The sequence below is a fragment of the Magnolia sinica genome, chromosome 19 (assembly GCF_029962835.1).
Source record: "Magnolia sinica isolate HGM2019 chromosome 19, MsV1, whole genome shotgun sequence".
NCBI classification, from domain to species: Eukaryota; Viridiplantae; Streptophyta; class Magnoliopsida; order Magnoliales; family Magnoliaceae; genus Magnolia; species Magnolia sinica.
The window spans coordinates 44482222-44552074 of NC_080591.1; the positions used below are offsets into that span (position 1 = coordinate 44482222).

The 69853-nt window shown below is 40.3% G+C and overlaps 4 protein-coding genes across 6 annotated transcripts; 1 reads left to right on the top strand and 3 right to left on the bottom strand.

The window, feature by feature from the left end:
- Positions 1-14915: 14915 nt before the first annotated feature.
- LOC131235418 (uncharacterized) lies at positions 14916-17152 on the bottom strand. Of its 2 annotated transcripts, XM_058232599.1 has the most exons (9): positions 16990-17147; positions 16718-16893; positions 16543-16620; positions 16295-16406; positions 15668-15752; positions 15522-15573; positions 15368-15429; positions 15159-15274; positions 14916-15033 (listed from the first exon to the last, which is right to left on the bottom strand). In XM_058232599.1, the coding sequence occupies exons 1-8, from the start codon at positions 17045-17047 to the stop codon at positions 15217-15219; spliced, it is 681 nt and encodes a 226-aa protein (XP_058088582.1). In that variant the 5' UTR covers positions 17048-17147; the 3' UTR covers positions 14916-15033; positions 15159-15216. The 2 variants fall into 2 exon arrangements, with proteins under 2 accessions (XP_058088582.1, XP_058088583.1); XM_058232600.1 differs by lacking the exons at positions 14916-15033; positions 15159-15274 and having other exon boundaries at positions 15367-15441; positions 16990-17152.
- A 1428-nt stretch (positions 17153-18580) lies between these two features.
- LOC131235420 (uncharacterized) lies at positions 18581-23280 on the bottom strand. 2 transcript variants are annotated; one of them, XM_058232604.1, is made up of 3 exons: positions 23174-23280; positions 18853-19097; positions 18581-18776 (listed from the first exon to the last, which is right to left on the bottom strand). In XM_058232604.1, the coding sequence occupies exons 2-3, from the start codon at positions 19036-19038 to the stop codon at positions 18624-18626; spliced, it is 339 nt and encodes a 112-aa protein (XP_058088587.1). In that variant the 5' UTR covers positions 19039-19097; positions 23174-23280; the 3' UTR covers positions 18581-18623. The 2 variants fall into 2 exon arrangements, with proteins under 2 accessions (XP_058088587.1, XP_058088586.1); XM_058232603.1 differs by lacking the exon at positions 23174-23280 and adding an exon at positions 19199-19323 and having other exon boundaries at positions 18584-18776.
- On the bottom strand, positions 19842-20718 carry LOC131235419 (uncharacterized). The gene is made up of 2 exons (XM_058232601.1): positions 20451-20718; positions 19842-20356 (listed from the first exon to the last, which is right to left on the bottom strand). Exons 1-2 carry the CDS (start codon positions 20541-20543, stop codon positions 19874-19876), a joined length of 576 nt encoding a protein of 191 aa, XP_058088584.1. The 5' UTR covers positions 20544-20718; the 3' UTR covers positions 19842-19873.
- A 5720-nt stretch (positions 23281-29000) lies between the features above and the next one.
- On the top strand, positions 29001-30331 carry LOC131235086 (small ribosomal subunit protein cS22-like). Its single transcript, XM_058232194.1, has 2 exons — positions 29001-29874; positions 30035-30331. The coding sequence occupies exons 1-2, from the start codon at positions 29758-29760 to the stop codon at positions 30239-30241; spliced, it is 324 nt and encodes a 107-aa protein (XP_058088177.1). The 5' UTR covers positions 29001-29757; the 3' UTR covers positions 30242-30331.
- The last annotated feature ends 39522 nt before the right edge of the window (positions 30332-69853 follow it).

Genomic DNA, 69853 nt, shown 5'->3' on the forward strand with positions numbered 1-69853 from the left:
TAACACCCTGACTTCCTCTTCAAAAATAATACCAAAGAATTCCAATTGGCTCGTGACTATATTGAACTCGTTTAGATGTTCAGTCACACTCCCACCATCTGACATCTTCATGTTGAATAGCCATTTCATGAGATGAACATTGTTGGACACTGAGGGTTTTTCATACATCACAGTTAGGGCTTCCATTAATTCTTTTATATTTTTTACATTGGATATATTGAAGGCGACCCTCTTAGACAAAGAGAGTCGGATCGTTCCTAAAGCTTTCAAATCCAATAAAAACCATTCATCATCTGTCATCTTTTCTGATTTCTTCTCTTTTCCTCCTAGAGGAATATAGAGGTCCTTCTGATACAGATAATCCTCCATCTGCATCTTCCAGAAGGTAAAGTTTGAACCATCAAACTTTTCAATTCTTTCCCTTCTTCCGTCATTGCTCTCACTTGAACTAAACCAATAGCTTTGATACTAGTTGTTGCGCAATATGCCAACAACGCAGTGAACTGAGATCCAATCTCCGGTCTCACCTACAAATGATAAATAGAAAGAAATATAATTTAGAAGTAGAATCAAAACATACCAAACAAACTACAAGACAAGATATACGTGGAAAAACTCCAAACTGAAATTGTGTTAATGACCACTTTAGTTGAAGTGGGAATAAGCCAAGATGTCGTAGAGGGGGGTGAATAAGATTTTTAAGTTTTTATGATGAATTTTAAACCTATCAACTCAATCCTAAGTAAACATGCAAGAATCAGGATTTCTTCAAAATGACTCTAATGGCTTCCAAGCCAAATAGAGGATCCAACCATAAAACTATTCAAAAGATAAACAAGATGCACAATACAGTTCATGATGGATGTGACTGTGTGTGAGATGTGATTTTACTTAGTTCCAAATAATCATGTATGCTATGAGAAAATTCAGATAAATCATACATACAGTAGAAGTAAATGGCAATCTCAAACACCGTTGTTTTTATAGTGGTTCGACTACATGTCTACTCCACTTCCGACGGATGCGCTCAACCCTTGAGTGTATTGGATCTCACTAACGAAGGTTTCACATCAGGTTCACCTCAAACCGGAGGTTTCAAATCAGGTTCACCTCAAACTAGTACAGCCTAATCTCGGCTGACTTTAATATGTCTAAACAATACAAGTTTATACCCCACATAAGAGCAAGGGTCAACACACAGCGCCCAACTTTTAGGCCACACAGGCCAAGGATCCACACAAGGAACCTACCAGTTTATGCTCCCATGAGCAAGGGTCAACACACAACACTCAGGTTAAGGACCTACACTAGGACCTAAGTTGATGCTCTCCACAGAGCAGGGGTCGACACAAAGTACCTACCATGTACATTCCCGTCGAAGGCCGGGCTTGAAAGGGGTGAGAAGCACCTTAGACCCAATCCTACAAAAAGAATGATCACAAGGGTTCTCTTAGACTCTAATGACTTACAGATAAGTAGATGAGCCCCATTAAGCACGTTGATGAAGATCTCCTCCTTTGATGATGAAGAATCTTCAGCTCCCTTGAACCGCAACTCAGATGATATACCAATGTAAGGAAACGGGTTAGGTCAAGGTTATGATGGAATCCTACTCTATTAAATGTTTTCCTATAAAGGAGATGGAGCGATTTCAATCATCTATGCATTCAAGGCATCCTAGCTTAATGATTTGCCATTAAGATGGTAGCTGCAGGATCCTTGAATGTGGAAGTTCATTCCCCATTCCATTCTATTGAATTTCAATGATGAGGGTGGATTGTGAATGAACTCCCATGAGAGAAAAGGCTTAGGATATATGATCTAGGTTTAAACACTCAAAAGCACACTCTTTTTTCTCTACAAATAACCAAGGGCAAGCTCTCATTAAATAGGCAAAAGGTTCCAACGGATATAAAATGGTCATATTTTTTATAGAGTTCGATATCCTCGAGCAGGTTCGATATCATCGAGCGTATACTCTCGATAACATCGACTGACCGCTCGATGATACGAACTCAAATTGTCAAACGCTTTTAAAACTTTTTGTCATCTGGTCGAGGAGATCGAACATGCTTCGATGTCATCAGATTTCGAACTCCAATTTCATTAACACGAGGTTCGATTCCTCGACATTTAAAAATAAGAGAGTAGGTGCCTTTAGAACTTATCAGGTATGAGATATGATCGAGCATCACTCGATATCATCAGAATTTGAATACCAATGATATCGATGACAGTGTCGATTCATCGATAATTCCAAGAAATTTTCCTATATTCTTACTAGACAGTTTATGTCTTATTTCGATGACATCGACCATGCCTCGATATAATCAATATTTAAATATCGATTTTATCAAGTGATCCTCGATCCATTAAAGTTTCAACCAAAAAACTTGCTGGATAGATTTATATCCCAATCCGATATCATCGAAGGTCCATCGATATCATCGAGATTTGAATTTTGAAGATATCGAGGAGCCCTTCGATATATCGAGAATTACATGATTTTCCTTAGTAGTATTTTGGACGCAACTGACCAGATGTCGATTTTATCAAGTCGACTTGATGGACTCGAGATTGAAAATTCGATGATATCGAACAACCCATCGATTCATCGATAGTTCAGTTCAAAGTTCTTTGTGGTTGCTGGACATCTGAAGTCCTCAATTCGATAATATCAAGTGAGCTTCGAGGACATCGATAACAGGGTTCAATTTCATCGAGCCATGTATCGATAAATCGACAAAGGTAGAAAACTTAAAGATTTTCCAGATTTGCAAATTAGTTTTCTCACCTAAAACCCTAGGATGTTCTATTTAATTTTAAGGGTTTTATATACTTGGTGTTTTGGGACATGGGATATGAGGCTAAGGTTTACCTTTGGTGAGTTCAGGCACACATCCTGTTGAGGCAGACGCTTGAACAATCTTCCTATGGGGCTTCTTTGTCTCGCTGACTCAATGCTCACGGGCACTTTCAATCTCCTCCTTTGTCAATTACGTGATAAAACACTCTAGAACGACTTCTAGACAACACCCTAAATTGTGTGTACTGAAATTTACACAATTTTACAAAGTTATCTAGTTCAGACTTTTACAAAGCTATTTAGTTCATGCACACGACTGTATCATCAGTAGTAGTTGCTCCCCCTGTCGTCTTGCAGCTGTTCCTGAAAAGGCCAAGCTATATGTCCTAGAGGGGGGGTGAATAGGACAATGCCAAATAAAAACTTATAACAGCGGAATAATAAAGAAAATGATAGCCAAATTAAATAACAATGCAGGAAAGAAAAACAACCTCAAAATTCAGATCTTGAGAGGTTGATACAAACGTTATTCTAAGGACAACCTTACACCAAAAACAGAGTTTATGGTAGGACAACCTTATTTCTAGAAAGGTCTTTGTATCAAGTCTCAAATCGAAGAGGAATACAGAATTAAATATAAACTGAAATGAAATAACTTGTAATTAAAAATGTATTGTTCTAGGGACAGCCATACACCATAAAAATGGCAGGGCAACCTTGCTGGAACAACTTTCAAATGAAATTGAAAAACAAGCTTATAAAGGAATAGCAGAAAGTAAATTCTAAGCTATTACAACATTCTCACAAAGCTTGAAATAATTACAACATTCACCACCATACATACATCCGACAAAAATTAATTAAAAGATTAAAAGAATAAATCAATCAACCACAACTCAAAGGTTTATAGTGGTTCGCCTGTGTGTTCACCAACTGTTATACAACAGCCACACAAAAAGCTACTCCACTCCTAATATCCTCACACAGGGGATATTAGCGTTCACTAAAGATAGGTTTTCCCAGGTTCACCCAAAACCCTTACAATTGTGTCTTTGTATGTGGGCTTACACAATTAAAAAAACCCCACTTCTGAGTTTTCCTGGCTTTCCTCAGATAACCAATATAACAAGATTTTTCTGGCAAATCTTGAAACAAACCAAAATAATAGAAAGGAATTTACAATATGTAAAATACCTGAATATGTTCTTCGTTGTAGCAGCCCGGTAGAACCAAATCAAAGTAGATGATTGAATGTCCAAGTTCAATGTCCAGTACTCGATTACAATGGTTCTAATTCTAATAGATTTTAAATTAAACCAAATAGGGCTTGCCTTAATTGATTTTGATTCCAAAGAAAGGGAATAACAATTCCTCTTTTCAAATTAGATTGGAATAGTAGAAACAAAATCAATTAAAATAAAGCTAAGGAAAGAAGATATTAAATAAGCACACTTAGCTTGGATGGAGCACAGAATTATCTCTCAGAAGTTCGACGAGGATTGGCTTGAATACTATAATTAAATCGATGATTTCTTCTGAGATTCGTGCACTATTTATAGGTGAAAAGATCTTGTCTTCGACTGGTCTAGAGTGCTCTTCGACTAGTCGAAGCTCTAACAGATATTTGAAAAATTTGGCGGGATATGCTCAGACCGTTCTATGACTGGTCGTAGCTATCCTACGACGGGTCGTAGGTCACCTACGACTGGTCGTGGGTTTGCTTCGACTGGTCGTAGGACCTGCAAAGGTTCGCTGGACTTCGAGTCGTAGATTGTACGACTGGTCGAAGATCAGTCGACACTGTTCCTACGACTGGTCGAACAGATTTCTGGACTAGTCGAAGGCTAACAGATTTTATCCGGAGTATGTAACAAACTTACGACTGGTCGAGGATTTTCTTAGACTGGTCGAAGCAAGTCTAGGACTAGTCGAAGAAGACCTAAGACTAGTCGAAGAATAGACCAATCACATGTAAAATAACATTCGGCTTATGTATCCGAAATGACCTACTTTTAAGGTCAACCTATGGTCAAACAAACCTCAATCATGAAGTATGGACATTGAAGCATTAGGAACAAGTGACCTTGAAGTATCAGTCTTGAAGTCTTGATGTAGTTGAACTCTTCATATAACTCAATCTTGAAAGTGGCTTGAGTTTCAGCTTGAGTCTTGATTTCAGCTTGACTTTCAACTTGAGTCTTGAGTTCAGCTTGAGTTTCAGCTTGAGTCTTGATTTCAGCTTGAGTCTTGCCTTGTACTTTCTTTTCAGCTTGAGTCTTGTGAGCAGTTCTTTCATTCAAGATCTTAAGTCTTGTACTTGAGAGCTTTGCTTGTTGTGAGCTTAGCTTGTTAATGAATGTTGATCCTTGAGAGAGCTTCACTTATGCAAGTTATGTATAACAGAGTATAATAGTGATTTTGGCACTACAAATTTGACAACACACAGGGATAGAAACTATAACACTTACAGTTCCCCCTATCACCTATACCACCATTAGCAAACAGACATAATTTCCTCCGGGGTGGAATTTGGTCTCCCCCCTTTTGTCACTCATTGGCAAAGGGCAACATATAAATAGAGGTTGACTAAAGTTGAAGCATATGGGAGAATCAATGACCCAGATAGTATTGTAAAATAAAATGCATAGTCCATAAGAGATAGATGTAAGACAGATAATGACATCTCTTATAGAAAACACTTACACAGACCAGGTTAAGGGAGAGCTATGAATTGAACAGATAATAGCATTATAGACATACATCACAAAACCAATCGGGAAATATGCAGGAGGAGGCATTCTCAGTTGACGTATGAATGCAAACCAGATAAACATGGCATTAACAGAGATAGCCAAATCAGATAAACATGGATAAGCATCATTCGAAGCAGGCAATATAAACATGGCAGTAAGCATATATGAATTATAACCAACCATTAAAAACATCCAAAATAAAGAACTACCCAAGCTTGGCAGTCTTGCAAATTCATCCCAAAATAACAAACACAAATATCTAGCCCATCCATGGGCACATCAAAATAGGGTATTTTCCTCTTCCAGTGCATGAATAACCCTAAAATGTTTCAATTACAAAATACTAGATCAGTAGTTTATCTCACACACACACACACACACACACACACACACACACACACACACACACATACTTAGGCCATCCAAAAAGATGTTTATGCCCTAGGCACTCCATGGATAATCTAGGTATGTGATGAGGAAAGATAAGCATGACAGGTTGTGAAAACTTGGGTGTGCTTAGTGCTAAGGTAGGGAATCCAGAATTTTTTCTGTAGTACGATGCAGAGCCATCATCATGTGCTTAATCTCTGAAAGACGGGCTTCACAATTGTTAAGTCATTTCATCATGTGAGATTGTCCATCTAGAAGATGTTGCGCAATATCTTGTTCTCTAAAAGCCTTAATGATATTGACGGAGTCAGGGCTATGCACAGGATTTTCCTTCCCTGAGATTTGATTGGTAGGACACCCACGAAACACGTTGTCAATGATATTCAAATTGCAAATGTCTTCGTAGTTGAACCAGGCACAAGGGTGCTGTGAATCATTAGCAAGAGGCAACCCAATCTGTCGAGAAAGCTTGGACATAAGACACGGGAACGGAAAGGTAGTGATGTACTCCTCTGTAGTCACACGAATTAACTGTTGTCGAAGAAGAGTGGGCAGACGCACTTGAATCCCTTGATGAACATCATATAGGATATTGAGAATGTATGGAGAAAGCTTATTGCTAGAAACTTCATAAGGATAGACATTTGTGCTAAAGATGCTATGAAGTATTTTATAGACGGGATCAAGGTGCTTAACATGAAGTATGTTCTTTGCATTTCTGGGTATTGTAGCACCGTTACATAATGCTCGAGTAACTTCTCCCCATACACCAAGACCGTTCATGTTCCGTTCAGTTACAGGTATCCCAGCGAGTTCTACACCTACCAGATGACCTATTAGTCCGGGAGTGATGTGCTCAGTCCTATTCACGACAGCGACTGAAATGAGTGGGGGATTATTCTCAACGTTGTAGATTAAGTTCAGAAACTAATGTACAAGATCATATTGAAATTCTTCTCCAAAATTCAGGATATTGCCCCACCCAATCATTTTCAGGAGATTGATGATCCCAAAGGGTTCAACGCACTTACGATGAATAGCTCGTTCTGCCACGATTTCTAAGTCTGAAGATGAGAAAGTTGCATTTTTTTTACCTTTCTTGTGCTTAGTTGAGTCACTTCGTAGGAGAACTAGACCCTTGTCTTTAGACATTGCTGCTTTGAATGGAAGAAGACTCAGATTCTAGATATAGATAACTAACCAAGAGAAGGAAAAATTCTCTGGAAGACGAAACGCCAAAATGAGATAGAGAAGGAAGGCAAGTGAAACCCTTTTCTGGCTCGCCCAACTTTTATTGAGCAGTAAGCTTCGATATCATCGAACATGGTTTTGATGATATCGATATACCCTAATCGATGGTATCAATGATGAGTTCGAGGGCAAACCAATCGTCACGACGTTTCATATTCTTGAGGGGTCGTCGATGGGATCGATTCTGTGCCAATGATATCGACGATTCGTTCAATTCAATGATTCATGTATCAAGAGGAAAGATGGGACAAGTTATGTATCATCTAAAATTATAAACATCAGAATGTTTATACAAAAAAAATGAGGTGAGAAACCTCATATATCTCATGACAATCATCAAAATTGCATCATTCCAACAGCCATCCAGATCTAGATGCTTGACTTGGATATGCTTTTTAGGCTCAGTTGTTGCTAAGCATATGGATCAACCTTTCCAATGTCATTGATGACATAATAGTGATCACTAATGCGAAGGCCTTCCATACTTGATTTTCCTGATAGATCCAGAATCTCGCACTTTTGTTTGTCAAAGGTAACCACATGTTTGTTGTCACATATTTGAGAGATGCTTAAAAGATTATGAGTCAATCCTTTTATACAAAAAGCATTCTCATTTTTGAGCAGTTTTGTTCCTTTTATGGTTCCACATCCTATTACCTTAGCAGTGCTTCCATCTTCATAAGTGACTATCCCATCATTAAGATTTGAATAATTTGTGAGGAGAGATTTGTCACCTGTGACATGTCTGGAGCACCCACTATCCAGGTACCACTTGGCATCATTGTCAGTTATATGATTTGAGTGAGCAACAAGGCAATTATTCTTCCCTTTCACTACCCATTTTGTGACAGAATTTCTTACTTGGGTAGTCTGTGTTCCATTAATCAGGTTAGGTTCATTAGTTTTCTAATTTAATTCAGCCACCTGATTCAATAATTCCTTCATTCTAAGTGGTGATGAATGTGTATTATTTATAGCCATATTCCTAGGCAGACTCCTGACATTTTGTGTTGTTCTTCTGGTTGGTCTGTATCTACCAATACGATTTTGACCAGAATTGATTTGAGTCCTCCTAAGAGATATGCATTCAAATTTATAATGGCCAGAATCTCCACATAAATGACAGACAGGAGTTGTTTTTGTTTTACTTCCTGATGCAGCTGATTTTTCCAAAACTGGTGCTGCATTTCCAGATTTTATTTTGGACTTGTCATATCCTAAACCACTCTCGTCTTTTCCAGGTCTTCCCATCCCTAAGAGTTTTTCTAATTTTTCACTACTTTGGGAGAATTTGTAATAGTTCAACTGACTTCCTAGATTGTTTTACATCAAACCTAAGTGTGTGATTTTCATTCTTTAGATGCTCAATTTCTTCTTCTAATAGATCAATTTGTTTAGTAAGTTTTGACGATTCAGATTTTATAGACCGATTGATCCTTTCCAACTTATCATTTTTAGAGTGGTATTACTATAGATCATTTATCAAGTGTGTATTCGTTTCCAATGTTTTGTTTAAATCTTTTTGCAGCAATTTATTTTTGTTTTCATTTATCCCAAGTCTTTTAAGGATATTGATGTTATGGATATAGAGTTGATTATAGGCATCTTGTAGTTTATCCTTTTCTTCTTCTTCTTTCTCTGTTTCTTCATTATCTGATGGAAATGATTTAGTGACTTGAGGTTCTTCGATGTTCTCAGCTTTAATAGGAATGTTGGAGGTTGTAGAGACCATAAGAATTTTCAAGGATTTTCAGTCTCCATCACTCTCTAAGTCACTACATTCCAAATTTGAGTCTTCAGTATCATCTCATGTGGCTGTCATTGCATTTCCTTTGGTTTTCCTATTTGGGCATTCAGTGGACATATGTCCAAACTTTTGACAAGTGTAGCATTGTAGTTCCTTGGTCTTTTTATCAGATTTACCTGCAAAATGTTTGTTGTCCAACTGTCTTCCTTTGAATGGTCGGCCATGATTTTTATGAAAGAATTTTCTGAACTGTTGAGCCAACAGAGCCACTTCATCATCTTCATTTTCTCTTTCACTTTCATCTTCCTCAATTATAGTATTCTTTAAAGTTTTAAGGACAGTAATTTTGGGTTTAGGAGTTTGCTTGAAGTGTAGTTTAAATGTTTGTAGGGAACCTACAAGTTCTTCTACTTTCATTTCATCCATATTTCTACATTCTTCAATAGTTGTGACTTTTGAATTAAATCGTTCTGGTAATGATCTTAGAATTTTCCTATAGATTTTTGGAACTGAAACTTTTTCTCCTAATCCACCCATGGAGTTACAGATGATGTTTAGTTTTGTGAAAAACTCCATGAAGGTCTCATGCTCTTCCATTCTGAGACTTTCAAATTGTCATGTTAAGAGATGTAATTTGGATCTTTTCACTATGCTAGTTCCCTCATGGGTTATTTTCAACAAGTCCCATGCTTCTTTGGTTGTTCCACACATACTGATTTGATTGAAGACTTCTTAAGACACAGCACAATAGATAGCATTCATTGCTTTAGCTTTAGAAGTTTGTTTTTCCTTATCGAATGCTGTCCACATTTCTTTGGCTTTTAGTTTAGTGATAGTTGTGCCATTTTCAAGTACTATTTGATTAGTTGGTGACACATATCCTGTTTCAACAATATGCCACACATCATGATCCAAAGATCTCAGAAAGTAGTGCATTTTAGCCTTCCAGTATGTATAATTTGATCCATTAAATATTGGAGGTCTAGTAACTGATGAGCCCTCTCCTTTGGCCATATTACCAACTTCAGTCAAGATCACTCTCTAAGTGGTGAAGCCCTTAACAGAGACCCGCTCTGATACCAATTGAAATTGCGGTAATGACCACTTTAGTTGAGGTGGAATATGCCAAGATGTCCTAGAGGGGGGTGAATAGGACTTTTTAAGTTTTTATGATGAATTTTAAACCTATCAACCCAATCCTAAGTAAATATGCAAGAATCAGGATTTCTTCAAAATGACTCTAATGGTTTCTAAGCCAAACAGAGGATCCAATCACAAAACTATTCAAAAGATAAACAAGAAGCACAACATAGTTCATGATGGATGTGACAGTGTGTGAGATGTGATTCTACTCAGTTCCAAATAATCATGTATGCAAGGGATATGAGAACATTCAGAGAAATCACAAATGCAGTAGAAATAAATGGCAATCTCAAACACAGTTGTTTTTATAGTGGTTTAACTACATGTCTACTCCACTTCCGGCGGATGCACTCAACCCTTGAGTGTACCAGATCTCACTAACAAAGGTTTCACATCAGGTTCACCTCAAACTAGAGGTTTCAAATTCGGTTCACCTCAAACTAGCACAACCTAGTCTAGGCTGACTCTAACGTGTCGACATGACACAAGTTTATGCCCCACACAGGAGCAAGGGTCAACACACAGCACCCAACTTTTAGGCCACACAGGCCAAGGATCCACACAAGGAACCTACCAGTTTATGCTCTCATGAGCAAGGGTCAACACACAGCACTCAGTATTTAGACCACACAAGTTAAGGACCTACACAAGGACCTAAGTTTATGCTCTCCACAGAGCAAGGATCAACACAAAGCACCCACCATGTACACTCCCATCGAAGGCCTCCTATGAGGGCTTGAAAGGGGTGAAGTGCACCTTAGACCCAATCCTACAAAACGAATTATCACAAGGGTTTTCTTAGACTCTAATGACTTATAGATAAGTAGATGAGCCCCATTAAGCATGTTGACGAAGATCATTGATAACGAAGAATCTTCAGCTCCCTTGAACCGCAATTTAGATGATGTACCAATATAAGGCAACGGGTTGGGTCAAGGTTATGATGGAATCCTACTCTATTAAATATTTTCCTATAAAGGAGACAGAGCAATTCCAATTATCTATGCATTCAAGGAATCCCATCTTAATGATTTGCCATTAAGATGGTAGCTGCAGGATTCTTGAATGCAGAAGTTCATTCCCTAATCCACCCTATTGAATGTCAATGATGATGGTGGACTGGAGGATGAACTCTCATGAGAGAAAAGGCTTAGGATATATAATCTAGGTTTAAACACTCAAAAGCACTCTCTTTTTTCTCTACAAATAACCAAGGGCAAGCTCTCATTAAATATACAAAAGGTTCCAACGGATATAAAACGGTCATATTTTTTATAGAGTTCGATATCATCGAGCAGGTTCGATATCATCGAGCATATACTCTCGATAGCATCAACTGACTGCTTGATGATACAGACTCAAACTGTCAAACACTTTTGAAACTTTTTACCAATTGGTCGAGGAGATTAAACATGCTTTGATGTCATCGGATTTCGAACTCTGATTTCATTGACACGAGGTTCAATTCTGTGACATTTGAAAATGAGAGAGCAGATGCCTTTGGAACTTATCAGGTATAAGATATGATCGAGCATGACTCAATATCATCGAAATTTGAATATCGATGATATCAATGAAAGTGTTGATTCATCGATAGTTCAGAATTTTCCTATATGCTTGCTAAACAGTTTATGTCCTATTTCGATGACATCGATCATGCCTCGATATGATCGATATTTGAATATCGATTTTATCGAGTGATCCTCGATCCATTAAAGTTTCAACCAGAAAACTTGCTGGATAGATTTAGGTCCCAATCCGATATCATCAAAGGTTTATCGATATCATTGAGATTTGAATTTTGAAGATATTGAGGAGCCCTTCGATATATCGAGAATTACATGATTTGCCTTAGTAGTATTTTGGACACAACTGACCAAATGTCAATTTTATTGAGTCAACTCGATGGACTCAAGATTCAAAATTTGATGATATCAAAAAGCCCATCGATTCGTTGATAATTCAGTCTAGAGTTCTTTGTGGTTGCTGGACATCTGAAGTCCTTAATTCAATAATATTGAGTGAGCTTCGAGGACATCGATAATAGGGTTGATTTCTTCAAGCTATGTATCGATAAATCGATAAAGGTAGAAAAATTAAAGATTTTTAGATTTTACAAATTAGTTTTCTCACCAAAAACCCTAGAATGTTCTATTCAATTTTAAGGGTTTTATATCCCTGGTGTTTTGGGACATGGGATGTGAGGCTAAGGTTTACCTTTGGCGAGTTCGGGCACACATCCTATTGAGGCAGACACTTGAACAATCTTCCTATGAGGCTCTTTTGACTCGCTGACTCAACGCTTACGCTAATTGACAAACAAGGGCACTTTCACAAACAAGGGTAAAAAACTACAGGTGCAAACTTCTACTATGAAGAAAATAAGATTATAAGCAGTATACTAACCTTTTCCCTTTAGACGTATAGAGAAAACCCTTTACCCACACCTTAGAATACCTTTTACATACCCTAGAATAAACCCTAGGACCCCTATTTATAGTTTAGGTAACTTCCCTTTCGCACATCTGCGAAACTGACTCAAATTTCCGCAGTCCGTATCAAATCCGCAAAACGAATCTGCGTAACCTCGAGTGGTCGAGCGGACCCTCAACTGGTCGAGCAGGGGCCTCGACCAGTCGAGCACCATAGACTCAAAAACTGTTGCTCGCTGGACCTTGAGTCGAGCCAGCCCTCGACTGGTCGAGTGGCCCACTTGACCAGTCAAGCAGCCCTGTCCAAATGTTGCTCCACATCTCAACCTGAGGTACCTGTTTTGACAATGTTTCTCCTCTATTGTCGTCCCTCCACTTTCAGGGTCCAATGGTGTGGGCAATAGAGATTCTGGCCCAAGTAATCCTGCTAAAGAATCCAGCTAGAAGATTTATGATGACCGTTTCCATGAAGATCTTCCGGAGATCGAGATCCCTCGGGATGTTGTGCTTCTTGAGTCACAAAAAATTCCAAAGTTCCCAGATTTCGGTGACAACACTGTTGAACAGCACGAGCCTATTGATCCAACCTAGAATCAGAAAGAGTTCCTTTCTCCCATTATGAAAGGAGTCTTAGTGTCTAGAGGAAAGTCTCTACCATCTCGGCTGCACCCAACACTGCCTACTGCTGGATCTGCAGGGGAACCTGAAAATTTTGATCTAACTATTTCCGTCGGTCAATTGATTGGATTTTATTGTTACATCTATAGATTCTATACTTCCATATCTTGCAAACTGTACCCATGCCATATCTTGTGTATGGTGTTTTATTGAGTCCAGCCATGGTTTATCATGTTTCCTTTACATGACCTTAGTTTCTCATGATGTAGCTCATGAATTACCTGAAATGTTATAACAACCGACTCCACCTATTGACAAGAAAAAAGCCAAGTCAAGGAAGAGAAAACCATTCTTTGATGAGTCATTGGTATTCACAAATGAGTAAGTTATTCTGATTTTCTTTAAAAATTACATGGAAAAAGTTTGATTATGCAATGCATTGTTTGAGCACATGATTTTGCAAAATTGGGTTGACATAAAAGAGTTGATTACTTGGATCACATGCTCATGCAATTTGAGATAGGTTTTATCTTCCAAGTTAAATCTCACTACAACCAATGAGACTTTTAGCGGCACTCACAAGCGCCGCTATAAGTCCATAAAAGTGCCGGTGATTCTATTATTGGCGCTAGTCAAGCCCCGATAAATGGGTATATCGCTAAAAGTATTGGCGGCGCTAGTAACTTCTATCGGCGCCTTTCTGAGCGCCGATAACTGTCTGTTTTTTCGACGTGAAAAAGCGCCGGTAAAAATCAATTAGAGCGCCGGTAAAAGTGGTTTGTGGACACTTTTTCTCGCGAAAAAGCGCCATAAGATTTCTACACAAGCGCCAGTAGAAGCATTTGTATGGATTTATGAGGCCCTAGCATGCCAGTAATTTTTTTTTATTATATATAATTCAATCAAAACCTGTATTTTTTAAATATTTGAAACATAAAAATGATGCAATACAAATAAAACTGAATATTAAACAAAATTTATATTACCACACAATAAAAAAAAATATATTACAATAAATGGTCTTGAATGTAATTAAATAAATAAAAATAAATCCTCTATATGGTCTTACTCCTAGCACGAGATGGCGTCAAAAGGCTGAAGTGATTTGAACTCTGGATTGCCCCACTTGTATGCAACGAGAAGAGTGGATCACCCACCATTAGCCCTTTGAAAATTGCTCCTATGATAGCCAGAACCAGGCTAGTCCTTAGCTGCTCCTTGGAAGTTGGTTTTTCGGCGCTTTACGTGGCTTCCCATCAATGGCATAACCATGGTTACAATGTTACTCTACTTATAGTATGGGGTCTATAAAAGAAAAGTGCTAAAGCATTGACAAGAGTTTATATCACATAGGTTCGGTCAAAAGTGCTAAAGCGGACATCTTTGAAATAACATAATTCAATCTCACCAGCATGAACACATTATCACCCTTAACCAGTGATAGCATTGATACTAACCTGTTTTTGGGTGTACATAGAAAGGTGCCTTTAGCAAATGATTCATGTGTTTGGACACCTAAAATGAGACAATGTTTTCGTGAGAAGAATGAAACAAATGCATGGATCACGGATATCAGAATCCTTGAATGCTACACATGGAAAAACATTCCACAAACCTCCATATCCAGTCTCGGATATGTATACGAGAAAACAATCTCTTCAACACACCGACGAAGCCCCTGTGCCTGAAACACGGAATGATTGTCAAAGAAAATGGGCTTAGAAAAGCAAACACAGATCTAAAAATGCCTACCAGATGCAAAGATGCACCATACCTTTTACTTCCTAGACTGCAACGCGTGTTTTAATTGCTCCCATCGGACAACATTAAGGTCTTCTTTTGAGATGGACCGTCGGTTTTCCTGCCACCTTGCCTGTAGCTCTGTAGCAATAGCTGCAAATATTGCACTATTACAATGTAAATAATGCTCTTTCCAAAAACGAGATTTCCTAGCAGACAGAAACATGTATCATGTTTATTCAAATAAAATCATTAGAAATGATTTTTGAGTTGCATACTTTCATCAGGAATCATGTCAAGGATCTTTTGATATTTCTCTTCGGATGCAAATAATTTCTACCCACCAAGCAGTTTCTCTTCAAAAAAGACCTTCAAGACATCTGTATATAATCTCCTGCACCACATGCAAGTATCTTCGTAATGAAAAGAGCTTAAATGACATCTTCTAAAGTTCCTTAAATATGTAAAGCAGATCATCGAGACTTACGCCAGTAAAGGATGCAGAGCTGGACCCATCAAAGACACTTTCTTATTACTATTTTCATTTCCCTATAACAGAGACTACGTCAGGGAGTTCCATGACATTGGGTCCTAAGAAAGATCTGGTACGTTGAAATTATTGACAGTTTAGTTATTGCTACCTTGTATACCCTGAAGTAGTCTGCAATAGCTGCCCTCTGTTCATTAGTCAACCTGAAGAACGGTGGCAGAATAAACACCATCTCAATATGCGTACAAAGGTCATGGGCAGATGAAATTCATGTTTCAGACTATATGCACAATTTACCTCCTCGCTCTCCCATCACAAACCCAACAATGAACACCGCGTCTACCACTATATACCCAGAGTATGTGATTAAAACCAAAATCATCTGCATTAGGATACTCATAAAAGAAGTCAGTCATATCACCCTATAAATACATTTCCAAGGAAAATCCATGACATAAAGACCCGAACATCGACTATATAATATGGAGAGAAAAAAGATCCTGATGGAGGCTTTTTGAGGTACTTAGTTAATAGATATAACAGATAGTACAAAAGAGGAATCATAAGATCGTCAACCAGAGGCTTTGCAAAGTATACTGGGGTTTCAGCTCTAACAAGTGGGGTCCATAGTCAAGTGATCCAGAACATTGGTTAATGTCATTCCAACATGGATTGACCATGCCCCATAAATCTCTTGGACTGGTTTTTTTTTTCCAATTGAATGTAGAATGTTGTTGTATTTCTATTCTAATCTACTTGTCTGCTACGAATCTAAATGTTACAATTTTTAACAAGGGGCTTTTTGGGGCATGATCCAACCTCATTGTGATGGAAGGCCTCGATTCAAGGATCCTATCATTCCTCAGTATAAAATACTACCACTGGAACACCATGTAACCAAAAAGAAAAACTGTTGTTTCCCACCTCTGAGAGCAATATCCATCACTTTAATGGCGATGGTCATCAATGGCCAGCATTCTAAGCAGACTTCTGCTCCTGAGCAGCAGTACCGAACATCATCATAATCGGACATATCCTATCAAAGAATCAAGCATTAGAGCTAAATAAAGAAAAAGCCCCACTAAACAACCACCTTGTTTGGTGGTGGTTGGTGGGGCTGGAAACATTCAGTGTCCAGTTCAGTTTATGTCTGCCAAAAGCTTTATACTTACAATATCAAAAACGAGCTCCCTCTCTACTGGCATGAAAACATTATTACCACCTTGTGCATATGCATGCCGTTTAGCAGGCTGGAAAAAAAAAAGAGACATAAGAAGAGCTTAAGGATAGGAAATACATCAGCAACCATTAACTACTTGACCACCAAAGAGAATGTGCAAATCATACATCTACACTGTATACAGGTCCAATATCAATCTTAAATGGGCACTTTTCTTTGATAGAACTTTCCAGTTCAGCCGCGTTGTTGAACGATTGGAAGCGCAGATAAATGTCATTATCCAGTGTGAAGGAAAATTCTCTCCGGCCAAAGTAGGACGGGTCACATGCTGGATGCTTTCCATCTATAGACAGGCAGAAGAGACGGACAGTAAATAAGAAACATCTGAAACATAGCAAATAACAAAGATATGATTCAAGTTTGTCAGGGTGTCAAATACCATTTCCATACATCATCCATTTAAAGATCTCAGCATGTGGAAAGAGCTTTCCTATCATGAGAGAAACTAGCACTTCAGACAGTTGTATCAGAGAGATTGAAACAAAGAAATCAGAAGCACATGACAAATGTTTCTACAGGGTTTTGGAAAATGCCTAAGCCAAAAGTTTGTAAATACCATTCGCTTTTCACATTTCAGAAGTGGGCCCATGTTTCAGTGATCCAAACCATTGATATTATGAACCCCCCCTCAATGTGGATGGGCAATGAACCAAACAATCTCCTAGATAGAAGAATCATAACCCATTGATGGGCCCCACTTGATGAATGGCCTGGATCTTGTTTGTGTATCTGCCTCAGAGATCCTCTTCAATCCTCTTTAGGTGATTCTCCCTTGCATTCATCATCCAGAGGAAGACTAGTATCAAAAGCAACAATTTCTTTCCCCTCAAGAACCAACCTGCTTAAAATAACCCAGAGATATGTAACTCCATATGTCTTTGTCAAAATCAATTGTCAATTGTCAGGCAACCCATGTATCTTGATCCCTTGGGCCAAAAATAAAGTGATTTTTCCATTCACATATTGCAACCAAGGCTCAAAATAGCGGAATTATTGATTTGAAGTGGGAGTAGCACATATTTAGAAGGATAGTGCAACTAAGAGTCTCAGTATTACAGTTAACATCAGTTCACATATTGCAACCAAGGCTTAAAATAGCAGAATGTATTGTAAGAATGCATTGTGACACACCCATGGGGTTATTGTTTGCATTATTCATAGTGGCTATCAATTTCATCAGAGTTTGTTTCAAGGAAGAAATTTCAGCATCTCTTGCAGATGAGATTTCAACCATAGTTTCTTTAAGGGATGAGAGTGCAGCTATATTTTCTTTAAGAGAGACTATATCAACATGTAGTTCCTCATATCTTTCATCTCTCTTCTGATCAATGGAAGTCATCCTTTGTTGGCTGGATGTTGCACCCCACAAATCAGATGGAGATGGTCCTAACCCATGAGTGCGGACACGACCATACTTGTCTTCTCCCATAACTTGAGATAATAGATCATCCCTTGCCGTGCTACTCTGTGAGGTCCTGGGTTGCTGAGATATTTCTTCATTGAGTTTTGTCTGCAATAATAATTATCACATGGTAACAGTTAATGTGTAAATACTCTAGCTATTGCTACACATTTATATGGAGCTCTTCTTGCATGTAAATACATTAACATACCATTACTACTGATGAGGCCTCATCCACAGGCTTTCCATCTTTACATGTATGAGCCAAGATAAACATATCTGCCCGGCTCAGATCCGACCCATTGGCCCTTTTCCTCTATTATTATGCAAATAAGTTATATAACACAAATATACTAACATGGTTAGTCAGGTTATTAATAAAATTTACCTCTTCCTCACGTATTCGCACAAAACTCTTTGAGCCTGCCGCGTGGTTAATCAGTTGTTTCTTCCGATTCTCTTTATTTTTTTTAGAACGGGCCTATATGTGACACACAGACAGTAAATTATAAAATATCAACAAAAGATTTTATATAATTCTATAATTGAATGAGGCATACCTTCCCCTCTTCAGAGTTCCAAAACTGAACAAGAGTCTTCCATTGATCTTCTTAGACCCGCCCATCAAGATCTACGAGCCGCTCCTCATCAGTCTCATGAGAAGAGTAGTAGAGTTTCTTCAGCTTGCCCTTCCATTCCCTCCATTTTTTACCAAGTGACTTCAGCACCCAAGCCTTAGCATTACCATCAAACTCAAACTTGGACTGCATCACATGTTAAAAGCGGACAATCACATAATGAACAAAAATTAAAATAAAAAAAAAGCATCGTAACCATTACCGTGACAAGCCCCCACATATCATCTTTCTTCGCATTTGGCACCGCCCTCCAATCATTAAATGTAAGGGGGGCATATACCCCATTGCGTGCTATTGTCCCTATGAAATTTGTCAGCTTACTAGCATTGTCACAATCGGGCTGCCCTAGATCGTTGATGGAAATAGAAATCCGTTGACCTTCACGCATTTTCCAAACATCAAAGGATCTTGTGGGGCCTCGAGTCTTTGTTTTCTTGGACGTTGAATCTGTTGAATAAAATCACAATGGTACATATAAAACTAATTAACAAAAGCAAATTACACGGTAAAACACATTGGCCACGAGAGAAGAACACATTTTGTTATACCACTAGTAGCCTGAGGCAGCTGAGGTTGGGCAGGACCAACATTAGTTTGGGGCAGCTAAGGCTGGCTGGTGCTATCAGTCATAGGGCCTACAGATTGCCTAACCCTGCGTCTAGTACTCATGTTTGAACTTGTATATGTCTAGCAATATGACAATATGATAGTCAAATATTTCTCATTTAAATGGAGATTCATAAAATGAACAACTTGATTTGTGGACAGTTGCATATTGAAATATACAAGCCGTACAAATTGTGAATCCCATTATCAATGGAACATATTCCAAAACAGAAGCACATGTCTGGACAATGAAAATAAATGAACATGTGAAAATAATAATAATTCAACCATATGAAAAAAGATGTGAATTTCTCTTTCATACTTTAAGACAATCTAGTGTATAAGAAATCAATTATTGTACATAATGTCATTTCCATCACGATCAGAAAACTCAGTATCATCTGTTTGGTCATCTACCATTGTCTGGGTGGGAGGTAAAGGTGTGATAATTGTTGTACCATCGATATCTATCCTTTTCCAACTATCAATGTCATCACTTGAATCCTCCAAACTTTGATCATTGCATGGCGAGCTCCCCAAGTATGCATCAGCATCATCTGTAAACTCCTCCCCTTCATGTCAAACAAGTCCCTAGGTTTCGCCCTCATCACAACATGTCAATCCTTCTCGACAGGGTCTTGTACATAGAACACCTGCTCAGCTTGAGATGCAAACACAAACGGTTCATCAGACAACTGTCGACCAAAATGGCATAACTGTTTCAAATTCACGAGCGTGAACCCCAACCCATCCTTCCTGACACCCCTGCCCTGAGATAGAACATCAACCCAATCACACCTAAATAATACAACTTTCCGATCACCACAATATTCCAATTCAATTATGTTTGTCAAGACACCATAGTAAGTTACATCTCCTGCAACAGGATTTCTGTCGTTGACAGTCGCAAAGCTTGATGTCTTTGCGGTCACCACAACTCCACTATGTTGAGTTTTTCTTTTCTTTTCTCGGTCTTTAGTGTGAAACCTGAAGCCGTTTATGATAAAACCCTTGTATCTTCTTGTTGCACAAGGACCCCGAGCTAGCCATCTAAGGTCTTCTGAGACCTGCTCATTCTCTACCTGGCGCAGCTGTTCAACCTATTTTAAAAATGTTAAAACAGAAGCACATGTCTGGACAATGAAAATAAATGAACATGCACACGTCGATCGACTTATTGCATCAACTACTTACATGATCGTTAAACCATTTATGAAATGTTTCATTGTGAATGCGTTCTATATCCCTTGGTCGTGCGCGAGGATTCTTTTGCTTAACAACATTCATGTGTTCTCTGCATATGAATTGGTTTCAGTAAAACACGTGATAGTAACTTATTTTTCATCATGTATAAAATAAGTGTTATAGTTTTCTTACTCAAGAAATGGGATGAGTGCACCACTGTTAAATAGAACATATCGATGTGCCTGTGTAAATGCAACTTTATCTAGCACATAATCCTCCGGCTTCCCTAATGCACGACCTATTCGTGGGAAAATAGCGGATTGTTCTATAACGGTGTGTACCATAGTCATCATTTCGTATTGGTTGGTTGAACCTTGTCTCCACATTATGCAAGTACCTCGAGCAGAAAGTTAAGCATTCTTCCGCCAAGTACCCTTCTGCAATTGAACCCTCGGGCCAACTTTTATTACGTACATATGACTTCAATGTGTGCAGGTACCTATGGTCACCAATATTAAACAGTTTAGAAATATATGATTGATTAGCGTGACTGGAATAGCATGAAAAATAAATTTAATTTATAAATATTTGTACCCACCTCTCAATGGGGTACATCCATCGGTATTGTACCGGTCCTGCTAGTTTGGCCTCACCCGCTAAATGAATCGGCAAATGCACCATAATATCAAAAAAAGCCAGTGGAAAGATCTTTTCTAGATGACAAAGTGTTATCGCAATTTGAGATTGCAGCCCATCAAAATCTTTTACTTGGCCAACTTTGGAACACAATTCTCTAAAGAAATTGCATAATTCAAGCAAGACTGAGCTCATGCACTTAGGGAATGTTGTTCGTATCGCTACAGGAAATAATTGTTGCATCAAAACTTGACAGTCATGACTCTTGAGCCCTGAAATTTTGCGCTCTTTAAGATGCACACATCGTGAAATATTGGCTGAATAACCATCTGGAACTTTCACTCGCTTCAAAACTTTGCAGAAATCATCTTTCTCACTGGATGACATGGTTTGGATCAAATGCATCATGTAACAATTCGTGCATATCATCGTTTGGATCCAGATTAGGCATAGAAGAAGACGTGGCTTTCCCATGAAAATGCCAATGAGTATAACTCGTATTAAATCCGTCACACACGATATGATCGTATGCTTCTTGTCGAGATACCCAGAAGTTGTTATTGCAGTTCTTACATGGACATAGGATCCTCCCTCTATCACTTGTATTTGTAAATGCAAAGTCTAGGAATTTCTTAGCTCCACTTACGTATGCATTGCTTACCCTAAACCATTCAATGCAATTGGAGGACATATCAAACAATGAATCTTAACCATTGGGCCACAACAACTGGAAGAAAAAGTTACTGAGATACCTTGACAAATGAATCCAACTCTTATCCATCACTATGTTCCTCGGCTACTTCGACAAGTTAGTTGAAATACAACGTGAGCCCGACAAAGCTTCCTACGAGAGATAAACTAGAATGGGTATAAGAGAAATTTAAGGAAGAGTACTAAAGAGACAAATTATAATGAAACAAGCACCATTATTGCTCACCCCACAAGCAACGACGATTTAGGCATCTAATAGAATCTCTAATGGTATCTTTAACTGACTAACTAAATCAGACACCCATCCAAGACTGAATAAATTATACTACTTTCATGTTCCCATTTAAATGCCCACACTGAAATTCCGGCAGCATCTCCCCATGTCTCTCCGAATATGTTGATCTTGCATTTGATTCCCACGTCAAGTATCCACATAATGTGAGGATATTTGATATTAGAAATAAATATAAGAAACGTAACCAGAGAGAAAAGGATAGATACAACGCAGAACTAGCATGTGCATTTAAATCAGGTAACCAAAAGCATTCCAATCTATCCAGCCTTGAATTGTCCAAACGTGGGACAATTTGAGAATTTTTATGCCTCCAAAAGCACACTATATCTATGCTTGGCCACATAAAAATTCTCAAATGGGCAACTGATTATCCTATACTTAAACAATTACATAATCAATCACAATTGGCATTCATCATCTAGCTAATGGTGCTCCATCCACAGTAGGAACCGTAATTTGATCGGTCCAGATTGGCGTGTGTGTATGCTATGGAGAGAATTGCAACAATTCGTAAAGTGGTTATAAACGCACACTATACCATGCCGAAATACAAAAAAGGGAACCGATCACATGCAGCCCCCAACCAATGTTACCGTACTACCTTTTCCACTAATATGCCGATTTTGTTGGAAATCAGTACCATGTAAATGGTCGGACCCACCACGAAGATCGCGTGATACATAAATAAAGGTAAGATACTCATCATTCTGGTTGCATTGTTGGAATCAATGAACGATCCATCTGGGACGTCGAATTTAATTGCAAGTCAGCGTAAAGGTCAAAAATTGTGGGCATGTTGGGGCTCCATATATAATAAGTTGTTTATTGTCATTCACAATCACAAGTATCATTCATCATCCAACTAACTATTAACAACATTTACAAAAATAAAAGACATCCAACCAACTCTATATAATAACTTGCAACTTAACCTGCTGGGAACCGTCATACACCGTAATATCTTACGGCAGAGCGGGTTCTGAGGAGTTACAAGTTGGGCCTCTACTCTCTAGGAAAACACATAAATGAAGCGACAAAAATATAAATTAAGCAAGATCAATTATTTATGGAAGAGATTGATGAATAATACCTGGCAAACAAATGGAGAGAAACCCGCTGACTTACTTTGTAGAGCTATATAGGAAGAGATTGCTTGTATTGGTTCTAAGAATCAAAGATATGCAATTTGGAAGATCATGTTGAATTTCATCAAAAAAGAGGAAAAAAATCTACAGCTGAAATTCTAGAAGATACTAACATAGAACTTGGAAATTTGTTTAGAAATTTAACATATGGACAACAACTTTCAATTTTGCTCTCCATTAAGCACCAAAAATGACAGAACAACAAATAGAGAATTGTAGCACCAAAATGAATTGGGACAGCACCTTATCGCTTTGGACATCGATTTGAAGCTTGCAACAAGTACAGTAAATAAGATAATGATTCTCTCTCAACTCTCCTTGCTTACAGATGGGACACCGAACCCTGTTGTCCTTGCCAACCTGGCACCCAATTTAGACAGTCTATACATGTAATCTATAAGAAACATAGTTATTGATACACAAGTTAGAAGATTCATGCAACTACAATAAAAACTAAAATTCAAGAAAAGCGCAAATGTCATGTATAGCTGTTTTTGTTGTAGTGTTAGTTGCATGTGGCAGCATATGAGGCTCGGAATGTGGATGCATCATGAACCAAAAACTTAGTTGAAAATACTTGGACATTGCATGCAGCATGCAAGCACTTCAAATCAAACAGTCCAAATTGTTTGCATAGATAAATTACAGTCAGATTGTTGGGCTGTTTCGAGAAGTGGGCTGCAATTCTTTTAGGTACATTCATAACTGACTCAAGAATTGGTGGCAGACAGAAAGCTCTTTTTGTGTAGCAGTGCTTTGCGTTTTCAAATTTCAACTGCTAGTTGAGATTTGAAACAAGTGAAATTGTTTATTATTTGGGGACAGAATGTGAAAAAATGATAACTGCCATTTGGGTCCCATTGTGCTGCCTCAAGCATCAATGTTTCACTGTTTCAGCTTTCAACTATTTGTTGAAATTTGAAACAAGTGAACTTTTTTGTTATTTGGGGATGGAAAAGGAAAAAAAAATTGATAACTTTCATTTGGGTCTTGCAACTGCTCGTTGAGATTTGAAACAAGTGAAATTGTTTATTATTTGGGGACGGAAGGTGAAAAAATGATAACCGCCATTTGGGTCCTGTTGTGCTACCTCAAGCATCAATGTTTTGTTGTTCAGATTTCAACTGTTTGTTGAAATTTGAAACAAGTGAACTTTTTTTTGTTATTTGGGGATGGAAAGTGAAAAAATGATAATTGCCATTTGGGTCTCGCTACCTTGCCCCAAAAATGATAACTGCCATTTGGGTCCTGCTGCCCTGCCCTAAAAAATGATAACTGCCATTTGGGTCCCACTGCCCTGCCCCAAACATCAGTGTTTCGCTGTTTCAACTTTCAACTGCTTGATGAAATTTGAAATGAGGGGAACTATTTTTATTTGTGGATGAAAGGCAAAAATAAAAAACAGAAAATTGATAATTTCTATTTGGGTTTCACTGCACTGCACCAAATGCTTGACCAAATTTCATAGGGCTCCAAAGGTGCTGGAGGCAGGTGGGGCCCACTTCCATCATCATTCAACGATGATATTCAACCATAAAGGAATGCCACTATTGGGTTTTGTTCTGACCTTCCATGAAAGAAGGGAAACCAAAGAATTCCACCACTGCTGATAAATCAATTACCTCTCCTGCAGGGCCGACTGAAAATTACAGATTTTGGATGGTCAATGCAATCCAAATCAAAGAGGCTCACCATGTGTGGAACTTTGGATTATCTAGCACCAGAAATGGTAACAAACAAAGCACATGACTACACAGTTGACAACTGGACCTTGGGCATCCTCTACTATGAGTTCCTTTATGGCGTCCCACCTTTCGAAGCCGAGAACCAGGAAGATACATTCAAAAGGTTAGAAAGCTTCATCTGCCTATCTACATTTCCCAAAGTTTACACAGAGCTTATAATACTGCTATCTATGTGTAGGATTGTGGAGATCGACTTGAGTTTTCCTCCCACTGCTCATGTGTCTGCAGACGCAAAGGACCTGATCTGTCGGGTATGATGATCAGAAGCATCTATGTATTGAAAATCATTACGCATAAGCGTCTATGTATGTGTTAACATTCTAGTTGTAAATGTGCAGCTTCTGGTGAAGGATTCTTTAAATTACAGCCCAACAAAATTCTTAACACAGATAAATTACAGATCATATAGTTTACATAATAGAAAATATGAGTAAAGCACCTTCAGTATTGTCAGCTGCTCAACATGATCTATCATATAGTTTGAACTGTTGAAGTTTCTAGGATGACTGTGGCTCTATCACAGTGCACTCTACCTGATGAATGGCCCTGAACTGTGACACATGGAAGTTAAATCATAGCCCTTTCAAATTTACGCAAAAATCCATCAGCGGTGAATTCTTACAAATGTTCTGGCCCTAATATAAGTTGGATAACGACCCTTTTGAATTAATGCAACAAAAAAAAAAAGCACAGGCCCACCAATCTGATCCATGTGGGAGGTACAAGTCCGTGGAAAATTCCTTCCAACACCTTGTGACAACCATATTAATTGTCATGACGAAATGAAAACAGTGGTTGAAGAACAAGCTAAATATCAAATATGAATGTCTCACACAATGCATGAATGCTACATGTACAGCAGCAAATACAAATAGCTAGCTGATTGACTCCAAGAAAAAGGGCCTGGACTTAAATCAATAAATTCCCATCTGATACAAAATATGTACAATAAATAGTCCTCCAAAATGTAGATTTTCTCACTATTATGTGATTACTTATCTGGAGATTGGATTAGTGGTCATTCGTTATGCTGTTAGAAAATGGAAAATACCTGTTGGTCCTATTTCAACAAACAAGTGTCCACGAACCAGTGGTTAGGATCTTGCTCTACATTTTCTGGATTCCCGCATATCAAGCTCTCATACTTTGCGACCATCTAGATCATTTAAACAAACAACTGTTTTTCTATTGTGGAGATGATGGCGTGTCCTTATCTACTACGTTTTTAGCACATACAAATGGGTCCTGCTGTAGATAGCCATCTATGGAAAAACCATGCTATCCTACTCACTGGATAAATGGTGACAATTATTAGAACCCGGGCAATATTCAACTTTCAAAGGAGAATAAACAAACAGCTAAGATCTCAAGGTTGTATTTGGGTGGCCCACCTGCAAACGGCTCAGATTCACAGAAAAATACAGCCACATGTACTATGATGAGTAACAAGAAACTAAAATACAATCATTAACGACAATATGGGAAGGGGAAATGATCCAATTCTGCAAGTCAGTACAACATCAGAGTAAGGTTCGTTGAAATTAGACAAGCCATCTCCATCTTAAATGATCTGGATGGTGGGATAGGTGGGCATCTTCAATCATCCATGACCAAAAACCATCTCCACAGGGAGGATGGTAACCACTGTCAGATCAAACGCCTGAAAATAGAAAGACATGAAAACAGAGAGACATTCCATATTCCATAATGGGCCAGCACCATCCAACCCCACATCAACAGTGCATTAGCACCATCCAACGAGGATACATTTGAAGAAGCGCCATGAAAATCACAACAGAACATGACAATAGAAAAACAGTTGTTTGTTGAAATGGACTATCTGCTGGTGATTCGTCTCAAATCCTAAAATAGTTTCAACAAAAATGATGGACAAGATACAGACAGGAACAATATATGAAGGTTTTAGCTAATACCTTTGAACTTGTGAATCAGATCAACACCATCAACAACCCTGATTCGAGAATCTGCAGATGTAACAAGCACTTCTAAATTAGGGATTCGACCATGCAAATCCCTAAAAATGGATTCAACAATGCAAATCCCTAAAAATGGATTGGACAACGCAAATCCCTAATTAGGGATTTGTATTCAACAAAGCATATTCCTAATCAAGTATTCTAAAGTAGATCATACCTGAGAATCTGAGATTCACCAGCAGCAGAAGACCGAACTGCAGCAGAGTGCAGAAAACAGATCCAAAACCCTAGGAAACCAAAGATTAGCAGATCTAGATACTACGGAGAGATCCCAAAGCAGCCGTGAGAGAGAAAGAGGAGAGAGAGAAGGAGAGAGTCGTGGAGTTGTAGAGAGAGAGAGAGAGACGGGTAGGAAATAGGAGAGTCGTGGAGTTGCAGAGAGAGAGAGAGAGAGAGAGAGAGAGAGAGAGAGAGAGACGGGTAGAAAATGTGACGGTTTTTTTTTTTAATATGGTACGATATCCGTCATTGGGCCTTCGTTAGCGCCGATAAACGTGCAGCGCAAATGCCGTTTATACCGCTTTTTGTTGTAGTGTCTATTCAAGGCATTTGCACATTTGAAATTGAGTAGTGCCAAAACGCTGGAACAAAAATCCACATGGCAATGTAACATATTCCACTGATGAAAAATTCTGGAGCTCAACTTTGGGAACAAGCATGGTAGTAGAGATCTCCTGATAGAACCCTCTTGATTAAGCTGCAGTCTTTCAGATTAGAATGCCAGTGTCCGTGACAGCTTACAGATAAACTAATATCATCACAATGTATACATGGTCGTGAAAAGCAGATCGTGAAGTAAAGGTCTAAATGATGACATCAAGGATTGAAATCTTGGCTTTCCCTATTTTTGCATCCAGTCTTAAAGACTAGTACCCTATCTGGTGGGAATCATTATGAGTTTGTATAGGACACTGCAGTGTATATCAAACAAAATGGTTTTTTCTGTATTGCCCGTCCAAGATGACGGCAAATGTCTTCCACTATATGTAACTGTGGGTAATACTTAAATACATGCATTATTTTTTCTTCTTTCATTTTCCTATGTGAAGTTCTGATATTGTGCTTATACTCTCATGGAGTTGGTTTCTACTTCTTATTAAAAGTGTTCCTAGAGTATATGAAAAACTATATTATAGCATGACTGTCATTTTACAACCAACCCAACTTAGATCCATGTGAGCTTCAAATACCATGGTGGTGGAGTAAGCATGGTGGTTAGCCCATCACCGAGTGTCCTCTAGTATATAGAAGAATTCATTTCTTCTTATATTGAAGATTGCATGAACTACTGCATAATTGACGGTTGTATATTTTATTTTAGGAAGGAGTAGAAAGGTATTCAACTTCTTCAGCTGTAACCACATGAAAGGCACATAGTTACTGAAAAATATCTCCGGACAATGGTAAAGGGATATGGTAGATCAACACAAATATCAAAACAAAATAAGAAGATTATAAAATTTGGCTAAATTAGCTTTATTTCCCAGTTGTTTATACTCGTCATTTATCTTTCAACATAACTATTTTATAGGTAGCCATTCTCTGGGTGAATAGTTGCCAAATGATAGCTCATGATCCATGTGAAGATCTTTTTATTTTATTTTTCCTTTTTCCCTTTTTTTTGGGCTCTTATAGCATTTGGGGTGTCCTTGAAGCACCTAGTGATACTTGGATTTTATAGGTTCATGAGAAAACAGCTTAAGGATACTAGTAAATTGGTGCACAAACGCAAGAAACTCCCTGTGTCAGCACTAGATGTTTGGAGATTCCACAAGATCCGTTAAATGGAGCATGTCTTTCTTGAGCCTTCATTTTCTGGTGAGTTTGATGTTTGTGCAGTACACATCTTTCTACATGTTAGTCCTAATGCTTGCACTAGTTTTATGAGAATATAAAATGTATCTTTTGCAGGAATGTCCACCTTGAGAAGAAACATTTTCACCCTTGTACATCATTAATGTTTAACAAACAACTATAATTTGGACAGTGCAATGGAACTTTAGTGTGAAATTCTCAAGAATAATCTACTCAGGGCTGTTAACAGGATGGTTTCAATCTGGGCCTTTCCAGGCCTGAATCCACCTTGAAATATGTGAACCCAGGCTGAAGCCTATTGTGCCTATTTTCCCAAGCCCAAGCCTGAGCCTTATTGAACTTAACTAGTCCGAGCCTGAATTCATGCCTGATTAAAACAGACAAGCCCAAACCAACCCTGATTAAACTGCATGGGTTTGTTTCCAATTTAACATACTAGGAGGATTGAAAAAGGATATAGTTTTTCAATATAGAATAGCCATGGAGGTCCGAGGGATAGGAACCTGCTGATGTGATTGCACCATACTCATAAGTGCTCAATAGGACCAAGCCTGCCCCAATTACTAACTGGCTTGAAATTTCATCCCTGAGCTGGACCTGATAATCAAGCTGGACTTCATCTCTCTTTGGGCCAAGCCAAGCCAAGCCAGACAGTTTAACCTGGCCTGGTCTGTTTATAGCTCTGCTACTTAGGGCCAGCTCCTACTTCAAAATCTCACAGGTTACTATTGCTTTGATCACAAAATACCTAACTGTCTACTTTTTGTTTAATGCTCATGTTCAGACTGCCTTCCCACTTCTTCTAATTCTGTTAAGAGATGACTTATACATAACTAGCCATGACCTTGGTCGTACCACTGGTATAATTGTATCTTAAAATAAGTTTTCCAGGGGAAGATTACTATTTAGAAAAATATAGCTTTCCACTAGCATAATAGGGTTTGTCTTTCAATTTTGAGATTGTTGTTCCTCATGCTTTATTTACAGGTTATGTATGATAAGTACTCTGAAAGGAACCGTCGTTTTGCGTTTGTCACTATGAAAACAGTAGAGGATGCAAATGCAACTATTGAGAAGTTGAATGACACGGTAAGATGCAATTCAGTACGATTTTAGAACTTGGTAGAATTATTCCTCCCTTATGGGGTCTTGACATTATTTACATTGCAAGACTTTCATAGCTGAGGGTCCATCTGGCCTGTGACTTCAACAGAATACTTAAGCTACTATTTTGTTCATGTATTAACAGGAAATTGGAGGACGGCAAATCAAAGTAAATGTGACGAAAAAGCCTTTGCATCCTGTGGATGTGTATCTTCTCCAGGTTGAGGAATCAACGTTCATTGACAGCCCTCACAAAGTTTATGTCGGGAACCTTGCAAAGACTGTGACCTCCGAAACACTCAGCCAATTCTTCTCTAAGAAGGGAAAGGTTCTTAGTGTGAAAGTGTCTTGAGTGTCAGGGACCTCAAAATCCAGTGGGTTTAGGTTTGTTTCATTTTCTTCGGATGAGGATGTAGAACTTGACATTTCATTATTTAACAATTCTGTAAATTTGCTTCTCCTATCTTAGGTTATGAGACCCGTATCCTAGCCCGTACCGTTCTGTAGGCTTCCGTGGTCCTCCCAGTCGAATTTCGGTGACCCGCAATCTGGAACCGGTGTTTGCGCACGACCCTGAGTTACATCCTATCGATCTGAGTCAGCTCGACCCAAGACTTATATCCTTGTGACCGCGCCGTTGCCGTGGTTCCGATGTCTCGTCTCGCGCACTGAGGCGATACCCGGGTCAGGAGATGTGGCCCGCGTTCAGTTCGAGGAAAACGCCGCGCGTTACTAATCCCAAGAGAATCCATCACATCAATCCCATCAATCATATCAATCAAGTACACATCACTCCCATCACTCACACCCATCCCCAAGTACAACTATCCATCCCCAGAGTCAACTCTCTCTCTTACACAAGTACTCCATCACTCACTCACCCATCACTCATATCTCTCATCTATCTCATCTCTCTTATCTCTCTCATTCTCCAAGCAAGCAATCGTCAAAGCTCCATGAGAGGAGAAAGCTTGGTGCGGCCCACCTGCCTACACCCAATCCCACTATCCAAAGTTCATCTCAACCATTGAATCCCACCCCTTGGAGCTCTAGATCATGTTGGCAGAAGAAGGAAAAGGAGATCCAACGGTGGGTGTTCATCATCTCGATCTTTGATGATTTGAGGGCCCACATGTAGTGGAACCCATCTTAATGTATACATTGTTTAGGGAGGGCCCATAGTGGTAGGGTCCCTCCCCTTCTCCCGATCTTTCTCTTCTTCTCTATTTCTCTCTCCCTCTCTTTCCTATTGCGGCCCACCTGATGAACGTGTGGATCCATGCCGTCCACATGTTTTAGGACCCACCTAGATGTATTTGTTGTATATCCAAACTGTCTGTCTGTTTGGAACGGCAGGACCCACTGCTACCCGACGTAGGCAGGTATGCAGCCCCAACACGATGAATGCCTTGTATCAACCATCCATTCGTCTGGACGTGACCCACTGTGATGTGGATTTCATCCACACTGTGTATCTATTTTGCTACAGCAGCAGCAGCTGTTGCTTACGTCAGCAGGTATGTGGCCCTACCATGATGTCATGTGTATATCCACTGTCCACACAGCAGGACGATGGGACCCACCTCTCTGTACACCTCCTATCAATACCGCCCACCCATTTGGAGACGTGGGCCCACGCACACATGTGACACGTGTGGGGTGGGACCCACCTTGATGTATGCATTTTAAATCCACACTGTCCGTCTGGACGCTGGGCTACATAAGATATTATATATTAGATATAATATATATATATATATAATTTATATATTATATCTGATGGGCCCCCACGTGGAACCCATCTTAATGTATATGTTGTCTATCCAGGCCGTCGATCATCTAGATGGTGGGCCAGCCATGACGTCACCAAGCTTTGAGGGTCCCACTATGGCATGTGTTTCATCCCACCGTCCATCTGGATGGTGGGGACCTCTATGATGCACGTTGCATCCCACCGTCTAGTATGTGGACGGTGGGGACCACTGTGATGTATATGTTTTATCCTCACCATCCATCTGGACGGTGGGTACCACCGTAATGTATATGTTTTATTTGCACCTGTCCAGATGGGACGGTGGGGCCCTCCCATGATTTATGTGTTACATCCAAACTGTCCATCCATTTGGCAAGATCATCTTAGGAGGGCCACGTTCATGGACCCCACTTTGATGTATTGGTTCATCCAAACCATCCATCCATTTGGTGAACCAGTCCTAGGCTTGGGAAGAAAAATAAGACAGATCCAGTTATCAGGTGGACCACACCACAGAAATAGTGGAGTTGAACGTCTACCATTAAAGCCCTTTTTGGGATTATAGAAGTTTTGAACCAATATGATATTTGCTTTTCCTCTAAATCTAGGTCTTTGTGACTTTATGAACAGACTGGATGGGAAATAAACCCTATGGTGGGGCCCACTAGAATTTTAACTGTAGGACCCTTTATCACCACTGTTAAGTGTGGTATGGTCTAGATGATCCTTTGGATATGATTCATTTTTTTAGAATAATGCTCTAGATGATCTCTAACAATAGATGAATGGTGTGTTGGTTCGGCCCATTTGATTCAGCCCATTTGATGCATTTGGGGCCCATTCGAGTGAGGCCCAATGTGATGTGTATATGCCCCATAAGTAAGGCCCATGATGATGTATATTTGGCCTTGCATGAGGCCGTGGGCACACTATATGTTTGGCCCTATGTGGGCCACTGCTTGGGACCAATGTTGGTTGAATGTCCACATTAATGGGCAATGATGGTTGGATGTCCACATTGTGACTTTCCCTTAGGCCTTTTAGGCCCATTCTCACCGATTCCGATTCTGATTATCGAGGCTAATTCCGATTGTCGAGGCCGATTTTAATAGTTGAGGTCGATTGTATAGGTCAATTGTCGAGGTCAATTATCAAGGCCGATTCTGATTGTTAGGGCTGATTGTCGAGGCTAATTCCGATTATCGATGCCAATTGTCGAGGCCGATTCCGATTGTTGAAGCGGATTCTGATTCTGATTGTTGAGGCTGATTGTTGAGGCCAATTATCAAGGCTGATTTCGATTATTAAGGCCGATTCTGATTCCGATTATCAAGGCCGATTTCGATTGTCGAGGCCAATTCTGATTGTCAAAGCTGATTTTGATTCAGATTATCAAGGCCGATTATCGAGGCCGATTCCGATTGTCGATAATGATTTCAATTGTTGAGGCCGATTCTGATTGTCGATAATGATTTCGATTGTTGAGGCCGATTCTGATTGTCAAAATCGATTATTGAGGTTGATTTTGATTCTGATTGTCGAGGCCAATTGTTGAGACTGATTTCGATTCCAATTATCGAGGCCGATTCCAATTGTCGATACCAATTTCGATTGTCAAGGCCGATTCTGATTGTCGAAGCCGATTGTTGAGGCTGATTCTGATTCCGATTATCGAGGCTGATTCTAATTGTTAAGGCCGATTATCGAGGCCAATTTTGATTGTTGAGGCCGATTCCAATTCCGATTGTCGAGGCTGATTATTGAGGCCGACTGCAATTCTGATTATCGAGGTCGATTCCGATTGTCGGGGCCGATTGTTGAGGCCAATTCTAATTCCGATTGTTGAGGCCGATTCTGACTGTTGAGACCAATTGTATAGGTTGATTGTCAAGGTCAATTACTGAGGTTAATTCCAATTGTCGAGGATGGATATCGAGGCCAATTGTCGAGGTCCAATGTGATGTATATGTGGCCCGTATTTGAGGCCCATTGTGATGTACATTTGGCCCGTGTTTGAGGCTCAATGTGATGTATATGCAGCCCGTATTTGAGGCCCATTGTGATATGCATTCGGCCCGTGTTTGAGGCCCAATGTGATGTATATACGACCCGTATTTGAGGCCCATTGTGATGTGCATTCGGCCCGTATTTGAGGCCCAATGTGATGTGTATGCAGCCCATATTTGAGGCCCGTTGTGATGTGCATTCAGCCCTTGTTTAAGGCCCAATGTGATATATATGAGGCCTATGTGATGAGGGTCAGGCTATGGAGCCCATTGTGATGTATGTTAGGCCTATGTGAAAGGCCCATCGTGATGTGTATTAAGCTCTTGAGTGAGGCCCGTGGTGTTGTATATTTGGCCCTTGTATGAGGCCATGAGTCCACTATATGTTAGGCTCTATGTGGGCCATTCCTTGGGGGCAATGTTGGTTAAATGTCCACATTGTCGAGGTCGATTGCTGATAATGGTTATTGATACCGATTATGAGTATGTGACAGCATAGCATCATGATACATGCCTATACGCATCATCTGCGTATTTGTTATGAGATGTGGTTGACCATTGCATATGTCATTGGGCAGGTTGTTATGAGACTCCCTAATAGGTGGAGGTTATCTCACATGAGCGCACGGTATGCTCAGGATTAATGCATGACTAGTTTATATAACTCATGCACCTTACATTGTGTGTTGTAATTACTGTATGCCCTAGCAACATCAGGGCCGTAGCCTCCACGGGCATATCGTGGATGACCAGATGAGACACCGAAAGTCTGTTATTAGCATTGGGCTACGATAGATGGTCCTGAGTGAAATTTCTAAACCCTCTTGGTACCAGAGGATGCCCCAACGTCGAGACCAAGTGGATACATGAGCACCCAAGTGCCGAATACCAGGAGGCCACGTCTCTTACTATGTCATGGTCGGTTGGAAGGGGGTGTGGCCTTACCCACCCAAGGGTAGGGGGCATAGCTAGGTTGAGATTGACCAGCTCAAGAATGGGTCCGCTATCAACGTGCCGGGTAGATATTGGCTGACTACTGACCAGGTGGATAGTGAGGTCTCTTCCACTTGCATAGTTGCACGTCAGTGGGCGGCGATTGCATGTAGAGTATACTAGATCCCGATGATGATCCTAGAGATGTACAGTATTGATTTGTGGAGTAGGAGTTACATACTCAGCATTATATTCATTCATTCATTTACTATCCACTCGGGCTGGTGGTGTGCAACTAATCATTATGTGTACTTTCGCAATGGCCAGGATTTCAGTTGGGACGCGCGACTAACCTAAGATCAGGAGCTTACCACATTGAGTCTATCTATCTAAATTTAGGTATAAGACTAGTTTGGATAAAAGTCCTTTGTGATAGGCCTCATAGCCTGTTATACCATGTACTATCATCCTGAATTCACACTGCAGTTTGGTCATTTCATTCGCACCACATATTGCATATTGCATTACATCCTCAGCATATGGCATTCTAGGTTGTTATGTTTCGGCATTTATATGACCTAGATGAGGTTGATGGTATTCGTAGCTCTTCTACATTACATATTGTATTGCATCCTTGATATCTAAAATCTGGTTCATTATGTTTCCGCATTACATAGCCGATTTACGTTACTTTCTCAGTATATGATATTGGCTTGCTATGCCTTTTCATCGCATATCCTGGATAAGGTTGATGATATCTTTATGGACTTGTCAGTATTTCTGCTTACTCTGATATCGTATGATTCATGATATTACTAGTATTTTTGATATTGTATGATTATGGCATTATATTAAATACTTGTCACTTACCTTATACACACACTTACACCACCCTCTAAGCTTTTTATAAGCTTATGAACGATAGATGCTTGCAGGTGATGTTAGGTTGCAGCAGCGCGGAGCTTGGAGCATGTAGCTGACTTTTGGAGCTTTGATTTTGACATATGTATTTTCCTTTCAGCATTGTATTCAAATGTTTATATTAGTGGATATGTGATGATGATGTTGCCTTTGTGATTTGGGTAAACTTGTGGTTATGCTTCTTACGAGATAAATGTACATTGAAAAATCCTCCTTATAAGATCCTAGGATCGGAACCTGGCATATGGGCGCTGGGAGCCGAGAATGGGATACTACGGAGGCTCTCAACACCTGATTCGGCGATCGAGATTCCTGTGAATCCGATTTTCGAGTTTGGGGCATGACATAGGTCACTGGCTAGACATGCATACCAGCATACATGCATCTGCACATGTGCACATTTGCATAACGATAGTGTAGGCAGGTACAGATGCATGCTTGTTTATTGTTTACTTGGGTTGTGCCATTTTATATACCTTGTATTCCATGCATACACTTGCATGATGTTTTAGCTTCAATACATGTAACATGCAATGTATGGTTACATGTGACCATGGTTTCATTCATTACGGAATTTGATAGTAGTTTCATTTGGTTTGTTCACTTAATTCTCTTGGTTCTTTCAATTACAGGAAGGGCAACAAATTCGTGTCAACAAGGTCTAATGTTGTGGATTAGGAACTTGGGAGCTTGGAGATGCTTATTATGTTTTGTAACCCCTCTTTTTTCTCCTTTTGTTGATAATCCCTGTTTTTGTTGACAAACAGTTGTAGAAACATGCCTTGTTTTTCTTTCTCATATTGGTTAGATGCATAAAATTTTCATCTGTCTAAGATGACCCTTGTCTTCGTAACCATTGTAGTATCCTGTAGTTGAATAGTCATTACTTATTGAGTGGATTTTCGTATAGTTTACAATTATTTTTTTCATGGTTCTTAAGCAACTTAACATTTTTAAAGACTGAAGTATTCAAACCATGATGCGCTTTTCTTGACATACCTCTAGGAAATTGTCATGCTAGCCTTCTTTACTCAAACACCGATGCTGCTTTTCGATCAAGTCAAACCTCCGTGTGCCTTGCTCTTATATCACCCAGTGGATATTACTTGCATCCAATTATCCATACCACCAACACATGATTTTTGTTAATTGTACCCGTCTGATCATTGACCTGCAAATGAACAGTTAAACTGAAAGGTGGATGTCAACTGTTTGAAACCCACTAGATTTGGATTGTATCTATGGCACATGAGCAGTGCCAGCCATCGTGAGGTCAATTTCGACCAACCAATATATACAATTACGTGGATATTTATGGGGTGTTTGGGGTCAATCCTCTACTGGAGTAACGCTTGTTGCTTGACCACCTGCAAACCTTCCCGCTCTTTTACAATTAGTATTAGGGAATTAAAAAATAAAGAAAAAAACTACCTAATGAATATGGAAATCCTCTAGGGTCTTCAAGAGGAGTAACCCTCTAGGGTCTTCAACAGGAGTAACGCATGTTGCTTTTATTTTTATTTTTAACACTCACACACACCACAATGGGTACTCGAACAATGACCCGTGTTGAAACTGTGGGTCTACCACCGAGCCATGAGTAGATAACCCAACAAATAGGGGTGTCAATGGGCTAAGCTCGGCCTGAAAATTTTGAAATTTGAATAAGCTCGGCCTGACTACTTGGACTGAACTGTTCAAAATCCGAACCGAGACCTACCCAGGCCCGGCCCATTGACAGCCCTACTTACAAACCTTGTAACTCTTGTAACACATGTTGCTTGATCACCTATAAACATTTCATCTCTTCTACAATTAAGTATTAGGGAACTAAATTTTTTTAATTAATATGGAATTTATGTTTTTACTTTTATAAAGGTTTTCAAAAAGCTACTCATTAATAGAGATGATTATCATTCCACTCACTTTACATTTCTTTAACAGCAGGTTGGGTGGGGCACTGCCTTGATGTTTATGTAAAATTCACCTCGACCATATGGTGCTATTTATGTAAAATACATCCGACCACCAAGTGTGTCACCTCATGTTAGATGAATACCCCCATCTATGATTCATGTGGACTACATGATTGAAATTTGTGTACAGGATAAGGATTTGTGATTCTTGTGGACGATTTGTGTGGACAGCATGATTGGAAATCATGTACAAGGTAACAATGCCTATCAAACCATTTTCCTTAGTATAGGCCACATGAATCACCTATGGGCTTGATTTTTAGGCTCTTGGCCTAAAATTTGGTTAGGCATCTAATGGTTGTAGTGGATTTCACCGTTACAGTGGCCTCATAAAAATCAAAGGTTGACATCTCTCTCCCAGCCATGTTCTTTAGTGTGGCCCACCTAAATTACAAGTCAGCCTGAGTGTTTAGGATGCATATTAGGTATTACCCAGCCCATCCCTAGCTAGGAAAGGGTAAGAGGCTTTAAAAGGCCACTATGATGCATGGGTTTTATCAACACTGTTCATTGTATCATTTGTGTCATTTTCAGGTACAAGACTAAAAAATGAGGCAGATCCAAGGCTCATGTGGACCACACCACAATAAGTAGTGGTGATAATGACACCCACCGTAAAAACTTTCCAAGGGCTTACAGTGATAGTTGACTGCCATCCAACCTGTTCTTAAGGTCACATGAACCTAGATGAAGGGAAAACACAAATATAAGCTTGATCTAAAACTTCTAGGGCCCCAAAAAGATTTTCAATAGTAGGTTTTTTAATTCTCACTCTGTGGTCCATTTGAGCCTTGGATCCAAAACCTGGAGAGGAGAGTGGTTGCCGGTCACTGTTCAGGTGCTCGAGAACAGCAAGAGAGAAAGAGATAAGAGGATAGAATTGATAGGGTCTGGGTCGGGTGCTGCCACTGGACAAGTGGAGAGGTTGAGCGTGGGTTAGGGTTTTTAAGGTCGGGTGCTAGAACGGCCGAGACTCGAGTGGGTTAGGGGTTTTTTTAAACATGTTTTGAAATATATATACCTAATCAAAAAATCAAATCGAGCAGAACCAAGTCAGGTTCGAGCTCAAGATCAAGTCGAGTCGAGTCAAGCTCGGTCCAGCTCGGACTCGACTTGAATTTTTTCGAGCTCAATAAAACTGGCTCAACTCGGCTTGAACACAGTTTCGATCCGGGTCTATTCGAGCGAGCTAACCGAGCTAGCTCGGTTCGTGTACAGCTCTAACTAGTCAACCCAATCAGAGTTGCTCGCCCATTAGAGTTGCAATGTTAAGGGAATTATTTAAATAAATAAATAAAACTACAATTTATAGAGATAAGTGCAATGTTTATGTGAAATTCACACGATTACTAGGTGTTTCACTCTATTTTAGGGTCGGTGCTTCATACATGATTCAGGTGGGCAACACGATTGAAAATGATGTAAAGGACAACACTCACCTTCCTAAATTGTTTTTCTTGTTATGGTCCCCCTAAATCACTTATGGGCTTGATTTTTAGGTCCTATGCCTAAATTTTAGTGTTACATGTAATGGGTGGAGTGGGTTTCACATAATCATTATTTTAGGCTGTGTAAAAATTAAGGGTGAACGTCTTTCGCAATTGTTTCCTTTAATGCCGTACAAATGAATAGCAGGTATTTTAAGCCATGGAACTAACGTTAGATTAAGTCAGCCTGGTTTTTTAGCCATGAACCTAACGTTAGATTATATATCTAATCAGTGGAATTGATTTTAAATACACATTAAGGTAGGCCTTAGAAAAAAATAAGAATGGCATCCCTCTCTCAAGGGTTTAAGACAAATCATGCACGGGCCTAACAGGACTCGGGCCTATGTGTTACAATGCGAGCATGGGGTTTCATGCCTTGATCACATGAATATGTGTCTGGTCCTAGAAAACTATTTACTCCAGTGTAGATTTGGTGCATGGGACCCTCACTGTGGGGCCCACCTTGATGTATGTGACTATATTCACGTTATCCATCTGTATTGAATACTCATTTCAGGGCATGATCCAAAAAATGAAGCAGATCCAAATCTCAATGAACCATGGTATAGGAAATAGTAGTAATTGACCATTCAAAACTTCCTGTGGGCCAAGAAAGTTTGGATCAAGATGATATTTGTGCGGTCTCTTCATGTAGGTCTTTCTGACCTTATTAACAGGTTGGATGGCAAATAAACATTCCAGTGGACTCCATAAAGTTTTTGATGGTGGGGATTCAATCAAAACTGTTTCCTGTGGTGTGATCCACCTAAGATTTGGGCATACTTCATTTTTGGATCATTCCCTAAAATGACATTTGGAAATGGTTAGACAGTGTAGATTTAAGGCACACACATCACTCTGAGCCTCACAGTCCACCTCAATGATCCCATCCCAAGTTGAACGGGCCATGGCCTAAGAAAAATAGTAATCATAGTCAGTTATTAAGATATGAAAACTTGTTTCTCGGCACAATGAGAGCTCTCAATAGAAGGGATAGAGCTCCCTCTAGAAGGGCAGAACCCCGGATCTCTACTAGGAGCAAATCGGCCAAGAGAGGCCGCTCGCCAAGAAGAACTAGGAGCCCCAGGCATTCAAATACCCTCTTTCGTAGAGGGGGCTTTAGCATTTTCATGGGCAACATCCCTTTTGACTGCTCCAGGGAAGATCTATTAGGTATCTTCAGCAAATATGGCAAAGTTCTTGATGTTTACATCCCGTTGTTCCCGGTTCCATCAAACCTAGGGGTTATGTGTTCATCCGTTTCTTGTATGAGCAGGATGCCAAGTCGGCCATGGACATTCTAGACGGTCGAAAAATAGATGGTAGGAAAGTGCGGATTAGGCCAGTGAAATCCAGGCCTTATCCTGTTTCCCGACCGGCTCAGGGAGTAGTTCCATCGAAATTCAACCCACAAAGAACAGCTACTCATATACAGCTACTGTCGCCTCAGATGGTCATGGTTGAGCTAATCAAGCAGTTGTGGAGGAATGTATCTCAACCAAAGCTGATTCGAGAGCAGTAAACAGAAAACTCAAGGAGTTGAAACTGGGGCTGGTAGGAGTATCATCGAGACCTACTATTTCAATCCTCTGTCTGATAGATGCCATCAGGGCATCAAAATTCGCTGCATCCTCTATCGAAGTAGCTAGGTTGTCCCCAATCTATTTCCTAATTACTCTTAAAACCAAATCTGAATACACTGACTTCCTCGATGACTCCTCACTCCACTCCAAGATGGGCCTTCAATCAGTCTATCCATGGTCCCCAGATGCACTTCTAGGTGGTGAAGGAACCTGGATTCGATTGTTCGGTTTTCCAGCTCATGCATGGCTAGAGATGGTCATCCTAGACCTGGGCAACTACTTCGATAAAGTGTTGCATATAGACTCTAACAGAAGACTTAACATATTTCAGGTTTTCACCCATATCAAGGTCATCCTTCGCCCAGGGGTTGATCTGAAGTGTGTCTTAAAGCTCAAGGTAGCAGGTAGATCATATATAATTTACGCAGAATTGGAATCTTTCTCTTTGACTAACTAATACTTTTCAACTCAGAACATTCCTAATATACCCCCTCCAGAACCAATCAGCACCAAAGAATGGGTCAAAAGATCCTTCCCCAAGAATCCCAACACCAGCCCCAAGTACTTAGAATATGTTTGTGATATGGTCCCAGAGAACCCAGACACCTCAGGGCAGCTTCAACTGCAATCGCTTTGCGTGGGTGATACAACTGCGGAAGGATTTTAGTTACGCCCCTCACATGTTTGTTACTCGGTTGAAGAGGAAATTCAGCCTCACCCACCAAATGATATAGATGCAGAGGGAATTCAGGCCAACGAGGCAGCTCAGCCTCACCCTTCGAATGAATCTCATCCACGAACACTAGATGACACCAACCCCTTAGCAGTTGCCTTGGTACCTTTGTCCAACCCTATGGTCACTGACCAAATAGGGAACATATACAGGGATCATCCATCAGACTCTATCTTCCACCAACAACCACATGTAGACCCTGCACTCAATACTCCTAGAGCAGATATTAAGTATTCTGAGCCAAGACCTAATCATGGTATGGTAATGTCCCTCCTTGTCAATAGTGATGATCACCCAAATCAAGACTGTAAGTGTTATGCACACTCTTGTTTGTCAAAGTTTGATGGGACAAAACAACTTATGATATGGTTCACATTATAAGATGGAATGTTCACCTTCAAGTACTAGCCATGAAGTTGGAAAATGCAAGCTTAAGTACAAGTCGTGAAGATGGACTGTTCAAACTAAAGTGTATTCAAGTTCTACTGCATTTCTAATTGAAGATCAAGCTCCACTTTCGAGTGCACTTCAAGTAGAAGATCAACTGAGCACTATTGAAGTTTCAAGTAGAAGATTCAAGCTCTATGCTTCAATGTCCAGTTTTCTCAAGTATAAATGACCCTAGAAAGACCTTAGACTTAGGTGCTTTCAAATGTTAAACTTGTACAGGTTTTAATACTTTGGTTAGGTTTTAGTTCGACTAGTCTAAGCCTTAGATCGACTAGTCTAAGTTGTGACTCGACCAGTCTAAGACTATCTTCAACCAGTCTAAGATTTAAATTCAAAAATTGAAAATTTCTGGTGGTTTCTTGACCAGTCGAGTAGGTTGCTTATCCAGTCGAAGAGATACCTTTGACCAGTCGAAGGGTGCTCAACTCGAAGTCCAACGACTAAATTTTAGCACCCTTGACCAATCGAAGGCTGTGCTCGACCAGTCGAAAGTTTATTTTATCCGATCGTGCCCAAAATTTGAAATTTAGTTAGTTCTTATACAAGTCAAAGCAATATCATTTTAGCCTATAAATAGAGGCCTTCTCTTATTCCGAAATTACTAATCTAAACTAAAAAAAAAAGAGCCTCCATTTAGAAAGAGAGAAGTCCCCGCTATCATCAAGCTATTGCACAGTATTTTATATTTTGATTATATAGCTTTTGTTTTTAAATTCATTGATCTCTTTTCATGAATCATATGTTTTAAAGAGAGTAATCACTCTTCTTTTGAGATCTAAGGGATTCAAAAAAGTATCTTGTGATTTGAATTAATTTAAAATCAATTTAGAACCTAGAACCCTCGTTTGTGTTACTGGACATTGAACATTCTACATCAAGTGAAGCGATTCTACGAGCTACATCAAGAACATATTTAAGAAGAAGATAAGTATCATTCCATATCTTTGTATTTTTTGTTTATTTGAGATATCCAGAAAATCTCATGTATTGGTTTTGACTGAGATAGCTAGAAAATCTCAGTGTGGGGTTTTGTTTGTGATAGCCCTTCTAAAATCACAACTGTATGGGTTTTAAAGTGAACCTGTGAAAACCTTGATTATTAGTGAATGCCAATATCATGTGGGTTATGGTTATTGGGAGTGGAGTAGGTGTGGCTGTTTAAGAACAGTTGATGTACACACCGAACCACTATAACTCCTGGTGTTTGTGGTGAATGATTTATGTGATGTATATGTGGTGAATGATTGTAATTTATTTATGCATATGTGGTGAATGCTTGTAATAGATAGCTCTTTTCATCTCTTGCTTAGTTGGTGATCTTGATCCTTACTACGTTTATCCTTCCTAAAACTTTGTTTTTCGTGTCAGGTTGTCCTATAAACTAAGTTCAAATTAATTTCTCAATACTACTGCAATTGAGATCTATGATTTGTTCTGAATTATTTATTGTTTCAGTACTTTAAGTTTTTATTTAGCATAGTCCTATTCAACACCCCCCCCCCCCCCCCTAGGACTGTTAGCTCGCCTCTTTCAAAGCCCCAAGCAAGGAAAACCTCCCCTGCACTCTTAGAAAATGTTCCCCCTCCCAAGACAAGCCGACAGATCACTCCTCCTTAGCTACAGTGAGGAAGGAGTCTCAACAGTACAGATCCAAATCTGTTGGAAGCTCTCCCTTTCAGCTAAGAAACCTCAGTACAACAATGGAAGATGAAACCCTTTTAGTTATTCCAGATGAATATCAAAAGCAACTATCAAACATCTCGGTTCCCAAAGAAGCCCTCCCATCCTCAACATCTCAGCACGCGACAAGGGACTGTAGATTAGGCCTTTATGTTGATCTATCTCCTTACTTCATCAGAGAAATATGCTCTAATGAAGAGGAGGCTTGTAAAGCTACTGATGAGACTCTTGATCGAGTAGTTAGAGCCCTTGCACTACACTGCAATGATCAGACGCTCAAAGAGACTACTAATATGGAAGCGCTCCCTAACCTAAGGTCAAGGGAGATCAGAGAACCTATTTCCCAGCTTGAGAATCTTCCCAACTCCTCAGAATAGATCCAACCAAAAAATGTGACTGGGAAGATCCGCTTCAGGAAAGTATATGATTTCTCATCCAGGGGTGATTGGGAATCCAGACTCTGAAGACTGAAGAGAAGGGCCGTGAATTTAGGATGTGTTACAAATGGATAAAATCCTTATGTGGAACGCCCGTGGCAATGGCAATCTGGGAACCATCAGAACCTTGAAGTGCCTTATTAGTAAGCATAACCCTTGCATCCTAACAATTCTTGAGCCAATGCTTAGAGATGTCAAGCGAGTGGGGATTGGCCTTAAGTTGGGCTATCATTTATCCTGCTCTAATAGCGATGCGAGAGGGGGTCTTCAAAAACCTCCTTTCCTTTTCTATTTTCAACACATCTAACCAATCCTTATCTGTTGAAGTCAATGTCTATAATTTCTAACCCTCTATGCACTTCACGTTTGTTTATGCTGCCTGTGTTAGAAGTCTCAGAAGAGCCTTATGGGAGGACATGGTGTCTATGTCCAGATTAATGCACGGTCCTTGGGCCATCTATGGTGACTTTAATGTTGTTTCAGATGCGACTAAAAGAAGAAGTTGTAGGAACCCCGACATCACCAGCTCTTTCAAATTTGTTAAGGCCATTAACAATTCTGGATTGCTTGATTCAGGATTCTCGGGTAGTAGATTTACTTGAGCAATAACCAGGGAGGTGTTGCTAACATGTGGGCCCATCTGGACAGGGTTCTCATCAATTCCACCTGGTCCACGGCTTTCCATAGTTTCCAAGTGGAGCACCTAGCCTGCATCAACTTGGATCATGCTCCGCTTCTACTGTCCTTCCCTCATCTAGTCCCTTCTTCTCCCAAGTGTTCAGATTCTAGTGTATGTGGCTGCAGCATGAATCTTTTATGCAAGTAGCCAAGTTGGCCTAGGAAAACTCTTCATCTTCTCATCCTATGTTCAATATTCTTCTTAAGCTCAAAAACGTGAGCAGACCCTTAAGGTGTGGAACAAGGAGGTCTTCGGGAATATTTTCGATCAGATTTCTTAGGCCGAACAATCTCTGAAGGAGATAGAAACCAAGATGCAAGACTCAGCGTCATTATTAGGTCCAGACAGCGACATCCAGTTTGAGCTTTTCTTAGCAATAAATAATCTTAGAAAATTAGAGCTCATGGAGGAAATCTTCTTGAAGTAGAAGGCCAGGAACAACTGGTTGGATGAAAGAGACAGGGACACTAAATTTTTCCACTCCTCTACCTCTGTCCTGAGCAGGAGAGTTGTTATCAGATGCATTGATCTCGACTCTGGCCAGCGTGTGAAGGATCATGCAGGTATTAAAGTGATAGCCATCTCCCACTTCGAGGACCTCTTCAAAGCTAATGCGTCAGCGGTAGGACCTAAAGTTCTAAACGTCTTTCCCTCTCTCGTCTCCCATGCATGAGGAAAATGCTCGGCTCATGGCCCCTCCCTCTCTCCTTGAAGTTCAGCATGTAGTTAAAGCCATTCCCAGAGATAGTGCACCAGTGCCAGATGGATTCTCTAGTGTATTCTTCTCAGCCTAGTAGAACTTTATAGGTCAAGACCTTCTTAAGGCAGCAAAATTCCTTTTTGAAGGTGGAAACCTGCCCAGGTAGTCACGTCCTCCCTCATCTGTCTGATTCCCAAGTCTATGGCCCCAAAAAAATTCTCAGATTATCGGCCCATCAGTCTCTGCAACTACCTTTACAAAATTTTCCCAAAGATCATTGCTTCTAGGCTGAATGAGCTACTGCCTTCTCTTATCTCCCCTGAGTAAGGGGCCTTCATCCAAGGTCACTCTATAGCAGAGAACACAGCCCTCACTCAGGAGTTGTTCAGGGAAATTAACAGAAAGGTTCGAGGTAGAAATGTAGTGTTAAAACTGGATCTGGAGAAGGCCTATGATAGGGTGGATTGGTCCTTCCTCAAGTAGGTGTTAAGGCGCTTTAGCTTCTGTGAGCCTTGGGTAGAGCTGGTGGAAAAGTGTTGGGGTAATTCATGGTTTTCGATTCTAATTAACAGCGAGGCAGTCGGTTTCTTCAGAGCTTCAAGGGGGCTACGTCAGGGGGATCTAATTTCTCCAAGCCTATTTATTTTGAAAAATGAAGTCCTCAGCCGAGGGCTTAAAAACCTAATGGATCAGGGTGCTTACCTGCCCTTCAAGCTCGGAAGGGGCTGCCCTATGGTCTCTTACCTACTCTATGCCGAAGATACCCTCCTGTTTCTCAATGGAGGTCTTGGATCCTTTCGGGCTGCAAAGACTTTCCTTGACTCCTTTCAAGCTGCTTCTAGTCAAAGCATCAACCTCCTGAAGAGTGCTCTTTTTCACTCTGATAAGCTTCCCTCGTCTAAGGTCAAGTCTATTGAAAGAACCCTTGGGATCTCAAAAGCATCTTCAGGCTTAACTTACCTGGGAGTTCCTATTGCCAATGGCAAGCTTAAAGCTAGTGCCTTCCATCATTTGATTGACAGAGTGGAGGGTCGTATCCGCGGCTGGCAAGCTAAATGTCTCTCTTAGGCAGGTAGGGTTGTTCTGGTGTAGCACATCTTGGGCAGCATCCCTGTTCACTCGTTAGTGGCTACTCATGTCCCTGCTCAAGTTCTGGTAGCCTTGGAGAGCAGGTTTGCCACTTTCCCATGGGGATGGTCAGACGACAAAAAGAAGTTACACTGGCAGAGCTGGAAAGACATTGCCCTCCTAAAACAGGAAGGTGGCCTTAGTTTCAGGAAGCTATCTGAAGTGATGAAAGCCCTTAGGCTGAAAATGGCCTGGGCCCTTAGAACTAAGCTAATTGGGAGTCTACGGAGTTACTTCATGTAGGTGAAGTGAGCAACTTGGCAACCTTCGCCTCTCCTTTGTGGAAGAGGATCCGGCCGCTGATGTAGCTACTGGAGAATGAAGTTCAATGGAAAATCAGGAACAAGAACTGCAGTCTTTGGCATTCAAATTGGACAGACCTAGGTGCATTGGAGTAGCTAGCTATGTCTCCCATTCCAGACGAGCTGCGCTTACTGAAGGTGAAAGATTTCCTGGGCCCAAACGGTCCTCTCCCTCCTTCCTTAGTCCTCAACCTCCTCCCCCCATTCACTATGGATTACATTTTTTTAGGCCGGTTTCAGTCTCTCAGATGGCCCTAACAGAATCTTCTAGCTTTTCACCCCTTCTAGTGAATTTTCTACTCATTCAGCTTAGGAGAAAACCAAATCTTGCAGGTCCCGAAAAGGCTGGGCTAAATGGGTGTGGCACACAAAGCTTCCTCCTAAGATCTCGCTGCTTGTCTGGAAAGTGTTATCTAACATTGTTCCTCTTGATGAAGTTGTCCAACTTCGTGGGATCCACTTGGCCTCGAAGTGTGTTTGATGTGTCGCATCTTCCTCCTAGGGCCATCCTTCCGAGTGCCTGCAGCATTTGTTCCTTTCTAGTACCCTGGCAACTGCATGCTGGGATTATTTTGGTAAGATTTTTGGTATGGCTAGTCTCATGGTAAATTCAGTTGAGGCAAGGCTGAACTGTTGGTGGTCAGCTCCATCCTTGGATGGTAGGGTCTTTACTCTTTAGAAGCTGGCCCTTAGCATCATTTTATGAGGAACCTGGAAGTCAAGGAACTCTGCTAAATATGATGGTAAAGCCCTTTCTAGTGATAATTTGACTGCCAATATTAAATGGCGGCTAAAATATATCAGCCAGCAACTTCCTAGGTCCTCTTCCTCTGCCTACCGCAGGGTGCTTTTCGATCTTCAGATTGCTACCCCATCCCCTCCTCTTCAGCGCCTCTTTATCATCAAATGGTCAAGCCCAGCTCCAATTGGACCAAAGTGAATGTTGATGGGTCCACTAAGGGGAACTCAGGTGTGTCCAGTGGTGGAGGAGTTGGCAGAGGGGATAAGGGTGAGTTCCTTTTCGCTTTCTCATCCGACTATGGGATCGGATCGAATGTCAATGCAGAGCTCCGGGCGATCTATGATGGGCTTTCTATCAGTTTCAATTTGGGCTATTCTGAAGTGGTGGTGGAATCTGATTCCTACCTGGTGGTTTCATTCCTGAACAGGAATGTTCATCCAGGCTGGAAAAAGGAGTCCTGGTTGGCCAGAATCAACAGGTTCAAGCTTAGAGGGCAAGTGGAATTCATCCACATCTTCAGAGAAGGCAACGCTCTAGCTGATGGGATGGCCTATCTAGGCACCGAGTCTCAGCTTTACTCCCTATTTTGAAACTCCTCAGATCTTCCCTCTCATGTTTGTTGTTTGCTCTTCCTGGACAAGGTGGGTCTAGGCACTGTTAGGCTTGCCCCAAATGATGGATCATAGCGCCAAGCCCGCGGTTTCTCATTTGGCTTAGTTTCTATATAGCTGTTGTGCAGTTTTCTCCTTTTCTTTTCCTACTTATATGATAGGCCTCCTTGTATCCTTTTTTCCAAGGGAAACCCGAGAGCGCAATGATCTTGTATATGCTTTCCTTTTGAACTGAAATGCAGGTTCCTTTAAATTTTATTTTATTTTTAATGATAAGAAAACAGCTATTCAATTTTGATTCATCCCTGATTAAGAATGTCAAGTAAATTTATTTTCTTTTTGGGATTTACCCTCACGAAACATCTGTACTTATTTGGGCGATTTTAAGAGTTAAAAGAGCCATGTGTGTATAGTAAAAGAATGCATGTGTATGAATCCTCTCCCTTCCTAATGCAGATTTCAAGTGAAAACCTTTAGCAGGAAGTTCCAGCACTGTTATGCTATATGGGGCCCACCGCGTTGTTTGTTAGAAATCCATCTCATCCATCCGTTATTAAAACTCATTTTAGGACTTATAACAAAAGCAAGGTGCATCGAAATCTCAAATGGGCCTCACGAGAGGAAACAGTGGGTTTTCAATGACCACCACTAAAATATTATTGTGGCCACAAATGTTTTGTATCAAACTAAGATGTTTGGGTTTTCACTTCATCACTGTGAGAATGACCATATAAATGGCTTGGATGGCATATAAACATCAAGGTGGAGCCCAGGAAGGTTTCAACGGTAGGAATTTCTTTCCCCAAATTTCCCTCTCGTGTAGACCACATGAGTTTTTTTCCACCTCGTTTTTGGTTACATTCCATAAAATAATATCATAAAACGGATGGACAGGGTGAATTTCTTGCAAACATCACGATGGGCCCCACGTAGCATCCCAGTGCAGGAACTTCCTGCCAATTGCTTTTGCAGTCCCGGCAAATTCCTTCTGTATTTATGCCGCCAACGTTGTTTCCCGCCCTTCAGTATTTTCAACTCATTTCCCTTCAAAAATAAGCCTCTCTCTCTCTCTCTCAGAAGCCATAGAAAAGAGAAAAAGATGTTCGACTCTCATAGCTTTCTCGCCAGGAAAAGTCCTCTCAGAACGATTTGGATAGCTACTCATCTCTAGCACAAGCTCCGCAAATCCCATGTCGTTGTCACTGATATCTCTTCATATGTTGGTAAGACCTCTCTCTCTCTCTCTCTCTCTCTCTCTCTCTCTCTCTCTCTCTCTCTCTCTCTCTCTCTCTCTCTCTGTCTATTTCATTGAAGGTTAGTCTCATATTTATTTAGGGCTTTCTCGAATCAAATTTCGATGCAACTATCTTCATTTTAGATTGCGGCTTATATATATATATATATATATATATATATATATATATATATATATATATATATATATATATATATATTGGGAGACTCACTTCGCCCAAGGTGATCACCTCCATCTTTCTTCAAGATTCATTTTTTTTGGGTATCTTTTTCGTCGCTGATTGACAGCCGCGTTATTAAATTACTGAGAAAATGAGCTTTGATTGAATAGCTTTGAGCTCTAGTTTGGGTGAATCTGGGTTTACTTGCAGCAATTAATCTTATGATAGATCGAAGGTGGTTTCCTTAGATTGATATTATTAAGCAATCAAGGTTCTATTAGGAAAGTGCACCAATCAAGGCTATTCTCCAGCTAGCTGATTATCAATCAAGGGCCCCAAAATCTGAGAATTCCATCTTCGCATAGTGTCCATATTTAATGTATTTTGTACACATATTGAGAGTCCGGGCTCCGAATTTCAATCACATTACTTTCAGGTTGAATTTAATTAGTGAGAAAATGAGCTTTAACTGAATAGCTTTGAGCTCTATTTTGGGTGAATCTGGGTTTTCTTACAGCGATTAATCTGATGTTAAAACAAAAGTGGTTTCCTCATATTAATATCAAGTATCTGTGCTCCGAATTTCAATCACATTTCTTCTAGGTTGGGTCGAAAGGAAATTTGACAACAATTTGAGGGCTACATCCTGATTGGGTTTCAATCATAGTGACAAGTCTTGTTCATGGCAATTTCTCAACCGAGAAAATTCTTGGGAGGTTTTCAAAATTGGAGGTTTTCAAAATTTGAGGTTTTTCTTGGGATATTACTGCCAAAATCTTGCCAACAATAACAACATTTAAAAATGCTTATTTTAAGTTTATAAATAAATTTAAAATTTAACACACACATGTGTGTGTGTGTATTCATATAATAAATTTCTAAATGTTTTTACTATTTTCGAGTTATTATCATGATAAAGATGCAATATTTTAGAATCTGCTAAGATTTTGAACATCTCGTGATGATATCCTTGTGTATCTCATGATATTATCCCAAACATTTCAAATATTGGTGAAACTTGTCCAGCAGATTTTAATAATTTCACCTTGGTTGAACTGAATGTTTGCAATTCAGTTCGCTTGTGGTCCTGAACATAGCCTTTTCGTCTTTCATTTTTCACTATACAGAACCACCTTCTTTGGACGTATTTGGTTAGAAATTATCTCATTTCTGAAAAATTCTCTCATACAAACAAGAAAACTATCTGTCCATGTCGTTATACTCTCTCTCTCTCTCTCTCACATACACACTAACACACGTGTGCGTGCAATTTGTATCTTGTTCCTAGAACTCCGATAATTCTAGGGCCGATGATCAATATGGAATATCCTTTTTTGGTGTTTTGTAGTTCCCCTCTCGAATGCCAGACGTGCATGTTGATATTTGAGGGACATGGAGGAAATCCATTTATGAGATTTTCTAGTTTCCTTCTTTCTTTCATTTGTTCTAGGCCCTGAAGCATTTCCAAGCTTGGATGATATTTACCCATCATTTAAAAATTAGTACTATGTTTTTGGGTTTGTTATAAAGGTTTAGAGTTTGTCAGTTCCATTGAAAGGTTAGTACGGTGTTTGTAGGATTGTTATGAAGACCATGTCCATTATTGCTTCTTCCTTAGTAACATTGTTGTTGGGGGCCTTGCATAAAACCTTAGGATCTAGACTCCCAAAGCAAACCAGAATTATGGGATAATAAAGCGATGAAATAAATCAAAGCATAAACCACACCACACGAGATTTTTATGTGGAAAACCCTCAAAGAGGTAAAACCACAGGACCTCGTCCAGATCAACTGTCCACTATGAAGTAAAACGTTACAACCTTCTTCACTTACGCATGAGTGGATAAATAATAAGAATAAGAGAAAAACGGAGAGATCTCACCGATCACAAGGACGTAGAAGCGCTGAAATGTCGAATGTATAATAGATCACCTCTACGAGCAGAACCTCCCTTCCACAAGCTTCCTCTCTCTCTTTCTCTCTCTCTCTCTCTCACCTTTGATAGCCATAAACTATTTAGCAAACCCTTGCAAAGTTTTAGGAAACCCTCTTGCATTAACTAGAAAAGCCCTAAGCACCCCTATTTATAGTTTAAAAAACTCCCTTTCACACCCTTTTGCGAAAGGCCTTAGATTTTTGCAATTCGCGCAAGATTCGGACTCAAATCTGCATAACTTCGACTGGTCGAGCAGGCTGCTGGACTGGTTGAGATGTTCACTCGACCGATCGAGCCAGGCCCTCAACTGGTCGAGCACTGTTCACTGAGCTCATTGGACTTTGAGTCGAGAGACCCTCGACTGGTCGAACACTGTTCACTCGACCAGTTGAGCAGTCCACTCGACTGGTCGAGCAGCGTGGTGAAACACTCTCATTTTTAACCGCCTGCACTGTCTCTCCTCTGAACTGAGGAGGAAAACCCCATCAAATCAGCTCCCCCTTTCCGACTCAGGAAGATTTCACCTTCTTCAAGTTAGCCCAGTTTCTACAAACCTCAAACTTGCCCTTGAGCAAAGCCTTGGTCATCATGTCTAATTCATTATCGTCCGTGTGGACTTCTCAAGTTGTAACACCTGTTCCAAAGTATCCCTGATCCAGTGATACCAAATCTCTGTGTGCTTCGACTTGGAATGCTGACTTCGATTCTTGGTCAAGTGTATAGCACTTTGACTATTGCAATAGACCACATGCTGCTCTTACTTCATGTTAAGTTCCTATAGGAACCTCTTCATCCAAAACATCTCTTTACATACTTTTATGACTGCAATGTACTCGGCCTCTGTCATCAACAACGCTACGACCTTCTATAGCTTTCTTTGCCAAGAAACTGCTCCCCCTACAAACGTGAACATGAACCTTGATGTAGATTTTCAGAGTATATGTCACCTGCCATATCTGCATCTGTGTAACCCTCTAACACAGGTTTTTCGTCACCATAGCATAGGCTTAACCTAGATGAGCCTCTTAGATACCGCAGTATCTATTTCACCGCTGCCCAATTCTCTTTACCAAGATTGGCAAGATACTGGCTGACAACACTAACCACATATGCTATGTTTGGGCGTGTACACACCATAACATACATCAAACTTCCTACAGCTGATGCGTAGGGTATCTTCTGCATCTCTTCCACCTCTGCCTTCGTCTTGGGACACTGCCTGTCGCTCAACCTGAAGTGACTATCCAGTGGAGTACTAACCGGCTTTGCTACATTTATGTTGAACCGCTCCAGGACTTTCTCAATATACTGCTCTTGTGATAGCCAAAGCTTCCTGCTGCTTCTATCACGGGTTGTCTCCATTCCTAGGATTTGTTTAGTTGGGCCCAAGACTTTTATCGCAAATGACTTCCCAACTCCTATTTCAGCCTGTCGATCTTCTTGATATCTTTTCCCATGATGAGCATGTCATCAACGTATAACAGCAAAACTAAGAAATCACCATTTGAGAACTTGCACATGAACACACAGTGGTCCGACTCCGTTTTATCATACCCATGCTTCAACATAAACGAGTCGAACTTCTTGTACCATTGTCGTGAAGCTTGCTTCTACCCATATAAGCTCTTCCTCAGCCTACACACCATATGCTCTTTACCCTTCACTTTGAACCCATCTGGTTGATGCATGTAGATCTCTTCTTCCAGGTCACCATGGAGAAAGGCAGTTTTAACATCTAATTACTCTATCTCCAAATCCATATTAACTGTCAACCTAAGCAACACCCGTATGGATGTCATCTTCACCACTGGTGAGAATATCTCCTCGAAGTCTATGCCTTTCCTCTGACCAAATCCTTTCACTACAAATCTGGCCTTGAACCTCGTCTGTGAATTCTTCTGCTCAACCTTCTTTCTGAATACTCATTTGTTGCTCAAAGCTTTTTTGCCCATAGGCAATTTTACCATATCATAGGTGTGGTTCTTATGCAAAGATTCCACCTCATCTTGCATAGCTTTCAACCACTCCCCCTTATACTCGTCGGCTAGGGCCTCAAAATAATCTTCTGGCTCTCCCCCATCAGTGAGTATAATGTACTCATGCGGCGAGTAACTCTTTGACGGCTGTCTGTCCCTAGATGACCTCCTCACCTATGGCTCAATAGGTGGATAAAGTGGAGGCTGCTCCCCTGGTCCATCTTCTGAAGGAACTCCCTCGTCCTCTGCACCTTGTTGTACTCCCCCACATTAGGCACCACGAGAGGAATAACCGGATCCATGTCCTCTAGCTCACCTGAACTAAGTTGGTTCTTCTCTGGATTACCAATGTCTTCTATATACTGATCTTCAAAGAAAACCACATCTCTGCTCCTGACGAGCTTTTTCTCAGTCGAATCCCATGATCTGTAACTAAACTTTTCATTACCGTACCCCAAGAACACACACTGCCTGATCTTCATATCGAGCTTGGACCTCTCGTCCTTTGGTACGTGAATGGATGTCCTGCATCCAAACACCCTGAGATGACTGTACGATAGATCATGTCCAGTCCACACCTTCTCAGGTGCTTCTCCATTCAACGAGGTTGATGGAGACTTGTTTATCAAATACATTGCCGTGTGCATTGCTTCTCCCCAGAACATCTTGGGCAATTTCGCATGGGATAACATGCATTTGATTCTCTCCACAATAGTGTGATTCATTCACTCAGCCACACCATTATACTGGGGGGTCTTGAGAACCATTTATTTATACTGTATACCTAGGGACTACAATACTCGTGGAAGTCACCGATGTATTCACCACCATTGTCAGTGCGGATGCACTTTAATGATCTACCTGTCTCTCTCTCGACCATAGCATGAAACAATTTAAACACACCAAAAACCTCATCTTTAGATTTCAGAGCATAAACCCAAACCCTCCTAGATGCATCATCTATAAAAGTAACAAAATACAATGCCTCACCTAAGGTTTTTGTCCTCATAGGACCACAAACATCAGAATAAACTAAATCTAATACATACATTTTATTAACATAAGAAGCAGATTTAACAAATGAAACTCTATGTTGTTTTCCTGATAAACAATCAATACAGGTTTTGAGAGGTATACCTATCACGTCTGGAAGGAGCGGCTTCCTCCCTAGTAACTGAAGCCATTTTTCACTCATGTGGCCTAGATGCCTATCAATAACTGAATCTTCCGCTATATTTAACCCACCCTTATACACACTAACACTTGCCTTGTAAAGGATATAATACTTCTTTCCTCTAGCTGCGATCAACGAACCCTTGATGAGCTTACAGCACCCACCCATGAACCGGCTTTCATATCCATCATCATCCAGCCTTCTCATCGACATCAAGTTGAGGCGAAGGTCTGGGATATGACTCACATCCCTGAGACCCAATGTGCAGCCTGCATTGGTCTTCACACAAATATCACCAACCCCTACGATCTTCGATATTCCAGAATTTTTCATCTTCACGGTCCCATAGTCACCTGACTTATAGCTTATAAAGAAGTCCCTACGTGAAGTCGCATGAAAAGAAAGGCTCACGAGTCAATCACCCAGTCGATGTCCTGACTTGTAGTCATGAGACAAATATCATGATCTGCTGAAAGAATAACTATAACGTGGCCATCTGAAGCAACCACAGTGGAATCAGATTCATCTTCCTTCTCCTTTCCTTTTCCTTTCTTGTCGTTCTTATTCTTACAATATTCATGCTTATAATGGCCCTTTTTGCTACAATTTCAGCATTCAACATCCTTCCTGGTACTCAACTTGCCTCTTAATTTAGCTCGAGCCTTCCCGCCCTTTCTGTTCTTTCCTCTCCTCTGTTCCTGTGTCACAAAGGGCCTCTTCCTGAGTAGACCCCTGAGACTTCCTCCTTGTCTCCTCATTGAAGAGAGACAGCTAGTTACCTATTCCATGGATACCTTTTGGTCTGGCGCGGAGTTACTTAGAGACACCACTAATGTCTCCCAATTGTCAGGCAATGAGCTAATAAATAACAAAGCCTGTAATTCATCATCCAGGACCATATTCATAGCGGAGAGCTGGTTCAATATATTGTTGACCTCATTCATGTGCTCAGCCATAGAACCACCATTTTTAAACTTGAGATTCACAAGTCGTCGTATCAAGAAAATCTTATTGTCGGTTGTCTTCCTCTCATACAACCCTTCCAATTTAAGCTATAGGCTAGCGGCTGAGGTCTCCGTAGACACATGGTGGAACACAAAATCATCCAACCATTATCTAATAAACCCCACCACCTTCCGGTCCAACTTCTTCCAATCATCATCAGACATATCTTTGAATTTTGCTGATATGCCTAAAATTGGAAAATATAAGTCCTTGCAATAAAGCAACTCCTCCATCTTAGCCTTCCATATGGTCCAGTTAGAACCATTGGGGCTGATCATCCATAATGAGCCACCTTCCATAATTCAGAACCAATCCCACTCTGTTCAATGAACTTATCTCTGATACCACTTTGTTGGGGGCCTTGCATAAAACCTTAGGATCTAGACTCCCAAAACAAATCAGAATTATGGGATAATAAAGCAATGAAATAAATCAAAGCATAAACCATACCACACAAGAGATTTTTACGTGGAAAACCCTCAAAGAGGTAAAAATCACGGGACCTCGTCTAGATCAACAATCCACTATGAAGTAAAACGTTACAACCTTCTTCACTCACGCAGGAGTGGATAAACAATAAAAGAATATGAGAAAAATGGAGAGATCTCACCGATCACGAGGACGTAGAAGCGATGAGATGTCGACAGCACAATAGATCACCTCTACGAGCAAAACCTCCCTTCCACAAGCTTCCTCTCTCTCTCTCTTTCTCTCTCTCTCTCTCTCTCCTTTGATAGTCTTAAACCCTTTAGCAAACCCTTGCAAAGCTTTAGGAAACCCTCTTGCATTACCTAGAAAAGCCCTAGGCACCCCTATTTATAGTTTAAGAAACTCTCTTTCGCACCCTTTTGCAAAAGGCCTTAGATTTCTGCTGTCCGCGCAAGATCCGAACTCAAATCTGCATAACCTCGACTGGTCAAGCAGGCTATTGGACTAGTTAAGACTGTTCACTCGATCGGTCGAGCCAGGCCCTCGACTGGTCAAGCACAGTTCACTGAGCTTGCTGAACTTTGAGTCGAGTGGCCCTCGACTGGTTGAGCACTATTCACTTGACCGGTTGAGCATCCACTCGACTGGTCAAGCAGCGCAGTGAAACACTCCAATTTTCAACCGCCTATACTATCTCTCCTCTAAACTGAGGAGGAAAACCCCATCAATTGTAAATGGGTCTTGATCATCGCGTCAACTTTGGTTATTAAATGTGTCTTTCTTTGATGACTATATTGTGTGGATTAATCTATTCCCACTTACATCTCCTGATGTTCCTTCAGATCGCATCATGTTTCTTGAAGTCCTAATTGCGCTGAGGTTATTGGGTCATCTTCTACTGGGTGTTATTAGAATATACTCGAAGAAGGTTAACTATCTTTACAATGATTGCAATGAGGTCCTGACCCATCTCAGGGCTACATTCACCTTGATAAAAGTCAATTTACCTGAAGACACGAACCATGCGTCGTTTCACTCTATCACGCTTCCAGAGACCTTTGAAGTTGATGCATTGGATTTGGATGACACAATATACTGGACCGAGTAAGAATTTTTGAAGCTTGGGTTATCAGAATTTCTATTATCGTATTTCTTTCATACTTTCTTTACAGAGATATTGTACAAATATATAAGGAGATTAGTAACCCTATTCTTGGCTATATTGTACAATCAATCAATGAGTTGTACAATCACAAATATAATCTTTCTGATTTTCTCTTAATTGACAACTCATTGATTGATTTGACGATAACTCATTGATTGATTTGACAACTCACGCCAACACCCCCCCTTAAGTGAAAGCATCTAAATCTTCAATGCACAACTTGTTTAGTGAGTTGTAGAAATCCTTGCTTGATAGGTCTTTGTAAGAATATCCACCAGTTGGTCTTCGGACTTCATGAATGGAAGCCGAATTATTTTAGCTTCGAGATTCTCTTTGATAAAGTTTCTGTCAACCTCCACTGTTTAGTACGATCATGCTGGATCGGATTGTGAGCAATGGTGATAGCTGCCTTATTATCACAAAAGAGGTCCATCTTGAATGTAGGAGCAAACCCAATTTCAGTTAAAAGTCTTTTGAGCCACAGAAGTTCACAAAGTCCTTTAGCCATTACATGGAACTCTACTTCAACACTTGATAATGCCACCACTCTTTGCTTCTTACTTCTCCATGTAATAAGATTCTCTCCAACAAACATGAAGTATCCTGAGGTGGATCTTCTATCTGTGGTATTCCCCGCCTAATCTGTGTCTATATAACCATTAACTCTGAGATGGTTATTTTTTAAAAACATAAGCCCCTTTCCCGGAGAGGATTTTAAGTATCGTAAAATCCGGATCACCGCCTCCATATGATCCTTACAAGGTTGATGCATGAATTGACTTACTACACTCACTGCGTAGGCAATATCTGGACGAGTATGGGAGAGGTAAATAAGTTTACCAACTAATCTTTGGTACCTTCCTTTGTTTGTTGGCATTTGGCTTGGATATTCTCCGAGCTTGTGGTTCTGAATGATTGGAGTGTCTGCTGGCTTACAATCTAACATTCCAACCTCACACTATATGTAACTCTGGGTAATACTTAAATCCATGCATTATTTTTTCTTCTTTCATTTTACTATGTGAAGGTTTTTTTTTTTTTTTAAAGGAAATTTTTCATTGAAAAGCAGAGAATTACAAATTTTTGGGTGAGGCCTAGCAAAAACTGTGGGGCACACCTATCATATGAAAACCAGTGACCAATAGCAGACACCTACAGACCGAGGCGTCGGGGGGCGAGCTTCGTAAAACTTCTTTTCCTGACCGCCCCCAGCCCCACTCTATCAAGGAACAGGAGACCCCTAACCTCTTGAGGAAGGCCAGGAATGTTGGAAAACAGCGAAGAACCTTGATTGGTGCTTCCCATCTTAGCCATACCGTCCGCCGGCCCATTGCCTTCTCTATAAACATGAGTGAACAAAACCTGACACTGCTTAGCAAGATTCTGAATTCTTTCGATCCAATACCTCCACTTCCACCCAGCTTGAGATGAGCTCAAAAGGAGGTGCACCACTAGTCGGGAGTCAGATTCAACCATAATATTCTGCAGCCCCTGTTGCAGACAGAGGACCAGTCCATCATGGACGGCTCGTAGCTTAGCCCGAGTGTTTAATGCAATTCCATACCCAGCATAAAACGCAAAGAGGAATTCACCATTGGCTCCTCTACACACTCCATCTCCTCCGGCCACCCCCGGGTTACCTGTAGACAAACCATCAATATTTATCTTCACCCTTCCAAGTGGCGGTTTTCTCTAATACACCACCTGGGTAGAATCATCAAATTGGGGTTGGATATGGATTCCCATAGAGAGCAAAGCCCTGCTTCTTCTAACTACACAAGAGGGGGCTTCCTAATTAGCTGTAATCCTGGGCACCCAATTAGCAATGAGATATATAATGTTCCCCATGCTTAAGATGGAGTTCTCAAACCTGGAGGCGTTCCTCGCCTTCCATAACTCCCAAATGATAAAACAAGGAATCAGGGAGTGGAAAGGCCCAGGAGTTCCTTGAGGGGGGTGAGAATCCCACCAGCTAGACAGCCGTTCCACCACCGAGGCATTGTTGAACAGCCTGATACCATAAGTGCTAGAAAAATGATTCCAAACTTCAGACGCCTGGACACTCTAAACGAAGATGTGCTTAATCGTCTTCGTGGAGGGCATATAGTTTAGCTCCTCTCGGCAATAGCTGCAACGCGACGCCATTTGGACCCCGCGAGACATGACAGCCTCATCTGTCGGCACTGCTTTCTTAATAACACACCACACCAGCATGGAGATCTTCGAGGGGGACTTTTATGTTCCAGATCTTCTCACCCCAGCTGGTGCAAGAACTGCGGTCACGACTAAGCTCCCAGGCTGATGAGACAGAGAACACGCCAGATGGCGTGAAGGGCCAAAACGGCCTATCCTGGTCACTAGTGAGGCAGAAACCCCCATGGAAAATTAAATTTATGTCTTCTTGGGAGAGGAGAGAGAAAACCACTGAAGGCGCCAGTGGCCCCATGTTCCCTAGAAAATCCTGTACCCTAAGTGCAGATAGAGAAGAAAGAACCCCAGACGTAACCCTGTCCATCAGTGGGCTGAGCCCAGTCTAGTTGGTTGTCCACATATTTAAGCTACCCTGCCTGATGTACCACTGGGTAGTAGACGCAATGGTGGGAAGAAAGGCTTTAATCTGATTCCACAGCGGAGATATTGCAGAGGAGAGGGCTGGTTGATTGTGATTCCTGATGTCGTTGTTGGATCTGGCTTCAATAAAGATTCCCCAAAGACTCTTCTCTGCCTGGTGCACGACGGTCCAGGCCATCTTGAGACGAAGGGCAGCCATGACGTCCCTAAGCCATCTGATCCCCAGCCCGCCTTCAACCTTTGGTAAGCAAACCTGACGCCAGCTACGCCAATGTAGTTTTTTCCTACCATTTGCCCAACCCCAGATGAAATCAGCAAAGAGCTTTTCCAACGTTTGTAAGACAGTCAGAGGAACGTGCGTAGCTGCCATCGTGTGGACTGGAATGCTAGCCAGAACATGGTTTACAAGAGTTACCTTGCCCGCCATGGAGAGAAATCTAGCCTTCCAGCCACAAATGCGTCGTTCCACCCTGTTAACTTGCCACTGAAAAGCATCCCTTTTTCTCTTGCCCACCAAGATTGGGACTCCCAGATAGGTGATACCCTCCACTGAACCCTCCACCCCCAGCTCCCTATGGATAGACGCTCTCCTAGGGACTGCCATATTTTCTAAGCAGAGAAAAATAGTTTTCTGGAAAATTACCTTTTGACTCGAGACCTGTTGATAACGGTCTAGAAAATTCTTGACCGCCCTGATAAAGCGGATGCCCCCATTCATGAAGAGTAATGTGTCGTTTGCAAAAAGGAGGTGTGTCACCAACACATCGCCATGGCACCCTCTGAACGGTAAACAGGGGCCCTCCGCCACCAGCTTCTTAAAACCTTGACTTAACACTTCAGAAGCTAAAATGAAGAGGCTAGGAGATTGCAGGTCCCCCTGGCGGAGCCCACAGGTAGATTTGAAATATCCTCCAACCTCGCCATTAACAAGCACCGAGCACCAAGAATTGCTCTAGTAGCGCTCCACCAGATTTATCCAGGAGATCAAAAAACCAAACCACTTCAAAACTCTCTTGAGAAAGAGCCAATCCACTCTGTCATACGCCTTCTCCATGTCAAGCTTTACAACAATATTCCCACCCCTGACTTTTCTTTTCGTCTCGCGAAGAAGCTCTTGTGAAACTGCAATGTTTTCAGCTATAGAACACCCTTGGACGAAAGCCCCCTGTTTCAGCAATATCAATGAGGGAAGAAGTGTGCTCAGCCGGTTTGCAACTAACTTAGCAAAAATTTTATAAATCATGTTGCAGAGGCTAATGGGCCTAAAATCAGAGAAAGATAGGGACACTTCCTTCTTGGGGATGAGAGCAATGAGGGATGACGTGAAGGCCCTAAGAAGAGAGACCCCCTGAAAGAAAGTAGTGGCTGCTCTAAGAAGGTCCTAGCAAACTATCTCCCAGCACTCAACAAAGAAAGCTCCAGTAAATCCGTCTGGACCAGCAGTGCTGTCCCTAGGAATCGCCTTGACAGCCGGGTGAAATTCTTGGATCGTCGGCGGACTCATCAGCCGAGCATTTTCCTCATTAGAGACAATAGACGAAAGGACCCCCAGAAGGTCATCACCCTGATCGACCGCCCCTGCTGAGAAGAGAGAGTGGAAAAATCTAACCACATTGCTCCTAATCTCCTCCTGGGATGTAACAAATTTCCCTGACTCCAGACGAATGGACGAGATGACCGCCCTTCTGGCTCTCTCAGTAGCTGAGGCATGGAAAAAGGCCGTGTTAGTCTAATATTGTGCTTATACTCTCATGGAGTTAGTTTCTACTTCTTATCAAAAGTGTTCCTAGAGTATATAAAAAACTATGTTATAGCATGACTGTCATTTTTCTATGTGAAGTTTAATATTGTGCTTATACTCTCATGGAGTTAGTTTCTGCTTCTTATCAAAAGTGTTCCTAGCGTATATAAAAAACTATGTTATAGCATGACTGTCATTTTACGACCAACCCAACTTAGATCCATGTGAGCTTCATATACCATGGTGGTGGAGTAGGCATGGCGGTTTGTCCATCACCTAGTGTCCTTTAGTATATAGAAGAATTCATTTCTTCTTATATGTAAGATGGCATGAACTGCTATGTTGAGGGTCAAATATTGCATATTATCCTCCATTTATATCATGATTTTATGAACATGATAATGCTTAATGTTCTATTTTACTCATATTTGTGCTGCAAGGTGAATTTAAGTGCTTGGATTGAAAAGGGTGTTAAAAGCATGGATTTGATGCTCAAGAATCACCAAGGTAAGGGATGGATCTTAAGAGACCAAGATTGAAAAATTTACATGCCAAAGATCCAAGAAAGCCAGGTGAGGAATGAAGAGAATCAAAGATTTGAAGTAAAGAAAAGAAATCATGAAATCGTCCTGAAAAAGCATATTCTGAAACTCTGGGTCATTTTGTGAAATTGTGTAAAGTGAAGTCTATTTTGGAAAACTGTGTAGAGTGAACTCTTTTTTAACAAACTGCGTAAATTTGAGGCAGTTTCTAGAGTTTTCCTACTAGGTACGAAAGTTGGAGTTCCACAACTATAAATAGGACTGCCTAGGATGTTACTAGGCATCTTCTAGGGTTTAAGGAGTGGAGGAGAAGCTGTCGTTAAGAATTTTTCTTCTTCTTCCTTAGTTGTCTTCATATTTTTCTTAAGAGACTTTGGTCCAATCATGTCTATGGTTAGCTAAACCTCTTAGCTAGGGCTAAGAGGTGAAGCTTGTAGCATGATGGGATGTTTCTATTGCTTTGATTCATATTTATGTTGAACTCCATAGATTCTAATTTGATATTTAATGAATACTTTCAGTTTTTAATGGTTTATTGTGACTCAAATTATAGTAGATCTGCAACAGCTTTGAGTATCTTCTTTTTCTAATTTGAGATTGTGAAATTAGTAAGTCCTGTTGTTCACTATCATCCCCAGGGCATGGTAGGGTAATTGAATCCTTCCTAATCTTTACAATTCTCCTGCTTTGAGATTATGAGATTGATAAATCTTGTTGTTTGCCATCGTCTCTTGGGCATGGTTTGGTGATAGAATCCTTGCCAACTATTATAGTTCTCCTTCATTGAGAATTAGGTCAATGGAAGTTCAGATTTGGTTTTATTGATATATTTTCCAATTGGATAGGATAGGACTCTAATTCTGATTGTGTTACTTGAATCAAGCAAGAGGGCACCCTGATCACTACAAGTGAATCCTTGGCACCTTAGTTCCTACCTTTAAATTCTTAATTTTAATTACTCTATTCACAATTACTCTCTTAAATACTTCAGAATTAGTTTCACATCTTCTTCTAGTTTTACTTCTAGTTAATTTCAAAAATGTACAAGTTTAAGTCCCTGTGGATTTGACCTCGGTCTTACTGAGATTATTAATACATTGCAACCCTACACTTGGGGTTGTGAACATGTTACATAATTGATAGTTGCATATTTTATTTTAGGAAGGAATGGAAAGGTATTTAGCTTCTTCAGTCGTAACCACATGAAAGGCACATAGTGACTAAAAATATATCTAGACAATGGTAAAGGGATATGTTAGATCAACACAAATATAAAAGCAAAATAAGAATATTATAAAATTTGGCTAAATTAGCTTTATTTCCCAATTGTTTTTACTCGTCATTTATCTTTCAACATAACTATTTATAGGTAGCCATTCTCTGGGTGAACATTTGCCAAGTGATAGCTCATGATCCATGTGAAGATCTTTTTATTTTATTTTTCCTTTTTCCCTTTTTTTGGGCTCTCATAGCATTTGGGGTTTCCTTGAAGCACCTAGTGATACTTGGATTTTATAAGTTCATGAGAAAATAGCCTGAGGATACTAGTAAATTGGTGCACAAATGCAGGAAACTCCCTGTGTCAGCACTAGATGTTTGGAGATTCCACAAGATCCGTTAATTGAAGCATGTCTTTCTTGAGCCTTCATTTTCTGGTGAGTTTGATGTTTGTGTAGTACGCATCTTTCTACATCTTAGTCCTAATGCTTGCACTGGTTTTATGGGAATACAAAATGTATCTTTTGCAGGAATGTCCGCATTGAGAAGAAACATTTTCACCCTTGTACATCATTAGTATTTAGCAGACATCTATATTTTAGACAGTGCAATGGAACATTAGTGTGAAATTCTCAAAGAATAATCTACTCAGGGCTGTTAACAAGATGGTTTCAGTCTGTGCCTTTCCAGGCCTGAATCCACCTTGAAATATGTGAGCCCAGGCTGAAGCGTGTTGTGCCTATTTTCCCAAGCCCAAGCCTGATCCTTACTGAACGTAACTAGTCGAAGCCTGAATTCATGCTTGATTAAAATCGACAAGCCCAAACCAACCCTGATTAAACTGCATGGGTTTATTTCCAATTTAACATACTAGGAGGATTGAAAAAAGATATAGTTTTTCAATATAGAATAGTCATGGAGGTCCAAGGCCTAAGAACCGGCTGATGTGATTACACCATACTCATAAGTGCTCAACAGGACCAAGCCTGGCCCCATTACTAACTGGCTTGAAATTTCATCCCTGAGCTAGACCTATGGACCTGGTAATCAAGCTGGACTTCATCTCTCTTTGGGCCAAGCCAAGCCAAGCCAAGCCAGACGGTTTGACCTGGCATGGTCTGTTGATAGCTCTACTACTTAGGGCCAGCTTCTGCTTCAAAATTTCATAGGCTACTGTTGCTTTGATCACAAAATACCTAACTATCTACTTTTTGTTTGATGCTCATGTTCAGACTGCCTTCCCCCTTCTTCTGATTCTGTTAAGAGTATACATAACTAGCCATGACCCTGGTGGTTCCACTGGTATAATTGTAGCTTAAAATGAGTTTTCCAAAGGAAGATTACTATCTAGAAAAATATAGCTTTCCACTAGCATAATAGTGTTTGTCTTTCGATTTTGAGATAGTTGTTCCTCATGCTTTATTTACAGGTTATGTATGATAAGTACTTTGGAAGGAGCCGTCGTTTTACGTTTGTCATCATGAAAACAGCAGAGGATGCAAATGCAGCTATTGAGAAGTTGAATGACATGATAAGATGCAATTCAGTACGATTTTAGATCTTGGTAGATATATTCCTCCCTTATGGGGTCTTGACATTATTTATATTGCAAGACTTTTATAGCTGAGGGTCCATCTGGCCTGTGACTTCAACAGAATACTCAAGCTGTTATTTTGTTCATGTATTAACATGAAATTGGAGGACGGCAAATCAAAGTAAATGTGATGGAAAAGCCTTTGCAGCCTGTGGATGTGTCTCTTCTCCAGGCTGAGGAATCGATGTTCATTGACAGCCCTCACAAAGTTTATGTAGGGAACCTTGCAAAGACTTTGACCTCCGAAACACTCAGCCAATTCTTCTCTAAAGTATTCAAACCATGATGCGCTTTTCTTGACATGCCTCTAGGAAATTGTCATGTCGGCCTTCTCTGCTCAAACACCGATGTTGCTTTTCGATCAAGTCAGGCCTCTATGTGCCGTGCTCTTGTATCACCCGGTGCTTATTACTTGCATCTAATTATCCATAACACCAACACATGATTTTTGTTGATTGTACCCATCTGATCATTGACCTGTAAATGAACAGTTAAACCGAAAGGTGGATGTCAATTGTTTGAAACCCACTGGATTTGGATTGTATCTATGACACATGGGCAGTGCCAGCCATCGTGAGGTCAATTTTGACCGACCAATATATACATTTACATGGAGATTTATGGGATGTTTGGGGTCAGTCCTCTACTAGAGTAACGCTTGTTGCTTGACCACCTGCAAACCTTCCCTCTCTTTTACAATTAGTATTACGGAATTAAAAAAGAAAGAAAAAAAACTACCTAATTAATATGGAAATCCTCTAGGGTCTTCGAGGGGAGTAACCCACTGGGGTCTTCAACAGGAGTAACGCATGTTGCTTTTATTTTTTTTTAACACTCACACACACCACAATGGGACTCGAACCATGACCCGTGTTGAAACTGTGGGTCTACCATTGAGCCATGAGTAGATACCCCTACAAATAGGGGTGTCAATGGGCCGGGCTCAACCTGAAAAATCAGAACTTTGAATAGGCTCGGCCTGACTACTCGGACTAAACTATTCAAAATCCGGGCCGAGACCTACCCAGGCTTGGCCCATTGACAGCCCTACCTGCAAGCCTTGTAACTCTTGTAACGCATGTTGCTTGATCACCTGCAAACATTTCATCTCTTCTACAATTATGTATTAGGGAATTAATTTTTTAATTAATATGGAATTTATGTTTTTACTTTTATAAAGGTTTTCAAAAAGCTACTCATTAATAGAGATGATTATCATTCCACTCACTTTACATGCATTTCTTTAAAAGCAGATTGGGTGGGGCACTGCCATGATGTTTATGTAAAATTCACCCCGACATTACGGTACTGTTTATGTAAAATACATCCGACCACCAAGCGTGTCACCTCACGTTAGATGAATACCCCCATCTATGATTCGTGTGGACTACATTATTGGAAATTATGTACAGGGTGAGGATTTGTGATTCTTGTGGACAATTCAAGTGGACTGCATGATTGGAAATCATGTACAAGGTAACAATGCCTTCCAAATCATTTTCCTTGATATAGCCCACATGAATCACCTATGGGCCTGATTTTTAGGCTCTTGGCCTAAAATTTAGCTCGGCATCTAATGGTTGTAGTGGGTTTCACCGTTACAGTGGCCTCATAAAAATCAAAGCTTGACATCTCTCTCCCAGTCGTGTTCTTTAGTGTGGCCCACCTAAATTACAAGTCAACCTGAGTTTTTAGGATGCATATTGGGTATTACTCTGCCCATCCCTAGCTAGGAAAGGGTAAGGGGCTTTGAGAGGCCACTGTGATGCATGGGTTTTATTGACATTGTTCATTGTAACATTTGTATCATTTTCAGGTACAAGCCCAAAAACTGAGGCAGATCCGAGGCTCATGTGGACCACACCATATTAAGTAGTGGTGATAATGACACCCACCGTTAAAACCTTCCAAGGGCTCACAGTGATAGTTGACTGCCATCCAACCTGTTCATAAGGTCACATAAACCTGGATGAAGGGAAAACACAAATATAAGCTTGATCCAAAACTTCTAGAGCCCCCAAAAGATTTTCAATAGTAGGTTTTTTAATTCTCACAGTGTGGTCCACTTGAATCTTGGATCTACCTTATTTTTAGTCTTTTACCTTAAAATGATATGGCAAAACGGATGGACGGTGTGGATAAAACCCATGCATCATGGTGGCCCTTAGAAACTTTGTTCGTTTCTAGCTGGGAATAGGCGCGGTAGCACCCAATGTGAGTTCAATTTTTTGGACTAGGGCCTTGATTGTTATTGCACGTCCAATGGTCAGAGTAGATTTCGCATACACATAAGCAGGCCAAAATCAAGTCCCAACATCCCTCTTTAGCTATGTAGAGAGATTATTTAGAGAAAAGGGGGAGAGTGATTATTAAAAATTTTAAAAATAATAATAAGATTTGCATGGGACATGCTGTTGATTTTGACGGTGCCTAGTGTGATGTTTGTGTAAGATCCACTCTTAGATATTGGTCTTGCATTAAGCCAACATGCAAAAAAAAAAAAAAAAAAAAAATCTCCATTGATTCCACTAGACCACACCAAAGGAAATAGTTGGGAGAGATGTCCACCCTTGATTTTTATAAGACTTACCATAATAATTATATAAAATCCACTCCAACTATTAGATTCTAAAAAAATTTAGGTTTGTATCAAAAATCATACCTATATGTGACCACATTAATGGAAATAATTTGGAAGTCGAGCATTGTCATATACACTGTTTTCAATCATATAGTCCACTGGAATCACAGATGAAGCTGACTTTCGAGCCTTTGGCCTAATGAGGGGCGACACACTTGATGGTTAGTGTGGATTTTACATAACCATCATGGTGGGACCAACCTAAGTCACCAATTGATGTGTTTACAGAGTCACAATGCACAAGGCAATGGAACAAGGCTTACATGGATCAATGAGGTAGTTTTTTTAAAACCTTTAATAGTCATGTAGCATTTTGTAAAATTTCCTCTACATTATCATCAAGTAGACTAGTGTTAACAGTATCTTTAAGCCTTTGATGCCATGACTATAAGTTGCAATCAAAGTTTTGAATTACTCAAAAGCCTTTGATGCCATAAATTTTAGGCCATCTTATCTTCATTCACCATCCGGCAACCCTAATTAGATGAATTGGATATCATGCATGCACCATGGTAGCCTCACATTTAGCTGATGTGCCTTTTCTCATTTAAAATTGCATGTGAAGCCCTCTCACTATGGCATTTTCCTAGTAATGAATATTATGCCACTACAAGTAAGGGAGTGATCGGGTAGCACTGTATCAGGAGAAGTGGGGCCCGTTCACAAAATATGGCCACTCCCACTATATCTACCCAGTATCACTGTAACTTACAGTGGTACTAGTAGTGGTGGAGAGCACTGTAAATGCTATTGTGTAAATCTAGCACCCGTAGTATTGTTAAATTTTGTTGTGTCAAACCATTCAGTGTATATATCATGCTTTGAGTTGAAATGATCAGGTTTGTATACTTTAAAGTTGTCTACATCTTCATCAAACTTGCCTACATCTTCAAGTTAAAGTGAAGAGTGTTGAAGTTCATGGTTTCAAGCTCAAATTCAAGAACTCAAGTTCAAGTTTGAAGTTCAACTATTGTACACTAAAGTCTCAAGAACTTAAACGTGACTCAAGCTCAAGTTCAAGCGATTGAACTCAAGCTTCAAGTATCACAAAGATATCAAGACTTTAAAACAAATGATGTTTCAATTGTTCCAACTCACAAACAGGTTTGGATGACCCTAAATTGACCCTAGATTGTGTCAAATTCATTGCATATTTAATGTGGGTCATTTCATTTGTTTATAGGTCATTTTCTCGACTAGTCTTAGACCTTGTTTGACTAGTCCAAGCACTGGCTCGACCAGTCTAAGATTTTTCTCGACCAGTCCAAGGTTTGTTGCTATTTTTGAAATTTTCTGTCAGACTCTCGACCAGTCCTAGAGACTGCTTGACCAGTCGAGTGAACAGTGCTCGACCGGTCGTGCAGGCTCGATTCAAAGTCCAACAAGCTTTTCTGGTCTCACTCGACCAGTCGAGTGCATTACTTAACCAGTCGAGCAGGCCACTCGACCAGTCGAGTAACGGCATTATCTTATTGTGCCAGAAATTTTGAAATTTTGTTGGTCCTTCGACCACTCAAGTGAACAATATTTTCACCTATAAATAGAGCACGAATTTAAGAGTTTATTCATTCATAAAAAGTAAAATTAAGGCACTAATCTGAGAGATAAGTTTGTGAATTTATTAAGTTATTTTGTGCTCATTTTAGATTCTCTTTCATTAGCTTTTGTTATTTGATTTTGTGATCTTTATTCCAATCTTATATTAAGAAGGGATTTATGATTTTCCTTTTCTTGAGATCAAAATCAAATCAAGCTAGCCCAGGTTGATTTAATTAAAAATCATTTAGAACTAGAACCTTTTCATCTGTGAGACTGGACATTGAACATCTTCGTCTTCATCAGATCGGTTCTACTGGGCTTCTTCAAAGGAGAATTTCTAGATAAGTATCATTTACATTTTGTAAATCCTTTTTATAGTTTTTAAAATTGTTCCAGAAAAATCTCTTTTTGGTTTGTCTGAGGTAATCCAGGAAATCTCAAAGTGTGGGATTTTTGGAATTGTGTAAGCCCAATCAAAGACACCTTTAAGGTGAACTTTGGAAAACTTTTTTTCATAGTGAACGCTAATATCCCGAAGGAGTAGATATTAGGAGTGGAGTAGTTGTGTGGCTCTTTTCTAACAGTTGGTGTGTACACAAGCGAACCACTATAATTCCTGGAGTTATGGTAGATGATTGAATGTGCCTATGTGTGAGAATGTTGTAATTTATTTTAAGCATTTATGGTGAATGTTGTAATTTATTTTATGCACTTGTGGGAATGTTGTAATAACTTAGTTTACTTTATTTGCCATTTCCTTTATCTCTTTATTGGTTTGGGTTTTTGATACTAACAAACATTCTAGTAAGGTTGTCCTGCTATAAGCTCTTGGTTTTTTGTGTTAGGTTATCCTTAGAACTAAGTTTGTATCAACCTCTTAATACTAGTATCTTA

Excerpts from the sequence above, each read along its gene's own strand:
- LOC131235418 (XM_058232599.1), bottom strand. The coding sequence starts at position 17,047 with ATGATAGGAAAGCTCTTTCCACATGCTGAGATCTTTAAATGGATGATG. Across the intron at positions 16,894-16,989 it reads ATGGATGATGTATGGAAATG|ATGGAAAGCATCCAGCATGT; the intron begins GTATTTGACACC and ends GCCTGTCTATAG. Across the intron at positions 15,753-16,294 it reads GATGGATATTGCTCTCAGAG|ATGATTTTGGTTTTAATCAC; the intron begins GTGGGAAACAAC and ends ATCCTAATGCAG.
- LOC131235420 (XM_058232604.1), bottom strand. The coding sequence starts at position 19,038 with ATGCGTGAAGGTCAACGGATTTCTATTTCCATCAACGATCTAGGGCAG. Across the intron at positions 18,777-18,852 it reads ATATGTGGGGGCTTGTCACG|TCCAAGTTTGAGTTTGATGG; the intron begins GTAATGGTTACG and ends CATGTGATGCAG.
- LOC131235419 (XM_058232601.1), bottom strand. The coding sequence starts at position 20,543 with ATGAATGTTGTTAAGCAAAAGAATCCTCGCGCACGACCAAGGGATATA. Across the intron at positions 20,357-20,450 it reads ATAAATGGTTTAACGATCAT|GTTGAACAGCTGCGCCAGGT; the intron begins GTAAGTAGTTGA and ends TTTTTAAAATAG.
- LOC131235086 (XM_058232194.1), top strand. The coding sequence starts at position 29,758 with ATGCTTTATTTACAGGTTATGTATGATAAGTACTCTGAAAGGAACCGT. Across the intron at positions 29,875-30,034 it reads TTGAGAAGTTGAATGACACG|GAAATTGGAGGACGGCAAAT; the intron begins GTAAGATGCAAT and ends ATGTATTAACAG.